Below are 64577 nucleotides of genomic sequence, written 5' to 3' on the forward strand. Positions count from 1 at the left end.
TCACATTTCATAGTATAGACCCATAAAAGAACTTTATTACAAAAACAAAAAATATGTAGCCTTTCACAGGGTATATCACATTTTCCAGATTTTGCATGATTCTTACAAAGACAGCTACTTAACTCTTTGTACACTGATATGCTCCTTAACATAAAAAAAGTAAACCACCTCAAAAAGTTTTTGCGATATCGGCAAATATAGTATTTGAAAACGATTCATGCTGAATGTGCTCATCTCTTATATTGGGATCGAAGTGAGTTTTTGTGATCGTTCACAAATTCTTAAAAAAAAATATTACATGAATTCACGTTTATTTGGTATTCTTTTTAATTTTGATGTTGCATATTGAAATGGATTTTCGTAATTGGTACAGAATGAGTTATTGATGAAGGGCTGAATAACGTTTAATATTACGTATCAATAAAATATATTGAGAAAAAAAAGTCAGAAAGACTTTGTCAATATAAACATAAACTAGAGTCTTCAAAGAGTTTGAATCGCTCACCTGGCTCGATAAGTAGCATTCTTTTTTGTAAAAATTGTCATGTTTTTTTAATGAAAATTTCTACGGGTCATATCAATTTCATGTAATTCTGTGTAGTTTCTGCGAAGAAATGTTTTAAGTAATAAAATGAAAAATAGCAAAAAAGATGTCGGAAAAATCGTACTAACTCCAACATGGTTAACCAGATTTACATGAAAATTTGACCACAGATAAATGCTGAATATTTTACTCAGTGTCTTGAAATTTGGCTAAACCTAATAGTTTTAGAGAGATATAAGCGGAAAACTTAAGGACCTTATTTTCTGTTTTTAGAACTTCCTAAGAAACATTTAAACCAAGTTTTGTTCTAATTAGTCTAGAAGTGCCTGAAGAGAAGACTTCTGAAAAAAAAAAAAAAAAAAACATTAAAAAAATTCGAAAAATCGAAAAAGGGCAATGACTCAAACATGGTTTAACAGATTTACACAACAAAAAAATGACCACTGATGGATTTCATCTACCTGAACATTTTTACCGCGAGTCATAATTTTGCTTAACGTAAAGGTTTTGGGGATATATGCGAAAAAAAACTTTGTCTGGCCCTATGTTTTGTTTTTAATAATGGTGGCAATGTTTTTTGACAAAGTGGCTCCTATGATAACTCCAACATAGCAGAACAGACTGACACGGTAATTACACTATCAAAAATATCTCATCATGCTGAATTTGGCTAAACCTAAAAGTTGAAATTACACTGCCAATAGATTTCATCAAGCTAAACATTTCCCCTTTGTCAGAATTTGGCTTTACCTAAACGTTTTGGAAATATATGAGAAAAACTTCTGTCTGAAATAGATGTTCAAGTGTGTTTTTCGACCAATCAAAAAGTACCAACAATGTGACATCATTCCTATGCAGACCAACCTTTTGACGATATAAGCAAAAAACTTCTGTCTGACCACTATGTCCTATTTTAGTAACTGCAGCCATGTTCTTGAACAGATAAAAAATTGGCACAAAGGAACAATGCAAAACAACCTAAGAAACATTCATACCAAATTTTGGTTCTAATTGGTCACGTTGTGTCAGAGGAAAAAAGCTTTGAAAACAAATTTTAACAACGATGACGACGATGGATACAAAGTGATGCTATTCATGTAAATATACAGGCATGGAAAATCCACTGTCAGCAGCCACATTGTTATAAAGATTGAATGATAACACGTTTAAAAGACTTCCTGAATTACTCATTGCCAATTTGAGTTCTAATATGTTTTATCTTTTTTAACTAGTTTTATTTGTGAAAAACATTTCAGGGCAATTTAAAACTAACCAATCTTAATAACTTAATGATTGCTTTAAAATAAAAAAAAAAATCAGTTACAATTAATACTAATTGCTCTTTGTCCTTTCGGATTCAAGAACGCATTTTACCAATTTTTAAAACATGCCAACATAAATACATACTACCAAAACAATAAAAAACCCTGTCAACAACTTATAAAATAAAACTAATTACGCTAAAAAAATATAATGCAATGACATTTTTACAAAGAAAACTTGTTGGGCTGAAGTATGGCGGTATTAAATGACGTAATAAATATTGAGTCTTAACCCTACCTGTACACCTGGTCCATGCTCCGAGTTTTTAGTAGAATCCGATTTGCTCATTAACTTTTGTTACTTTGTATGCATTATTTTAGTTTATTTCTGTTCTTTGTTGTGTTTATCTTATTTCAATGTCTGGTCTTTGTCCCTGGATTACATTCTTTTGATTTCCGCTAGAATTTTGGTTCCCTTAATTACTCTTAAAATCTTTGGGTGAAAATTTCAGGGGACTTTTTTTTTATAGTTTTCTTGAGCAATTTTGAGGTGGGCAATTAGAACAGACAATATATATAAGAGTTAGAATGCAAACAAACATTGCACATCACTCATTTGGCCTTTGCATCCTTAATTTGTACATAATCCAATTGAAATAACAAAAACCAAAGCAGCATGATTCCGTACAATCAAACTCAAAATCATCTCAACACTGTTAGAATGAACCGTTGCATTCACCCCATTGTTGGAAATTTTTTAAGTCCGTCATCTGGTTCGTCTCCTGTAGAATTGCTGTCGGAGCTACTTAATGAATCAGCCGTTATTGTTGAATCTATCTGCGCATACGGTGATCTGTTTTCAGCATCACGAATGAAAAACTTCTGTTTTTTTGGTGGTTGATTAAACACTACTTGAACGTTATTCAATTTCTGGGAATGTTATAAATTAAAAAATTCTATAGTTAAGAATGATTGAGTTTAAGCGTTATTTTTTTTTGCAATTCACATAAATTTGTCATTTTTACAATTATTAATGGTATCAGTTATCTCTCTTTTATAAAGTCGTGTTCATATAATATACATAACTCAACTTATTTTAAATTGCAATATAAGATATATATATTCGTACTGAATATTCAATACAAACATTTTACTGTTTGTGTGTTAGTATTTTATGTAGATTTTCAAACTCCAATTTCATTATTAAAGAAGGGGGTGGTAACCAAAGCTAAGTTTTAATTATCTGTTCATCCTATATGAAAGTTTGTGGATTATGCAAAACACCATTACAATAAATGCCAATTAAGTGTGACCAAGCTCAGGAAGATAATTTTTCAAATAATTTGCCAAAAAGAAGTAATAAAAACAATTACTGAATGCACATAAAAGTAAATTACTAGAAAAAAATAAGCAGTTTATTCTGGATGTTGTCTTCCTCCTAAAATGTGAACTAAGATACAATTTTATAATACAAACCTAAACCTTGTTCATGTAATACACACAGTTCATTGATATGATTTATCTTTTGCAGTATATTTGTACTTTCGGTTAGAAAGAACAGTTAGACCTACCTGCTGCATACGAATACAAAGTTAACTTTTCATCTCATTTAATGGTATGTATGGTAGTTTCTATTTTATATTTTGACATTAGCTACTTGGACTGTGTGGTTGTAGTGTTATGCGTTTAGGTTATTTGCTTCTTTATTACATACATTTATTATAAAAAAAAATATCAGCTGGGTACTTTTGCTTTAAAATTGCCTTTATTTTCATACTGTTTACTAATATTAACTCTTTATGTCTGTGTTGCTTCTTAACACAGAATTGCTTATGCTTTGTTGTCTTGTGATGTAAATGTTATATGCTTTTAATGCTTTTTATCCATCTAATGATTATTTCATATTTTCCTGTTGTTGTGGTATAATTATACTTGATGTTACTTACTTTGAAAATGTTATGCTATCAAAACATTTAATCATATTATCAATTTCAGGTTGTCTACTGGAATACCGAAAACAATGAAGAAAAAACATAGCAAATTAGAAAAATACGATATGACCACTGAAGAGTTGAAGGAAGATTTGGAAGAAGGAACATTAAAATTACTGTAAGTATGAGTTTGTTAATTAGTTTATAATTGATTAGTGTGTTTGCTGTAAATCAGAATAGAAAATGTTTATCTTATTTGGCTGCATGTAGGGTACATATTTGAATATTTGTTTATATTTTTTATTTTGATGTAGATATATTTTTATGGCAAAATTATAAAACAAAAATAGAAATTATTGCAAAAAGATAAATAAATGCTATCACACACCAACAAACACACACACATATATATATATATATGTATGTGTTATATCTTATCATGACGGAAAAATGTTAAGTCAGATGTAACTTGTTTGTAATTTGTGTCAGGAGTTAAATACAGGCTATAAAACCCTTGCTGAATACTATATTAACATGTGCATTAATTTATAAAAGTTCATTTACATTTCCATTTCATATTTTTTTTGTGTATTTTCAGAGCCTGAATTTGAAATGGACTAATAATTTGCTGAACTGTATTTAAAGTTTTAAACTGGAGTTATGCCTCTTTGACAATATTTCCAAGTTGACATTTCTGAATTCACTGCTGTATACCTATATTAAAACATTAGAGTTTCTATTTATGTATACTGTCCAATGGTTACCTGTGCAGGAGAAGTTGTAGGTGAAGGTCATGTAAATTGAATTAAACAGAGAAAGAGGCTTTCCGAGTAGATTTATTTTTTTCCCTGAAGTCCCTATCTTAATGTCGAGAAACTGACAGCATCTGATAATATACGTGCCTGATACTTAAAAAGAATTTTGGATATTTCCGTAAAAAGCTCATTGCCATAGTACAGCTTTGTTTACAGTGATTAAGCTTTAATTACCTCCACGTCAAAGGAATAGATTAAGGGAGATAACGTACTTAATTTTTTCAATTACTGGCCATGATGCTTGCATGGGTTAACATGTCAATATCTCCTTTCAACCAGGATGAATGGGTATATACCGATAAAATATTCCTTTAGAGTCTTGCAATTTAACACTCACCTGCAGACTATTTGAATCAGTGTTACGACAACCTAAAACAGAGTAGATTGCAAACAGTGACTCTAAGTAAAAAATCTGATACCCTGTACAAGGTATTGTGTACTAACATCATGGTGAATTATTTGCCGTATCGAAAAAACACACGTGAACGTCCAGATTTTTAAAGAAATAGTTACGATACTCAACGCGTAACCAGTATTGTAACAACTTGTAATTTTTCTGTCTTGGTTAAGCTAACATTTTCACTTTATTACATGAAACGCAACTGGTTTAAACTGAATATTGCAAAACTAATTATTAATTCGGTATTTATATTTACAACTTTCAATAAACCAATACTAGTTACGTGTCAAGTACTATTATTTCAATGTCCATATTTTAACTATACTTCAGATGTGTTCTGTGAAGGTGTGCGATATAGGTCTTGGGGTGCGATATGAGTAATGCGGTATAGGGTTTAAACAATTTCTTATAGTGCATAAACGAAAAAAAGATATATCTTATTCAAAATATATAATATAAAGGAATCTGCCTCGTTAGAAAAGATACATTGTAAGAATGCAATTATATATTGATCCCAAGGCCTCAGGTCGGTTAAGCAAGAAGCAACATTGATTGCTCACACGTATTAAGCAACAGATTAGATCTGGTACAGATAATTACCTCATCAATCATGTATAATTATATATCTGTCGAAAACATTTTCAACAATGACTAAACTATTATTTTACATCTTTCGGTAATCCTGAACTTCATATATGACTTCAATATCAGTCAGTTTCAATTCTAAATAATGTTTTGCTTGAATTTATGTTAAAAACGGCTATAACGTATTATGCATCACTAATGCATTACATTTAAATAACACCCACGGATTTGGTCAATTATCCTTTCCCCGTGCCTTTTATTGTAGATAGCACTTGAGTTACTTAATGTTATGGATTGGCCTTTCATTGAATATACACCACCTTCGCCACCCACTTCAGGTGGTTCTGCAATAATACTTCACCTTATGTTTATTTTCATGTTACTTGAGTATTGTAACGACCAAGGGGTCTTATACTTAAAGAAGTGTAATTGTTACTTGCTAAGAAAGAGGTAAATTTTAGATAACTCAATAATTTAAGTCAAAAATCGGCATTTGTTTACCATGTGACATAAAATGGAATGTCTGTAAAATTTCTTAGAAACCCGGTTGGTTGACCACATTGAATGGAAGATATTGCCATTTGTTAAATATGTTTACCTCCAAATTATTCTATTTGTGTATAAATATTTAAAAATAGCTTATTGGGAGATGGAAGAACGTTTGTTTACATCAGCAGCCATTGTTTATTTGATGTATACTTTGTGTACTAGTGTGTACGCCATCGATTGTTCTCCGAAATACACGTGCTGATTGAATAATGAGTTATATAATAGAACGTAGCATTTCCAATGCCAGCAGACTGTCTCAGTTCTGCAAGACAAATCTTGAGATCTATTTGTTTCCACAGATAAAAAAAATCAACCCGCCACCATGTCAGAGCCAAGATTATGCTCAGAGTTGAGCCTGGTACGATCAATGTATATGTAAATTAGCCATCTGGCTGGTTGAGGTATAATACCACTACTAAGGGGAACCAGTCGCCTGCACATATCAGAAAGTAGTCTGTAAAAACAAAGTAGTTCCTAGGATGCATTGCATATTCTTTTTTGTGATTTAGCCAGTATGTGCAAGAGTAATCAAGGGAACCAAGGTTATAGCGGTAATCAAAAGAATGTTATCCAGGGACAAAGACCAGATATGGAAAACAGACATACACAACAAAGAACATAAAGTAACTAAAATCATACATACAAAGTAACAAAAGTAAAACTTGCGTATCTGAAAGCTTATCATGACAGGTACACACTGAATGCAACTCTGATATAGAGAATAATTTTTTAGAGTCTAGAACTTTATAAGGGAATTTTAATACCTTTTTACACCTTGAGTCAACCTTCACCCGGAAGTCCCGATAGATTTATTCACGTGTCACTAAGGCGCCATTACCCTAGATAGGTTGAATATGAATTAATGTCCTTTGAGGAAAATATGAGGCGTAGTTTAATGTTTTGCTGAATATATATCTTTAACAAAGTTTAAAGGTTGAAAAATAAACCCAATTTACCTAATAATGATAATATGAATAAGTCAACCGGCAATGTCAATCTCCGACGTCAACCGTATTTGATGTCAACCTCCGACTAAACCCAACTTGCGGAACTGTACGAGTTCTGTTATTTGGATGGTTATAAGATCCATGTTGAGAATTTGTTTTGTCATTGCTATGAAATATTGAATATGATATATATAAATTTATGATATTATTTAAAATCCTGACTTAAGTATAATTATTTCAACTTAATACCGAGTCCTTTGTACTTCTATACATGTATGCCACTCGGTAGAAAGGGCTAAACCGTTACAGTATGTATGGACAACTCTTTCGCTGTACCTCTGTATTATGTTGTTTTGGTACCAGATGCAGCCTGCCCTATCGTGTGAGGGCTTCCTAATTGTTCATTGAAGACCAATGGGTGACCTTGGGCTGACATTTGGTATTGTCTGTTGGACATATCACCATACTTATTCTCGTTAGATTATAAAGAAAAAAAATCTACAAAAATGTATATTGTGCAATGAGTAGGTCATTTGCAAGGAAATAAATTGCAAGTTTGTGGGTAAAAGTGTTGTATTGGTTTCGTGTCTGAACACATTACACATGAAGCAAAAACAAAAAAAAGGAATATAAACACAAACCTTTTCGAGCTACTTCCCCGTTCGGAACTTGTAACCTGGACATAAAAGGAAAATAAACATTATATTATATCATGCATTTCTATCAATTTTGGGTTTGACTCATGTAAAATGCACTGAAATCATACATTTGGTGATGGAAGTGGCATGACCAACAGAACTTTGCCGGAAGTTTTAGGGATGTTTGATGTAATTAGAAACAACATTATTTGACTTGATTTCAAGGGTCGTCACCAAAAATATTTTTGGTATATATTAAAAAAAAATGGATGAATGCCTTTTCTTGGATATTCTGTCATTAAAATATCAAGCTAATAGGCAAACTCAGTAAGAGTTGGGGTGGAAAGTTATATGAAATTTACCAAAAAAAAAAAAAAAAAAAAAAAAAAAAGGCAGGCAACTCCATCAATAAAATATTAAAACTAACAAGGTCCTGTATTCATCAAAAGTATTCTTGTGTAAGTCTCAAAACACATCCAATTCAAAAAGAGATGCGTTGGTGTGACAGAGTTTTATTTTTTTAAATGAATGGCAGCTTTTTGAAAGAAGTATAATATATTTAAAAGAAAGATGAATAAGGGCAAAATGAAAACAAAAATAAACACATACAACACTCATCAACTGATGAGACATACCTATTCATTTTACGTCCCAGCACTGAAAATAAAAAAAGTAATGATTAAAGAAACCATGAATTCAATGAAACATGCTTCTTTCTAATAATCGCCTACATTTTATTTTAAAATTCTTAAGGAAACGTAAGAAAATTAGCGAAGTTAATTTGGTGAATTGAAGAATTGAAGATGTTTATGGCCACTTAGCTATTTGTTACTTCAATTCTATCACGCACTTTAAAAAGTACCCAATTTCATATTAAACAAATTCGGCTCTATATCATGATATGATATGCACCACTAAAAGCCTTACTATTTGCAAAGCCAATACAACCAACAACTACAGAAACTGAGAGTACAATAGTTAGTACCAACAGGTAATTTCTTGAGGGTTTCTTCACTTCATCTGAAAAAAAATCACACCATTGAACAAAATATTGTTTATATTCCAAAAAGAAGCTATACGTGATGTTACTTTTTTATTCTGGAATATCCGATTGTTTAATTGATCAGCATACAGATGATACGGTTGTGTTTTTTTCATTTTTTTCAACTTTCCTAGAACACCCACATTGTCCGACCGAACGTGAATGGCAATCAACCGATCATGGATAATACATACCAGATTGCTCACATTACATAGACATGTAAACTTCATGTTCATTAGGAATTAAAAATATGGAATCAAATAAAGCTTATGTAATGGGATTCGAAATGAACCTGAAAATAATTTTGATAACTTTGTTTTTCGGGTGATCAATGTACGTTCAATGTAAGGGTTTTAGGTTTGCTATCGAAACTATCATTGTCAATGTATAGATGTGTCAAATTTCTATTTATGCAACAACTTTAATTCTTCATTAAGTCACATTATTTCAAATAAAAATTAAATCATTTCTAAAAAAAATCATTCAAGGAATATACTGATTTTGTAAAATGTACGTTTATTGGATTGTTATTGTAAAGTCCAGCTCATTAATACCACACCATTATTGTGTGTTTTGACCAAGAAAAAATATGAAAGTAATTATGACCGAGTCAGTGGTTAAAGAGTAATCAAGGGAACAAAGATTCTAGAGGAAACCAATAGAACATAATCCAGGGACAAAGACCAGGCATGGAAAACAGACATACACACAGTAAAAAACACCTAACAACAAAAATAATACGTACAAAGCAACAAAACAATATATCTGATATAGTTAAAGGGCAAAACAAAATATTATATGTAATAACGACTCTCACCATTTGTTTTAAACGTAATCAGTTTTGTCCATGCGCTACTTCCTAAGCTGTTTGAAGAACGCATTCGAATTTCATATTCAGAATCTGGTTCTAGATGAGATATCATTAAACTCTGTTTTTCGTGCGAAATATTTTTAAGCGATACCCAGCTTACATCCGTCCTTATTCTGTATTGTATTTCAAAATGTTGTGTCATCCTGCCATCAAATCCCTGTATCCACTCTAATAATATGTGATCACAGCCAAACTTATGTGACGTGATTTTTGGAGTTTCTGGTGCTCCTGGAATAATAAAAAGATATTATTGTACATTTAATAAAACATTAAATAAAACATATAAGCAATGTAAAAAAGACAAAATAAAAAGCAAAGCAGACAAAAAAATGCAAAACTATACAACAAAATTGCATGATATTACGACAGATCAAAGGTCGTATATAACGTAGATTGTAGATTGAAACTTTCATCATTCCAAACCCTTTCGTCCCCAATTTAATTTTACACACAAATTTTTAACAACGTCTTTTGTTGTTGTTTACCAGGGAACGTTAAACTGTTGCAGAAGTAAATAAACAGAATATACCAATGTATTTATCAATTTCGATGGCGAAGTTTAAACGAGTGCATTGAAGCGAAAGCGAGAAAATGACCAGTCAGGATGTAAGTGAACAGTGCGTCCTCCCGTTACAAAGGTGGGACCCACCTCTTATCCGTTACTTCTTCTACATCATGGATTTAAATTAAACTTCCACAGAATTTTCAATGCATATTCTTATTGTCCACCTCCTATTTTTTATTTTAATCCGAATCACTTTGGGGTTATATTTCAAAACACAGACTTGGTCATTTGTGAATATGGGGACATGGGGGACTCATCTCTTATTCGTTACTTCCTCCACCCGCTGATGTGAATTGAATGAAACAGAATCATTATTACATGTTTCGATTGGGCACCTCCTTTTTTAAATTTTGACACGCAACAATTTGGGGGTTTGAAATAGCAAAAATTAGATTTTCATTTGTAAATATGAGGACATGGTGGACTAATCTCTCATCCGTTACTTATCTTATATCACTAAATGGAATTGAATAATACTTCCACAGAGTTATCATTGCATGTTACTATTGGGCACCTCATATTTCAGATTTTGATCCAAATCAATATGGAGGTTAAAAGTTAAAAGGTGCACAATATCAAATGGAGAGTGGGTTGGGAGTTACCAAGTTAGGGAACATTGCTCAACGTTTTACAAGTTCAATAGTAAGCGTCAGCTGTCTTTTATTACATTGATAAACGCTTTGCAGAAGTACTTGCATTATGACTCGAACACACTGAATATGGCTGCTACTATACTGTCAAATTCAAAATGGATTACAGTTTGTAATAGTATACGGAAGTTCGGAATTTGAGAACAGCTGTCATCAATCCCATTCAGACGGAACGTTTAAACGATTTTATCACACGTTAGTAAAAAGTATACAAAGCCATTATAAGACGTCTTAGGAATGATTTCACTTTCCGTTGATACCATGTAACGTTACAAGCCGCGCCAACCGAATTTCATAACGTAGATTGGCTTCACTAGGTTTGCAACGAGCCGTCTGCGCTTGAGAACCATGAAAGACATTTCGTTCGACAAAAAAAAGGAATTAAAGTACTATAGTAACGCTACCATTTCTAGTCGACTAAAGTAACTCTTAAACATAAACCTGCAACTTGATTAAGGCTGAATTTGGCAATCGTACGGAATATTTCTAATATTTTTTATTGAAAAGGAGTGGTGCGTCTAACATGGCCTCCTTTGGTATCTAAGGCTCGTACAGTTCTCCACCTCCCCTCAAATGCGAAACTAGACTTCAAACCTTCGACATGGATCCTGAAGAGGAGTATTAAAACAATTCTTAGCCAATATGAAAGTATTTGTATATTCATTGCATGGCCTAATCAACCGGGCTATAAGGCTGAGAAGGGAATTAAAAAGACACCCCGAAGAGAACAGCTGAGATATTGATATTCGACGACTTATATTTTACTATGTGTTGACGGAGGTGAGGAGCGGGTGTGTCTTTTAGTTAATGTGCTCATAGTAATTTCAGAAGATGTTATTTTCAGTAATGTTGGACACATTTAGACTATATTTTTACACACCAAAAATTGGGATCAACTCAAAACTTGTGTTTTCGTTACACTATGTTCGTGATCTTTGCTCACTTTCGATAATTTATAATACGCCAAATAACGACCATGCTAGCGAGTTGCGTTCACATCAATTTCAATCTTAAAAACTTATTTTTTTTTCTTTAAGGCACTGAAGAAGGTCATTAGTAAACTGAAAATAATGCTCAATTATCTTTTAAGCTCACTTGGCCGAAAGGCCATGTAGGCTATTGCCATCACTTTGTGCCCGTCGTCCGTTAACTTTTTCAAACATCTTTCCATTGGAAACAACTCAACAGATTGTAACCAAACTTGGCATAAATGTTTCTAAGGGTATTTTTAACAATCGTTGAGTGGGGATTTTTGATCTGGCAAAAACGTGGCTGCAGTTACTAAAAATAGACCACAGGGGTGAAATAACTCAAAAAACAGTTAGGTTTAGCTAAAATCTGGCACAGGGTAAAATTGTTCAGCATGATTTGATGGACCTATGACGAATTTTTGCAGAAAGATTTGTTGACGAATGAATGAGTTATGGGCCCTGAAATGGATTTTCCCCCCAATTTTGCATTTCCAACTTTAAAAATCTTTTCCTCTATAAATACTGAGTGGATTTAAACAAAGGGTTGCATGCATGTTATGAAGAACAAGTTTAAAAATCTGTGCGTTCGGATTTTTGATCTTGTGAAAAAGATGGTCTCCGTTACTAGAAATAGACCATAAGGGTCAAATTGCAGAAATATGCAAATAACTCTATATAAACAGTTATGTTTAGCTAAAATCGGGAGGGGTAAAAATGTTCCGCATGATAGAATTGGCCCATCGTTGAATTTTCAGAAAGATCCGTTGACGAATGAATGAAATGGATTTAAAAAAAAACTTCTCCTCTTAGTCAATTTGTAGGATGAATTGTAACCAAACATGGCATGAATGCTTGTTAGGATATCCTTAACAATTTTTTATCTGTCTAAAACATGGCCACAACTTGTAAAAATTGAGAATTGTTGAAATTACTTGAAAACCGATGGGCGCAGCCAAATTTTCTAGGGGGAAATTGGTCAGCATTGTAAGACTGACCTTCAAAAATTGTGTCCCGAAATTTTCATAAAGATCTGTTGCTCATTGTTGGAATTATTGCCAAGAAATGACTACGAGAGATTTATTTTATAATATGAAAACCGGGTGGATAACTAAGGTGCTCTGTATTGATTAAATGATTATTGTGACAATAGTTTGGTAAGGTCAAGACTCCAGTATTAGAAAGCTATGAAGACTATTTTTAACCAGGTGATCTATTCAGGCTCTCTAGAGTCTCTAGCTTTATTGCGTAACAAATTTCCACTATCACTGATATAAGGTCATTAACATGAGCCATTTACACCATGTCACAACTAACTTACTCGTCGATTCAAGGGTTAGGGAGACATTCACTGTGCCTCTTTGATTTTTGACAATCACTGTATAGTTCTGCAAGTCACCTGCCTTTGTAAGAGCAATTTTGTATTGACATCTATAGCCAGAAACATCTACAACTCTCCCGAAAAACTCGCTTCTCGTTTCAACGGGCTGACATTTTTCTTCTCCTAATAGATTATCTCCTTCATCAAACCACTGAGCATTAACCTCTTTGTAGAAGCTCAATACATCCACATTCATGACTGATCTTTTGTTGAAATGTCCTACGTGCAAAGTTTTGATTGGCAATACAGAAACCGGTTTCCCTGAAATATCAAATGTTTCTCTAATGCAGTTTGCTGCAATTCATATTTAACGAGTCATACAAAAATATAAATTGCACTCTTGCACACATGTTTACCAAATTTCCAATGATAAAATGCATACATAGTGGAAAGTTTGAATGATATTGGTTAAATACGTTTTGAAATACATATTAAACAAAGCAGTTACTGTTAATAAGATTAAATGGCAAAGAAAATGTACATTTTAAAATCTTGCCTTTTAGGGATATATACATTTTTAAGACGGAGGCTTACGAACTAATGATTTCGCTCTTGGGTGGAAAGACAGATAATATTAAAGCTTATCTGTCAACTTATGGGCTCTTTTGATCTGTCACAAAGCACAGTTGACTATATGTATGAGCTTCATGTCGAATTTAAATCCTGTTCTGCTGTATACGACCCTACTTAGATGTATTGAATTTGTTATGATGATTTGACTTTACTTTGGATTTAATTCATGTGTAAACCTTTTATGTGTAAAAGAGTAATCGAGGGAACCAAGGTTATAGCGGTAATCAAAAGAATGCAATCCAGGGACAAAACCAGACATGGAAATCAGAAATACACAACAAATAACATAAAGTAACTAAATCATACATCCAAAATAACAAAAGCAAATGAGCAACTCGGACTCCACTAAATATGTTTTGTCCGTTTGCTTCCTTCAAACAGTTTGACTTGTATATGCTGATGTTACAAAGTTGATGGAAGAATCAAAGATAACCAATCCAACATGAAATAAGTGTACACACATTTTGAAATTTGCTCGCCTATGTAAGTGACAAATGCAGATTTGTTTTGAAACTAGAGTGTTTAAGTTTCTCGTGAGCACAAAGTAGTTTCTCGTTATCGCAATTTGATAAATCGCAAGCTCAGGTTGATATCATGTGCTCACTGTACTAACTCCAATGAGCTTCTGTATTTTTTGTGGTTATGCATATAACTTGCTTCTTGCTTTTACAGTACTCTGTTTGAAATAAAGAAAAAAAAACATATTCCATTGTTTACAAATTGAGTTACTTGAACAAGTGACGGCAACTGTACAAGTTTAAATGCATATAAACAAATCAAATTCATAAAAAAATGGTATTGCCAAATAAAATTGAATAAGCTGAAAACTTTTGTTGATGGTATTTATGTATATGTAGGAATTCAAAGTATCAGTATATCATTGGGCAGGCTAAATAGTAAGTTAGGGACAACCTTTAAGTTATATCGGTGTTGGGTGCGATGTCTACCGATCTGTCACGTCGTTTGCATACAATTTGACACGAATGAAATTTAGATTAGAAGGTATTAAGTTGTTCCCATCGGATTCGTGGTGAATTAACAAAAAGATTAATCGTCATCAACGAGGACCAATAATTCGGTATGGGGTGTCTGTTTCTGGTATGGAAGCTCAAGGGTCTCAACAATCATAGATGTCATTCCTTCTCATGGTGTTTTACATACAACGAACAGCCCAGTAGTCAGGCTAACCCTTTCGGAGCTTTTAATCCATTTTTAAAGCATTTTTAATGCTTTTTAGTTGATTCGTGCTGCATGTATTTTGTGTGCAATCTTGATTCTATTGTGTTTTACAGTTTGCTCTTGGCGATGTTCTACTTGTGATGTTGTCGTGCCCTACTATTGTCGCTCAATTTCATTTTCATCATTTTTCATTCTTGGTAAAATATGCATTTCGCAAATTATGAGTTGTTAGCTGTAGTGTATAGACACGCAATAATGCTACTTGAATTGAGCACGTCTTTAGGTTGGTATTTACAAATTTGTTTTGTCGGTTAGTTATCTCTTCATGAGGACATCATTTTTTTTAAGTATGATATGTTATAATCGTTACTGCTCAGTAATAACCTATTTATATCTCACTTAATAATACAGTGTTACTTTTACTTGAAATAAACTATTACTTATATGATAAATAGTCACATTGTACAATCCCTGACTTGTTACCTTTAACAATGACATCCGTTTCTCCAGTGACCCAAAGCTGTCCGTCGTCATCTGGGACTCCATTAGTCACATTGCATTGATATATACCAGTATGGTCATATTGTATATCCCCGTGCTCCATTTTTAACATCAATGTCTGATTTCCTTCTACATCTCTTATTAGCTGACGTTTTTTTGTATAGTGCATCCATTTACCAAACGTGTACCGGTTAGGTATTCCTGAAACATTACATATAACTTCTCGGTGTCGATCACTTTCGGTGAATACTTTCGTAGTATTGCGTACAACTGGTGCATCTGGAAATAATCGAAACTTTGACGTAAAATAACAAGCTGAAAAGACAAATGTCTTTGTTCATACGGGTGGAGTTGAGTTGTTGAAACATTGTCATTTATAATGAATTAGCTCTTTAGAGGTTTTATTCCAAACGTCTTATATTGCATTAATTTCTTTTGATAGAATATCATCGACGAAAGCTGTTGTATGAAATTACTGAAGCCTGGATATTCTAAAGATTGAAACGCTTAAACTAATGCTAGGATTGAAACAATTTAGGCTAATGGTCGGCATTGGAAACCTAAGACCAATACAAAAGCGGAAAGTATAGATGAAATTTCCTATTTTGTTTGCACTATTGTAATCGGTTGTAAACTTAATATTGCCGTTAGGAACATTTATGATATTGCAAGAAGTGAAGATTCGATTTTTTTCGATTGTTACTTGTTTCCTACAATGCTCACCTAAAACTGTAATGTAAACAGAATGTTTATTGTGGCCTGCGATATTGAAAATGTTACACTCGTATTCCCCGGATGCCTCTACTTCTATTTCCTCGAATACTAACGTAGACATTGTATTAGCTATTGGAACAAGGTTATGCTTCCATGTGTAGGTATCATTTATACTTGATGTTTGGGTATTTTTGCAAACTATTTTTAAATGTTTTCCTTTTCTAACCATTTCGTTCGGTTCTATAATTAGACGAACTGTTGGAGTATCTGTAATACAACAATATCTAGTTATTTTTTATGAAAAAAAAGTTTATTGTACACGTATTTGTGCTGACAGTTTTGTGCAAATTTTTTACTTTTTAAATATATTTTTAAGACAGGCATGTTTTCTGACAAAACGCACATTCAAAAATAAAAGAAGCAGCTGAATGTACGAAACAAAAATTCTTCAGTTATAGCATTTACTTTACTTTCAATATTATATGACGTGTTGATATAGTAATACAGAATCAATTAGAGAGTGAATGTTTCGTTAAAAAAAGAAAACGACAAATGCACCTGTTCAGTGGATTGTTACCATTTATAACGTGTACAAAATATAACAATCATACATTTGTGCTGAACTACTGCAATATCAATATATCACAATACTTAATATACGATAGTGGAAGCAAATTCATTAATTTGACATCAATTAAGAATAAAAGAAATGTATACCGATGACTTTGAGTTGTACGTCTGCCTTCAGAGACCACGAGTTGATACTATTGTTTGCTATACAGGTATAAATAGCCATATGATCCGATAGAACTGGGTTGAATGAGTATATCAAGGAACCGGGTCCTCCGACACTCAATTCCGTATTATTTTTTACCCATATTAAAGTTTCCGGTGGCTCTCCACTTATAACGAAGCAAGTCAAATTCAAAAGTTCACTAGTGGTACATTCTATGACATCATTTGTACTTGTTACTATTGTGGTTGTGTCTTTTACTAAGCCTTGAATCATAATATCTGAGGGTGGCCCTGAATTATTTTTAATTAAGCTTTATTAATAACATAGTCACATATGAAAGTTTTTGAGAACTATTTAACCGTTTGACAGTTTCCGTAATCGTTTTGATGCATTTCAAGAAAGATAGTGTCCTAAATCGTTTATTAATACTTTTTGATAATAGTTAGGCCACTACAGAATTATATGAATAATAAATAAGTGTATGGAAGTCGCATATAAAAGATAAAAAGAACTAAATACAAATGAAATGCAAAGAAAATGTGATAAAAAGAAGAAGGGTAAACCCAAGGTTACGACCTTACGATCATCGTAAGCGTCGAATAGCATTGAACGAGAATTGAAACACTTAAGAAACTGTCAGTAGTTACGTTTAGCTTTTGGTATGATTCAGTTGCTGAAATATAACTGTATCTAACATTTTCCTCCAAGTTGTTTTTTACTTACTTATTATCTTCACTTCCACGATGTAAGGTGGTGATTCATACGAGAAGCATCGCAATAATACATTCTGAGTGATATTCATCACAACAAAACTGCAGTCTTTCGTTACGTTTATGAATATACTAATGTTTGGGTGACCTTTTTCATTTCCAACACCACAATGCAATATGGTAGTTCCTGATGTATCTAACCAATGTGTCTTTGAAGCAAGGGGACAATCTATAGGCACATCACCTCCATGCTTAATGAACTTTGTTTCGTTGATTTTTGATTTCGCTGAACCTAAATATAAAATCAATTCTATGAATAAAAAAGATAATGCGGTATTGTTGCAACTATTTCTTATTTTACAATAAATGGATATATAATCCATACATATGGCACATACACGCAACAAATCTATTCTAATTAATAGCAGACGACGTTATTACATTATTGTTAAAGTTTTGGGTTCTGTGGTGGCATAAGTCGTCTCAACCTCAAACTCTAATAAAGTAAAGCGAGCCTCCTCACAAATAAGCTTGAATGTCAGAAATGTGATAGAGAGAAAAGACACAAAATGATACTAAAAAGCTATTCTCTTCATTATGAAGGAAATGAAGCCCATATCATCGTACTAGAACTTCAAGGGCAAACAATCATTGGCAAAACGGCAGAAAATGCTTTCACAAAAGGATATGATACAGAGAGTGATATAACCATTTCATTATCTCCTAAGAAAGAAATAAGGCAAGAAGAATGAAAGAGATCAAAAGCAGCTGCCTGCAAAACAATGCCGAGGGACAATGTTTGAATAAAACAAATCACTTAAAAAGTGAAAAAAAGAAAAGTCTCCAGGTCCCAATTACATTACCAATTAGATGCTGCAACACTTAGATAACTCACCATTGAAAATACTGCTATATGTATTCAACCTAAGCTGGAGCCAGAGACTAGACAAGTAACACAATGTTGGGATGAAGCTAAAATGATGCCAATACTAAAGAAAGAAAGATGGAAAATATCAAATCAATTGTTTCCATTTATCGTCCTATTAGCATATCAAGCAGTTGTTGTGAATTGATGGAGAGCTTAATCAAACAGATTTGCAAGAATCAGATAAAATAGGCAATACAAATGCACAGAAGACCAGACAACACATCTTTTCCAAGCTATTGAAGATGCCTTCCAAACTTCCAAACCAAAATAATAACACTTGCTCTGCTTATATATCTACAAAAAGCATTTGTTAAAGTACGAAAAGATGAAGTCCCAGTAAAACTGGTAAAATGTGGCATAGTAATATAAATGGACCAGATTCAATTTGTACAACAGAAAATCCAAAGTTTATTTTAGTTACTTTATGTTCTTTGTGTTTGTCTGTTTTCCATGTCTGGTCTTTGTCCCTGGATTGCATTCGTTTGATCTCCGCTAGCATCTTGGGTCCCTTGATAAGTCTGATAGATGAACAATGTGGAAGCAAAGTTCTTGTAAGGTAAAGGGTACCAAAAGGAGGAATACTTACACCGACTTTATTTATCCTCCATATGAACATTCATGCAGCGGAACTACAAAAAGGTGAACACGCTGCCCTTGACGCAGATTATTTTCTTTCTTTGGTACTTGGAGAAATACACAAAATATAAAGGCAAAATATGAAGAAAGGCAAGAAGGAAATTAAGCATCACAACGAAACTAGCAGGAACAAAGTGGGATAGAAATGAAAAAAAAACCACACCTTGAATACAGGTCTAGCTCATAAATAACAGGAGCAGACACGCATCATCAGACATTAGGTTAAGTTCAAAACCAGGCATTACAAATCATCAAATGTATCATGAGTTAAACACCAATACAGAGAAATGATATAGGCCACAAAATACCAGCATACTCAAGGGCACCCAACGTGTACTACAGCTTTTTTCATCAGGAAGACTTAAAAGATCAAGTTATAAAAAGAGACATTGGCTTTTTTGAGACATCATCAAAAACTTTTACCAGAGGATGTCAAACCTATAGCTTTTTGTAAATGACGACTACTTTAGTGAAGATGAAAATAAGAAATGTCAGCATATAGACATTAGTACCAAATATCATTTGAAAACATCAATAGCCTTAAGGTTTGGAGAAAACTCTGACTATGACAATGTTTGGGAAACAGTAAAAATCACCAACTCATTTGGATAAAAAATCATAATGGAATTGCATCGTTTGAGGAAACACGTAAACACCATATCGAAATTTGCAAAATACCGGTATTTGATTGGTATTTTTGTATTGTATTTTCTTACTGATTATTATTCTATGAAATTTGCACAAATATTCATTTAGTAATTTACAAGTAACTACGATTGCAGTGTATAACGATCCGTCAGAATGCATAGCTAGTTCACATACGCAGCTAGAAGTTCACTCATTGATGTTGAAAAAGGCTGTCCTCAATGAAGGTCACAAAAATCATTTGATAAACTACTTCCAATGATGACCACTGAAAAGTACCGCCACTTGCTGGAACACTTGTTATATTATACCAGAAGACAATATTAAACTGTATTCCATTTTGTATGCGGGTGTGTGAATTATGTCAGTAAATTTAGCAGTGATTGATTTGATTAAATTAAGTGTCTACAGAGATAATGGTACACCAAAGCTGAATTAACTGAAATCTTATTGAATTGTTATTGATGGTCGTCAACGACTACAACAGATAAATAAAATATAATGTAATGCCATACCAAAAACAATTGGATGTATTCATAGTTAAACGATATACTATTAAAAATGAATCAAAGAAAATCAGAGCAGGGCACAAAATAACATAGGAAAAAATTTGAAAAAAATACTCAGTAAACTCAAAGTGAATGGGCAATCCGTAACTCACTAAAATATAGAAGCAGTGGTTGGATATGTTTCTGTACATTTCTCGAAACTTTTGTAGGATTAATATCTAATTGTTAATTCAAAAGCTTATCTAATAGAGGACGAAGTCCTTATTCCGGAAATCAATACGAATTTAATATTTGACCATTGAATCACTGAGAGCCTGATTTCAGACTGACAGAAAGTTAACCCGAGGGAAGTATACTGGTAATCTAAATGGATAACATAAGTATGTGGAGTAAAATCCCGCTCGGCAATCAGTAAAACGAAGTGAGGATCTTACTAGTTTCGTATCTTTAACAAAAACAAAACCTTTGACCTTAGAATCACTGGGAGCCTGATTTCAGACTGACAGGAAGTTAACACGAGGGAAATATACTGGTAATCTAAATGGATAACATAAGTATGTGGAGTAAAATCCCGCTCGGCAATCAGTAAAACGAAGTGAGGATCTTACTAGTTTCGTATCTTTAACAAAAACAAAACCTTTGACCTTAGAATCACTGGGAGCCTGATTTCAGCCTGACAGGAAGTTTACCTGAGGAAGGTATACTTGTGATCTAAATGGATAACATACATGACTGAAAATTACTTGATTATCAATAACGTTCGTTATTTTTATTTATTCAACGGCTTTTGTTCATTAGCGTTTATATAAACCGATATGTTCCAGTGACACCCAGTATTTGCAAAATAAAAAAAAATAGGACCTTCTTAATATTCAAATTTTTACAAGCTTAATTAGTGGAATATCAGCATTTGGCACATGCAAAAAAAAAATTAGAACAATTATTAAAATTTAGATAATTTCTCTTCTATCATTCGTGCAATCGTAAGCTTGACAAGTCATCATGTTTTGGTGATTAAATAAAAAAATAGAAATATTTACGGAATATTCTTTGTTTACGTATTATTTGCAGTACTTGTATCAGTACCAAACCGACTTAGTGACCTCACGAAACAATCGGAAGCTATCGGTAAAAATCAAATAAAGTCTGACTATGATCTTCCTTCAGATAGGAGAGCTCTGCAAGATGGATATCCACTTATATTTCAAGGATTTCGAACTTTGCATAGCCTTGAGCATTTTATAAAAGCGCATTTTGCATTAAAGATTATTTATTTTTGTTTATTTGGGAATGATTTATCATAAGAGCCCAACTTATTGAAAAGGTGGTCTTTCCCTTCAATGCTATGTCAGTTTTCAAAAATCTCGATGTAACAAAAACAATGTCTACTGTACATGAAAAAATATGTTGTGTTACCTGCACACAAACCCCAAAGCGGTTTTTTTGTCTGCAAGACGCATTACATCCAATGCTTATTATTAGAGGAAGACGTACAAAAAATAGCAGCAATTTGACCATAAGTCCATTCTATTCTCTTTCGGTGTCCTTAATATAGACGATGTGATCTTCCGTACATGTATTGGATTCCCAACACTTGAGAAGAATCCAGACAAACAACGCTTCATAGTTCTGCAAAAAAGTACTACTAAGCCTCAGTTGACTTCTATACTATTTACAGCTGTCAAAGAAAGTATTCAAGTCTCATCACGAAACTTGTTACTTCCGTAGTGGTACATTGTATCAATTCAATATGGATTTAAAAAAAAAATTCGAAGGATATTCTGAAAACTCCTAATGCTAGATTATTATCGGAATATAATAGTATCAAGACCTATGATTTTTAACTCTTTATGCTACTATTCCCATACTAATTTGAAATCCGACTCATAAATATTATACCGTTGTTACTAAACAAAATCGATGGAAAGAAAGCTATACGAGTTCACATTTTGTCGTATTGTCAAATGATATGTTTCAATGTCCTTTCAGCACCTGCATATAGAGTTTAATATAACAATTCGTTATCCAGAGGCGGCCGAAACAAGTGAACTTTTTGTATCGTGCTAGACGTCTTAAAACTAGGTTTCTGGAACAGGGTTTTGTTGGTTTTAGATTAAAGTCATCACTACAAAAGTTTTATGGTCGTCATTAGGAATCGTGGACCGTTATTGAGTATCCGTCTACACAATTGGAAACATAATGGTTTGAGAAGATAAACTGGTTCGGAACAGAATATTACAAGTCACTAGAAAATGTGAAGTTTGTCACAGATAAATCAATGTACAAACTTAAACACCCTCTTTAGTCAAGAATTTTTTAAACTAGAGAACACCTTCAATTTCAATTTTAGACAATGTAGGTGAAGGAACCTCGATAGGTAACACAAAGAATTTATGGCTATTTAACTAAGTTTTTCGGGATGGGAAAAATGGTAGACTTTTATTACGTTAATGAAACCACTCCAATAGGTATATAATTATATAGCTCTTAAACCATATATAAAAAGTGAACTGGAGAAAGAAGAAAGTATGATATGCAATAAATTATTATCCAATTTTTAATTATTGAAACATATTTGCATTGTCTAGTATCTCTAATTCTGGAATATTAAGAATGGTATATATATACAAGTATCATACCGGTGATTTTAAGGAAATGAAATGAAATTTACTTGATTATCAATAAAATTCATTATCTTTATTTATTCAACGGCTTGTGTTCATTAGCATTTATATAAACCGATACGTTCCAGTAACACACAGTATATGCAAAATCAGAAAAAATTAAAGACCTGCTAAATATTCAAATTTTTACACAAGCTTAATTAGTGGAATACCAGCATTTGACACAGTTGGGTATCCAGTATCGGGCAATATTTATCAGTACCACTGCATATAATATATATCCTTTATATGTAGAATGCACGACCAGAGGCCGGTTTTATAAAAACAAATCTCAAATTGAGATTTTCCTAAAATCCTTTCTCAACTAAAATTTCAACCCATCAGATCGCTTGGAATTGAATATTTTAAGAAAAACAAAACTATAATTTGAGGAAAATCTCAATTTGAGATTTTTTATTAAACAAGGTCCTAATCTATGAATGGCTTACAATATCCTGATGGAAGTTGATACGGAAGTAGACAATTGTGCAGATGCCGAGGCGCTTTACCACACTGAGTCCCGTCAATCACAGGCACAGTCTAAAATCATATTGGTATTCCATATAGTTATATCCCAGCGAACAATGTTCAGGGGTATGTTATATAGGAATCACTTTCAGTCTGCCTGTCTGTCCTGACATATTTCTGTCCTTGAGGGTTTTTCACCATAACATTTAAATGTTGAAGCTTCACTGACTCAAGTGAAAATAAAAAAAATGTGTGTTTGGCAGGGTATCCTTTGTGAGTTTCACTTTTTATGAGCCACTCGGCGGGTGTTTCTAGAAAAGCAGATGACGCTTGGCCTACCGGTAAACCTGGTCCATGCTCCCAGTTTTTAGTGGAGTTCGAGTTGCTCATTTGCTTTTGTTACTTTGTGTGTATTATTTTAGTTACTTTATGTTCTTTGTTGTGTATGTCAGTTTTCTATGTCTGGTCTTTGTCCTGGATCACATTCTTTTGATTACCGCTAGAACCTTGGTTCCCTTGATTACTCTTACTCACAATATTTCTAGTCAGTTTAGTTAAGCAAAACTATTGAATAAAGATCACAATCGTCTATTACGCTTCACACCATACAAGGTCTAACATTCAGACAGACGTTAATTATATGGACACAACTCTCCTACACATTTCAGTGTTATCGATTGTCACGTTAGGCGCGATTGATTGTCCGCCTAATAGTTTTATTCAGATAATGCAATCAAAGCTTTTTTTATCCATCCCCATTAATAACAAGTTTATGGATCGTATACTACATATTTTCTTTAAAGTACCATTAAAAAAGTCCAGAATAGAAACCTACTTTAAAAATGTCAGTGGAAGCATCCTTCCTACTAAACGCCTGGTTGTATTTGTCATGGTTCTTCTTCAAAAACTCAAGAATGAATTTTTAAATGCAACTGATACAATTGAATTTTTTTAATGATCCTATTGTTCATTACAATTAGGACTAGTCCAACAATTCACACAGTGCCTTTTTCATAAAATAGATGAAACCTTTTCTTTCAAATATCATAGAAATAAATAGGTGTCATGCAAAATTAGAATTATATACTTACCGAACCCAGCAAAATAGAAAATTTGTAGCAATGTTATACAAAGCATGTTTATTACAGAGTAAAACGAATGATGAATTAATTTTACTAAATATACAAATATTTCCTTTTCCGTTCATAATACTTATTGCGTGTTCCGGTATAAGTGTAAAGTATTTAAAAATTAAACTTTTTAAAAAATATTAAAAAAACGTTTTGCGAAATTTTGGTATTGATAAAATTGTATAGATTGTTTCCTGTGTGCTTTGATAAAAGGCGATTTATTTGATTGAAAAACTCATTAAAATGTATTAATTTTTCAAGGAAATATGGTTTTGAATAAACCTTAATGTTTCAAAAGAAATATTTCATGTAATCCCAATAAGAGTCAATTACTTGATTTACTTATCAACAGCTGTTCTTTTCAAAGGTATTTGGGAGGTTCACACCAAATATAAAGTATATTTTTTGTAATAGGGCCTTTTTTCTTCTTCTGATAAAACAGAAATCATTTTAAATACCAAAACGAAATATTTAATTACCTTATATACAAATGTAATACACAGACTGATATTGCTCCCAGGGCAAGTATGGACGCCGACTGGTATTGCCCAAAGAGCAGATTTGAACATACATACGTTATGTCCTGAATGTGTTTGCATTGTCTAGAAAACTCCATTTATTGTTATCAATAACTGAGTTATACACATGTTGATAAATATCCATTATCATATGTTACTAAATATCTACTGATATCAATAAATGGGATATAAACTCCGCAATGGCTTACCATAACCACAAGACAAGTCATACACATATTACAATGCTTCATTCTTGAAGATGTTCTTGCACTTGTTGAACTTGTCCATTTCACTTTATGTAGGTTAGCTTGGTAAAATTTGTTGCTCTAAAACTGGACTCTCAGTTTTTTTTAAGATTAACAGAAACCAACAGCGCGGTATCTGACAGTTATATGGATAGCCATATTTTTAAAATGGTTGGGGTCATGACTCCCAATTAAATAGAATAAAACTGCACAATGGAAAATTTTTCAGTTATAGTCATGTACTCAAAAGAAAACATTCGATATTCCTATGGAACAAAATTACAATACCGGTGTACGAAGGACTTTAAGCTAAATCCATCCATACTGGCTCACAGCTAGCACTTCAAAATCAATATTTCAAACAAATCTTGTGAAACAATTTCATCAACTTCAGAATAGTGATATATATTTGTAGCCTAAAAAATGTTTCCTTAGACAAAAACTGTATACTACAGTACTTGTTTTTCAGCTGTATACAATATATCCAGAGGTACTGCCAACAGGGTTTTTTGTCTGCAAGACGCATTACATCTAATGCTTATAGTTATTAGAGGAAGACATAGAAAATATAGCAGCAATTAGACCATAAATCCTTTCTGTTTTCGTTTGTTCTCCTCAATATAGACGATGTGATCTTCCGTCCATGTGTTGGATTCCAAAAACTGAGAAGAATCCAGACAAAAAACGCTTCATAGTTCTGCAAAAAGTACTACTATGCCTAAATTGACTTCTGTACTAGTCTCATCACGAAACTTGTTACTTCCGTAATGGTACATTGTATCAACTCAATATGGATTTTGAAAAATTCGAAGGATATTCTGAAAACTCTCAATGCTAGTTTATTATCAGAAATTAATAGTATCAAGACCTATGATTTTTAACCCTTTATACTACTATTCCCCATACTAAGTTGAAATTCCGACTCAAAAATATTATACCGTTATTATTGAAAAAAATCGATGGAAAGAAATCTATACGAGTTCTCATTTTATCTATTCGATCCTGTCAGGATTCGCTGTCATAGAACAGTTCTAAACTGTCTGAAACTGTTCTGAAACGCGACACACCTTGTCAGAGTGTCAGGACTTCGGACAAGCTCTGTCCTAATTTGTCATTGGTCCTGACATCCTCCTGTCAGGAACTGTTCTAAGTAAAACAGATACATGGATTAGAAGAATTCCTAACAGATTCTGACAGTCATTAGCTCGAGAATAGTTCTCAGACTGAATTACATACAGTACATGTACGTGATTACGAAAAAAAGTAGCACCAGAATCCCGATTCGCACGACGGGAAGGAAGCCTTGCTATGTTTAAACTAGATTTTTTTTCACATCTTTACCCAACTTTTATGTATGGCATGCAGTACCAACAAAACATATTGCCTGCCGTACTTGCTACGCCCCTGACTTTATAGAATTTGGACTGAATTCTTTTTGGCCTAGACAGGTATGATACAGATAATTTATATATATTGACATTTTGAAACAGTTGAAATTTTAGACCTGTATGGACCTTTAAAGTGTTCACATTCATACAGTTTGAAAAAATAGGACATTTGGAAGAATTTTGACCAAAATATATTAGTTGCAGTCACCCACGTGGTAGTTATATTACAGAAACATAGCATTTTAGTCAATAATTTTAGGCTTTTGTTGAAATTTAAAGTGCTCGCACTAATACATTTTGCAAGAATAAGATTTTTTAAAAGAATTTTGACTCAAACAAACGTATCACAGCCACCCACATGCTAAATATATTGCTAAATTTAGCATTTCAGTCATTATTTTTAGACCCTCAAATTGAACATGTGCGCACTGATACATTTTGCAAGAATATGACATTTTTTAAGAATTTTGACTCAAACTAATTCGTCACAGCCACTATATGATAGATATATTGAAAAAAAATAGCATTTTAATCATTAATTTTAGACCCTCATGGAAATTACAAGTGTGGGCACTCATACATTTTGCAAGAATAGGACATTTTTAAAGAATTTTGACTCAAACTAATGTGTCCCAGCCACCACATGAAATTTATATTAAAAAAAAATACCATTTTAGACCCTCATGGAAATTACAAGTGTGGGCACTCATACACTTTGAAAAAATATGACATTTTTGTAGAATTTCGACAGAAATATATGAGTCACAGTTACCCACATGATAGTTGTATTGAAAAAAAATAAGCATTCCAGTCAATAGTTTTTGACCGTCATGAAAAATAGAATTGGCTGCACTCAAACATTTCGCAGAATTTTTATTGAAATGTGTGTCACAGTCACTGATATAAAACTAGAATTTTTAGTTTCTACATTTTCTACATATAATACTATGTAGGGAATTTAATCTAGGGAAATTGGAAGTGTTATCACTCATGTTCGTTCCTAAAAGTGGCATTTTGAAGAATTTTGACCGAAATATTTAGGTATCAGTCACCCATTTAATGGAAAATTGTCAATTTTAACATTTTTAGAATGATTTGTGACTCTTAAGTTAATAAAAATAGCTTTTACTCAAAACGTACTTTGTCGATCTTGAACTTCGTGAGAAGTACCAAACATCTGAAAGTTATCTGTTACGATTTTAACACTTAGAACAAAAACATAGACCTTTTATTTTATAATTAAATAATTTGATTTAATTAATATCACAGGTGTATGACAGAATGTGACTGGACCGCGATTGGCGAAAATTGGAATATGAACAACGATCGCGTGATTGTGGGATGATCATCACGACGAGCTCTATATATAATTGGAAATTCAATGTAGATATTGAAATCAAACTTTGTTTTCTAATCGGGTGAGCTAATTTACATTAGCCACATAGTTTCATTTATTAATCGCGGACTTCCTGTTCTAAATTACGTCACACAGAATAGAACGATTGTGTCAGGAACTGTCCAAGGGTATGACAGTTTAGAACAGCTTTTCGTATTTTCTTTGTCACGACCCAGGACAGTTTCTGTCAGGATCTGTCGGGGAATAGGGCAAAATGTGTCCTGACCCAGGACCGCCTCTGTCAAGATGTCTGTTCTATCTGCTGTTGTAGAACAGAAACCCTGACAGATTCTGACAAAATTTAAGAGAGGTTAGAAATGATTGCAACTGTATGTGGCAACGTCCCCCAAGTACCTGGAGTTTTGTATAACCATTCGTTATCCAGAGCTTTCCAAAACTACGCGAACTTTTTGTATCGTCCTAGACTCTTTAAAATTAGGTTTCTGGAACAGGGTTATGGTGGTTTTAGATTAAATTTATCACTACAAAAGTTTTATGGTCGTCATCACGGAATCGTGGATCGTTATTGAGTATTCGTCTACACATTGAGAACCATAATGATTTGGTTTGAGAAAGGTATAGATAAACTGGTCCAGAACAGAATATTTCAAGTCACTAGAAAATGTGAAGTGTGTCACAGATTAATTAATGTACAAACTTAAACACCCTCTTTACTCAAGAAAATTGATAACTAAGGAATACCTTAATTCAAATTTTAGAAACTATGAGTGAAGGAATCCAGAAAGGTGACAATGAGAAATTAATGGTAATTTATCTATCATCGAGTTGTGAAAAATGTTTGATTTTTTTACGTTAAATAAAATCATTCCAATGTATATATAATTATGTAGCTTTTAAACCATATAACAAGTTAACTGGAGGAAGAATGATGTATGACATGCATATAAAGAAAACAGAAATTTTATATATAACCTTGACGCAAAGTCAAACATATCATGCTTGCGTCACATTTGACTTTTATTCACTTAAAACGTGAGTGAGCGATTTGTTTTAGTTCCAAACTTTTAAAGTTGAAGGTCTAAAAATAACTAATAGGCTTAAAAGAACGGGGCCATGGTCGAAAGACAATACTTGATAACATACGTATATTATTAAAGCAATATATATAATATCTAACATGTCTCAATGACAAACACATCATGAAATATTTACTATCAAAATGTATTGTACAGAACAAAATCTAACGTATTTTTATACATTTAAACTCTGTGTCAGTGATTCTTAATCTCTGGTTACAATCTGCAAATACCTTATTTTGATTTTGAATAATATAAATGACGAGATATTCTTTGTTGTTTAAAAAAAATAGAATTATCTTCTAAGTCATTATCTTGTGACATTGTTAGCTAGAAATTTCATTCCATTGATACTATACAATAAATAGAAATGCACAAAATAAGGATAGGCTACACAGCACAAAGAAAGTACTCTAATTAAATGGAGCAGAAATTGTTCGATACCAAAAATCTGTCCTTAACCTTGCATTTCAAATCCTTCAGCTAATGTACAAAGTTTAAAATTTTGTATCTTTCAAACTGATGTTTTGTCAAAACAAAAAAAACATCAATAATAATAATAATAATAAACTATAACTTATATAATAGAACATTATGGCATGGCAAATTTTTAAGACAATTTAGCATTATACATAAAAAGGTAGGTTAGATGAATGCAAAACGAAAGTGATAGTAAAGAAAAAGGCTATTTATAATACAAGACTATTTTTTTCATATTTGTTGACATCACGGAATTAAATTTCTACATGTCCTTCGTAATGATGTATAAGTAAATGATTTATTGCATCAGAAAAGGACTTTCCTATATATAACAAATATTGGAAATCCAATCCTTCGGTGAATCATATTGGCAGGACTGCGCATGTTACCATCGGTATCTACTGGTAATTTATATAAATATTGTTCATGTTATTTTCATTGTCAGTATCCTTGAAATGGTATTTAAGAAAACATTATCTTGGCAGTAAAGCACTGGTAATCACAGGCAAAGGTAATGAAATAACATTTACATTTTGTTTTAAGAGGGAACGGATGCTTCTTATTTTACATTTTCAAAATTACTGGATAACATTTTTTTTAAAAATTTTTTTAATTGTTGATCTATAATTAGAAATGATTCACAAATTCGTAATATATTATAATGGCAAAGGAAACGCTACTTTCAAGTGGCTTCATTTTGCTCCTTTGAGTGTAAAATAGACATTATTGGACTAACGTAGGAGACTGATTCGTACAAATCCGTAGGTATGGCGATTTTTTATGCACCTGCGGTACCAAAGTATGCCCTTAAGCGCACGGAAGTAACTTTTATATGTGTTAAGGCTTTGCCTATGCGGGCCGAATCTATTTATTCTTGAACTCAAAATTGAACTTGACACTGCATTGCCACATTTGTTTGTTGTTATATCTCTAAATACCTCAACCAACGGAAATATATATGTCTTCTTATGACACACGTCGTGTGTCTGCGTTAAATAATCAAGAATCACTTCCATACTGTTAACTTCAATTTAGATTTTAATAGGATAGCAGAGGTTTAAAAAATCTTCAAATAACGAAGTTTATAATACGGCTATATTTAGTATCATTTTTTAGGAAAATCATTCTACTTTCAAATAAAATTGTACCAACGCACTGTGGTCACAATTTGTAAAATTTTGCATATTGTGAGGGCGCCCTGATATCCTTCGCAAAAACAGGCGGTTAAAAAGTCTATTTTGATTATGAAAACTTAGAAAACTATGAAAATATTGTTAATGACCTAAGTATCTTTCAAAGTAAGCATTTAAGGATTACATTAAACAGTAATTTTGATGTAAATATTGTCCTGGTCATGCAGAAAATATTGACGTACTTTTGCAGACCGTGTTTTTGTGCTTATATTTTAAGCCAATTTTCATCAATTGTATGAATCTCGTACATGTTTATCGACCACAGTGGGGTTTAATGTAAATATTTTGTGACCATGTACCTTTTGAATGAACTCTCAAATTTGTCTAATGATATGAAGTATTTTTAATTTGTAAACATAAAGGTCAATATTTGTGGTTCAAGCTACCTCATAAATGCGGAATTCCACGTATTCCGTGTATAACCTACCACGTTTTGTGGCCAGTCAATAACTAGTACGCTTAGTCAAAATTACACACTTGTGTTGTTGCGTTTTGCTAATGATATGTTATGTACTGTATATTCTGCCTCGACCAACGGAAATATATATGTCTTCTTATGACACAAGTCGTGCGTCCGCTTTAAATAATAAAGAATCAGTTCCATACTGTTAACTTCAATTTACATTTTAATAGGATAAGTCTTCAAATAACGAAGTTTATAATACGGCTATATTTAGTATCATCTTTAGGAAAATCGTTCTACTTTCAAATAGAATTGTCGTACCAACGCATTGTGGTCACAATTTGTAAAATTTTGCATATTGTGAGGGCGCCCTGATATCCTTCACAAAAAACAGGTTTGCAAGAAATCTTTGTTAGAATGTTGTATTTGTGTTCTTGTTCGGATATCTGCTTATTTTTTTTATGTGACATTTATAAGACACGAATCAAATCAGAGTATGATATGCTTTAGTTCCGGATTATAACAGTCTTTCAAACTTTCTATGTCTATTACTAAGACTAGAAGTGTGTAGCGGTAATTTTTGGGGTAGTCTTCAAAACAAAACGCTGTAAGGGATCAATCAGCTTATTGATCAATTCTAGAAAAAAAGGCACTGTAACAAAAATGAACATTTCAATATATATATAAATATCTACCATTTAACGGGTATAACATTAAGCATAATACTCAGTTAAATTATTTTTAACTAAAATTGTACAAAAAAATACAAAAGAAACAATTATGCGTTCATTTCAAAAGAACAAATGAAATAAATCCTTAAGTTAATGATTCGTCATTATACATAATCGACGCTATTTAAAACTAATCATGGAAAAATCCAAAGTAAAATTGACTAGATTTTTAATTGATGCGTAAATCTATATTTGCTTGCATTTGCCGTAATGAATAAAATACTCAACCAAAACTTTTTCAAGAAATTTAAATAACAGTTACCTCACATAATCGTGCAAGTGCTCTTACACCATAAACATCATGAAGTTGGATAATGGGGTCACCTGAACATGAAATACCTGTCAATAAGAATTGACCCATGATATAGTAATTCCTAAACCTTTCAGGAGAGTACAGATACCGGCTTAAATTGCCGTGAAAATGAACCAGTTATAAACTTTACATTTAATCATTATTGTTAAATTAACTGCTTTACTCAACACATGTATGCAAATCTCACAGAACTGGTTTGCTACTTTGATAAGAAGTTTATCACACTTAAATTTGAAGAATAATGAAAATGAACTATAAATGAAAAGTTAAGCAATTTATTAAACAAACCAGTTCATCATTTACATACGTATTTATACCAGACTTCGACAACGAATTAAAAAATCGAAATCAAAACTATGGAAATCCATCAGCGTTATACGTCGCCATGTCCAAAAGTCTATGGTTAACCACCATGTGTGCTTAACGATGTAAGCCGCTAGAACTAGAATACACATTATTACGTAAACATATATAGAAAACTAATAATACACAATAACATAAAATAAAGCACACTATCACAGTAGATTTGAGAGATGATTTTAATGGGGTGAAAGATAACGGCATATAAAAATAGAGGGATGGATCAGTGGTTTAGTTAAAAAAAAATTATAAGTGTGCCAAAACATTTGAAAGGGAGTACTCACATATTCTTAACAAATGGGAATGTGTGTTTCTTGCATATAAGGAGGCACACTGAAAGATTGCGATAGCATTAATGGTATAGATCAGATAAAACATTTCGGCTTTGACCAACATTTCCTTTTAATTTATATCCACAAAACAATGAATTCATAATGTCAAGTCTTATGTGGAGTTCCAATGAATTCGAAATGTCTGACTCATTATGGTATTATGTTGGTGGTCTAAGAATATGTTTTATGTTATTCTTATAATTCTCTTTTTATCCGTGTCTCTGTGGAGCACCCTTTCGCTATAATACATTTTTGTACCCAGTGAAGAACAGGGATTAAAATATATATCTTAAATTTAGGCTAAAGTAATATCATGTACTGCAAATGTACTGTATAATTGTATAATAAACCATAATTCCGAATGTTATATCATTATAAAACATATAAACAAGGAAACAAGGAGTCTTGGCAATTCAAACGTTGATGGATATATAAAGTTAAGGCGTACTAAACAGTTTTGTTAAGTATTATATGATTATCTTTGCAAATACACGAAATATCCATACAATGGACCAAATGGGAACTTGTTTTTGATCTAATGGAGAAATGACACTTTCAAGAATGGTTTTTAAATAGCAAATTCGATATTTTACTGCAAATGTTAGAAATTAAAAAAATAATTTCAGAATGTGCTTTTTAAATATAAACTTTCTCATTTTTACATTTTGATACCTCAAGGGTCATGGTCGGCCTTTTATTTCAGACTGCTAAAATTTGAAAGTTTTGGGCACGTCTACCAAAGACTGCTGCGGCCGGCATTATTTGATTGTTTTTTTTTAAATATAGCGTAAATAAAATTATTAGTACAGGAGATAGAATTTGAGCTGATCTGGTGTAAAAATGAATTTTCTTACCAGCTAAGGCAAGTAAGTCATACAAAAATGATGTAACATTTTATCTGACAAATCATGATTGACCTTTTGTTAGAGACATCGATATTTAGATAGAGCTGGAAATACGATTTACATCGATATATAATTTAGCCGCATTATATTCTGGTGCATTAAATTTTCAAAAATGGACAGCCTGCTATCCTACTATTTTGAGCAATTCATGGTTTAGAGCATCTACATGTACAGGACATCGCTGACGCTCCGTGCTTTTTATCCTAGTACTAGTGAATTTCTAGGATTTTGATAGTCTAAGAGCAATTCTACTAAGATTTACGTTTCTTGTTGAAGTTTTAAGTATTATATTTTGTCTATCAAGCAAGGACAAAACTGCAGTATTCGACACGTTTACGTGTTTTGTCTCTTTTTAAAAGTCAATTTAGTTAATGATACATACACGTTTAAATACTTAAATGTATACTCTCGAATAAATAGATATTCTTTTTGAAATTAATACACAAAGCTAAAAAAATTGAGGAAATATTTAGTTTTAACGTTTATTGTTCTTTTGTAAAATAGCTAATGTAAAACGATGAAGTACGGTTTCGTCTAGTTCATTGGTGTTATATTGCTTGCTATTGATAACAAAATGTTCGTTTTCTATAGAGTAAAATAATTTGATACAGAATTGTTCATAGTTTTCAAATGAACAAAGGGTATATTGTATTTAATATTTTATTTAAAATTGAATTTTGATGCTTGTGTTTGTTTTGTAGACAATGAAGCATCCGACGGATGTATTGTTGAAAGGAAGAGCCATTACAATATCTTTTATTGAATTTGGTGTCCGAACTAACTTTTAGTTAGCATTGTACATTTTAAAGTAAGTACACTATGCATGTAAAAGAGTAGACAGTTTTACTAATGTTCGAAGGGATGCAATTGAAGTTTGTTTATAGTTGACTGTAACTATATAATGTTACATAAAATGGGAATAGGTATGAAAAATATGTCAAAGAGACAACAACCCCTGGGATAAAATATCAGCCCAAGGTTACCAATTGGTATTCAAAGATAGATGAAGAACCCTTCACAACATAGGGCAGGCTGCAGCTGCCCCCCCCCCAAAAAAAAAAAACAAAGAACAAAAAAACAAAAAAAAAAACAACAACAAAAAAAAACAAATTTCAGAAAAAATGACCTAACTGTATTGCATTACCTTATGGCAAGTTTTCAGGAACCCTACAAAAAAGGATTTTCATCATAGAAACCACAATTACAATTTTTTGTGTAGGTTAAGGTGCACAGAGTAAGAAAAAGTAATTTGTGTTAAGAAATTCAATTGTTCAGTGCAAATTAATTCTTAGAAACCAAATTTTGTGAAGTTTCATCATTTCAAATGTGGCGTTATAGAAGATATTCTTGTATCTTCTTGTGATATGTGCTATTCTAACCTCTTTTAAGTAAAAAAATGTTAGTTCTTTAGCTTATAATAAGTAAAATGGATAACCAAACCAAACTTTTTCTGTGCAATTAAGTATTGCAATGCAGAAAAGAAAGTCAAAACAGGCCTTCTAATACTTATTCCTAAGTTTTGGTATGATTTTCTATACTTTCATACTCATATGTTATTTTTTGGGTATGAAAACCAGTGATGAGATAAAAAAAAAAAAACATCAAATAAATACTGTTTTCAGTGCTCAGAGTGTGAAAACGATCTGTGTCTTAATGTGTTTTCTCATTTTTGCCATGTTTACAGCCTTTTTTCATTATATGAATGCATGTAGCAGAACACAAGACAAAATTATTCCCAATCTGGGGGAGCAGACCAAGTATTAGCAAGACAGAATTATCTCCAATCTGGGGGAGCAGACCAAGTATTAGCAAGACAGAATTATCTCCAATCTGGGGGAGCAGACCAAGTATTAGCAAGGCAGAATTATCCCCAATCTAGGGGAGCAGACCAAGTATTAGCAAGACAAAATTATCCCCAATCTGGGGGAGCAGACCAAGTATTAGCAAGACAGAATTATCTCCAATCTGGGGGAGCAGACCAAGTATTAGCAAGGCAGAATTATCCCCAATCTAGGGGAGCAGACCAAGTATTAGCAAGACAAAATTATCCCCAATCTGGGGGAGCAGACCAAGTATTAGCAAGACAGAATTATCTCCAATCTGGGGGAGCAGACCAAGTATTAGCAAGACAGAATTATCTCCAATCTGGGGGAGCAGACCAAGTATTAGCAAGACAGAATTATCTCCAATCTGGGGGAGCAGACCATGTATTAGCAAGGCAGAATTATCCCCAATCTGGGGGAGCAGACCAAGTATTAGCAAGACAGAATTATCTCCAATCTGGGGGAGCAGACCAAGTATTAGATTTGCTATAGAATCAATATCATATGTTCTGGTATTTTTTAATTCCATACAAATAAAGCTTTCCAAAAAATCACAAGACATGCAGCACTTAAAAAATACCCTTATACTTAAAGCAACTTTGCAGGAACCCTACATCTGAAATAAAAAAATAGAATTTTCACAATAGAAATATCGAACAGCAAAAGAAATCCTGTTTGATATTCAAATCCATTCTATATCCAATATATAAACCGGAAACGAATGTCAAACGAATATTGAACAGACCAAACTCCTGTTTGATATTCATTTTGATAGTAAAATCCATTCTATATTTAATATATAAACCGTAAACGAATGTAAAATGAATATCGAACAGAAAAAATCCTGTTTGATATTCATTTTGATATTCAAATCCGTTCTATATTCAATATAGAAACCGGAATCGAATGTCAAACGAATATCGAACAGAAACAAATTCTGTTTGATATTCAGTTTGATATTCAAATCCGTTCTATATTCAATATGTAACCCGGAGACGAATGTCAAACGAATATCGAACAGAAAAAAAATCCTGCTTGATATTCATTTTGATATTCAAATCCATTCTGTATTCAATATGTAACCGGAAAAGAATGTGAAACGAATATCGAACAGACCAAACTCCCGTCTGATATTCAGTTTGATATTCAAATCCGTTCTATATTGAATATATAAACCGGAAACGAATGTCAAACAAATATCGAACAGAAAAAAATTTCGTTTGATGTTCAATTTGATATTCAAATGCATTCTATATTGAATATATAAACTGGGAACAAATGTTAAACGAATATCGAACAGAAACAAAATCCTGTTTGATATTCATTTTGATATTCAAATCCATTCTGTATTCAATATGTAACCGGAAACGAATGTGAAACGAATATCGAACAAACCAAACTCCGGTCTGAAATTCAGTTTGATATTCAAATCCATTCTATATTGAATATATAAACCGGAAACAAATGTCAAACGATTATCGAACAGAAAAAAATCCTGTTTGATATTCATTTTGATATTCAAATCCATTCGATATTGAATGTATAAACCGTAAACGAATGTAAAACGAATATCGAACAGCAAAAAATCCTGTTTGATATTCGTTTTGATATTCAAATCCATTCTATATTCAATATATAAACCGGAAACGAATGTCAAACGAATATCGAACAGAAAAAAAAATCATGTTTGATATTTATTTTGATATTCAAATCAATTCTGTATTCAAAATATAAACCGGAAACGAATATCAAACAGAAAAAGATAACCGTTTGATATTCATTTGATATTCATTTAGAGTTTACATTCTTAAAAGTAGCCAGAAATGAATATCAAACGAATATCAAACGGTAAAATAGCAGTAATAAGATCTGTACTGCTATCAAACTGTTAAAAAAAATGAGATAGTGGAAATCCATAAATCTGTACTTCTTCTTTCCTGAACTCCACAAGAATCCATACAAACAACCCTACACAGCTGGAACTGCAATATTACCACTAAATCACTTTAACTTCTATTCTCACAGTTAAAATCCCGCTTCAAAAATATCATGCTATTAGATTGTTTAAATGTTTTTCAACGAGATGAGCATGAGAAACTTCCGTGAGTTGAAAAAAAAAAATTTAATAATCTGTTTATTGCTGTTTTGCTAAATTGTAAGGCATTAATTTTCGTTTATTTTCAGTTTTGACCTAAATATGCAAGTAATATGAGCGATGTAAAATTTCCCTTTCGGGACTATTTTCCGGCGACGTGCTACGTGACGTCACGTATGTTGTGCAGCTGTGATCCACATTATTTGAAAAAAGAAATCAGTTGACTATGACGGTCGCGTTTAAAGTTTGTGGAATAATTTTGAGATTTATCCATTCTAATCGCGAAAGTTACTGTATTTAATCACTTTCCATTGTAGACTAGAAAATATTGCCACAAATAACCATTATTTCTCACGCAGTAAACAAACAGATAGTTATCTGGGTCGTCCAATATTCCTACGCTGTTGCTTGTATGTCACGTGAGGACATAGAAACTGGCGATAGTTTTCATTTTCACTCGACTGGCGTGAGATTGAAAATCCCCGTGTAGCAAGATCAAAGGGATTTTAAATAAAATAGCGATAAAGCGTTTTACTCAAAAAGAGGCTGTACACCCTAATGCAAAAGTATCGTCAAACCATGTGTATTATTACGATAAAAAATTCACTGGCGAAACGAATGTAGTCGTTGAAATACACTTACTTTCTCTGTTTGATGTTTCATTAAATAGTCAGATACCAATACAAATCATCTGTATTTTTTTTTTAAATTATCAAAATATCCGATATCACTGTCAGTGTGGATTCCGACGTGTAATTAATAAAATTTGTTTCTTTTCACTACTCGCGCAATTTTGAATTAATTAAATACACAAATCAAGCCATAAAGAGTGTCAACAAATTAATTTTAAAAGCCACGCTAATCGTTGTTTAACACACTTTGATCATGGTTTGTAATAAAGCAATCAGTTTTCCGACTCATTAGTTGACTTTGAGACATCAGGATTAATTAACTTCGAGGTCCTATCGAGGGGACTGATCGATTACCTCGAGTTATCCGAGGTTTCGATTCCTCCGAGTTCGAGTCATCCGAGGTAAAATTGTATTGGAATAAGGGGAGTTTTGCTGGGACTTCTTATTGAGTTATCCGAGATTTCGACTAATCCGAGTACGACACATTGAGGTTCGACTGTATGTAGTAATTGGTAGAGATTCTTCATAATTTGTAAGAAACGATTTCAAATCAACTTCCAAATATACCGAAGAAGATTTTTACAAATTGCTGGAATAGCTGATCTGATCCAAAAGTGGAAGGAACATCGTTTAGCTAGATCCATTAATCCACTGTACAGATGACGTATTCCCGTTAAACAATCCAAGTTTCGGGGATTTGATTCATCGTACCAAAAAGAACTTGAGATAAAGGACACTACAGATACTGTGAAGTCTGTGTGCCTCATATGTTGACCAAACTATACGAAAAACACAATGACTTTTCATTCCGTATTTTCTGTCATCAGTGGCAACATTCCACAGGTTAATGTTGCCACAAGATTGAATCCACCACTACAGAAGTTTTATGGTCGTCATCAAGAACTCGTGGATCGTTACGACGTGTCCATCTGCGCCGATAAAACTGAAGTGTTCAACGAGTCATAGTTTTCCTTTCCTCTTTTGACTACCTTGGACTTGACTTTTTATGAGTCCGTGGATGTTTCTAGACAAGCAGAGGACATTTACCCTAAAGGTGCACCTGGTTAATGCTGCCAGTTTTTTTGTTGAGTTCGAGTTGCTCATTTATTTTTGTTGCTTTGTACGTGTTAATTTGATTATTTCGTGTTATTTGTTGTGTGTCTAATTTATCTGTTTTTTTTTTTGTCCCTGGATTACATTCTTTTTTTATTTCCGCTAGAATCTTGAACGCGTTTTTCAACCACGGATGGCATTCCAATGGAACAAATTAGGCTCTACTCGCTGAGTTATTCTTTCACTCTTATGACGCTGACTTTATAGCTAATCTGACCCAAAAGAAGGAACATCGTTGAGCCAGATAGTTTGATATCAGTTTCCGTTATGTAGATGGCATAGTATCGTTAAACAATCATATAGTTTCGGGGATTTTATATATCGTATCAAACCATAAGACCATGCCACTGTTAAGTCAGCCTCATATCTTGATCTATACTTAGAGCTCGATTATAAAGGAAAACTATTGACCAAACTATACGCCCTAAAACCTGGAAAAACTCACATATCATTTGAAATGCCTGTTCAAAGTCCGGAACATTGCGATGGTTTTAAACTTTCCGGTTTTTACCCTGATATTGCCATTTGTCACACGGACTCCTTTTAGACTTCTTTTTTGACCACTACATATATGTCATAAGTTCGGTAATTTTGTTATTACCCTTAATTTGTTATATATGGACCATATGTTTGACAATGCAATGTGTACTTTATGAGGAACTCAAATGAGGAAATCAAACTTTTTCATCTTCTGTTGTGATACTATAGCTTTTTTTTTCAGACACGGATCTCTTTCTATGGAGGCCTCCACGTGGCGAGATCTGGAAACAGGAAAAACTGGCTAAAATCGTTACAAATGTGGTAAATCAATTAAAACTAATGAATATAAAATATTAAATACGATGAGGTCATAACTTTCTAAAGGTTTAAAGTGGTCTGAGCTAGCATGTCAGTTAATTGCTCAATTGAGTTACTAATAATCAGTTTCTATATCTATGTTTGAGTACGGGAATCAGACCTTTTTGAACTGATTTTTAGGAATGTTCAATTGTATATTTTTTCCACAGTGGCCAGTTTTAAAAGAGGATTGTGATTACGCCAAATTATTTTAACCCCGCATCATTTTTGTGCCTATCCTAAATTAGAAATTTCTGGTCTCTGTTTGTCTTGTTTTGTTTTCCCTTTCAGTTAACTTTAATGTTGCTGAAGTATTTCGCTGTTTCTGTGCCAGATGTTGTTTTTGGACCAGATGCAACTTCCCCAGTGAAATTAGGGTTTTCTTATCGTTCATTGGCCTTGAGCTGACATATTTCATCCCGGTTTAGTGGTTGCCTCTTTGACATATTCACCATATCCATTCTCCTCATACATGTATGTTAATTTAATCTGCCCGAGTGATAAATCATACGGAAAAAGTGTTTGCAGAGGACACTTACCCTACTGGTGCACCTGGTCCATGCTCCCAGTTTTTAGTGGAGTCCGAGTTGCTCATTTGCTTTTGTTACTTTGTATGTTTCTTTATGTTCTTTGTTGTGTGTGTCTGTTTTCTATGTCTGGTCGTTGTCCCCGGATAACATTCTTTTGATTACTGCTATTACCTTGGTTCCCTTGATTACTCTTTGCCGTATGATACTTTTATGCTAGCGATATGACTGATCAATTAGATATAAAATATTTCTTTCGGAAAGAATAAAAGCTGTAGTAAACTTATGAGAATGTAGGATAGTTAAAAAAGGACACGATTCGGGCTTACCATCTTAATCATGCAGAATAGGATATAACAAAGGGTTAGATTGCAGATATATTTATCGTTGCATATCCGAAAGATATTTGTTTTAAGTTCTAAAACATGCTGATTAAAACTAATAATTACACACTCTACATTCCCGATCAGGTGAAACTAGCTGTTTTCTTATTTGTTTCAGGTTCCGCTTTATAAATCTGGTCTGCATAATACGTGCGATTTCTGCTTTGACAGAAGGTAAGCGGAATAAATCTACATTTCAACTACTTCTGTTGGAAGCCCACTGGAACTTATAACTTAATGTAATTCAAGGTTCTGAAAATAAGATTTGAGTTATCCTTCTTGGATAGGATAATGTCAAAATCTATTTATATAGAGAGTGAAGGTTATTGAACAGGTGACTATTGGAAAACCTGTTCCACTAGATATTTGTAGATCTGCCAGGTAGTCAGGTGTTAAACCTGATCAGTTTCCACCTGGACAGTTGTTGAAGGCAGATGTTTGTGAGTATTTAGTTCGGATGTTTGGAGAAATTATTGCCAGAGATGCACTTTTCCACATCAGGAATGATATTGACATGGGATACATTGGTGGTTGGCATGCTCATCGGGGTGATTGTGAACTCCCAAGTAAAATATTATTTTAAGGTGACCCAACCCCAACCATTTTTATATTTTTAATAATTTTCGTCTGGAATATTGTTGGTTTTCGGTTTGTCAGCTTTGTAAATATGGCGCGTACGGTTGTCAAATTTGTATTATTGTCGGTTTTCATTATGTAGATAGTTTTGGTTCTCAAATAGACCTTTTTTCCTTTCACATGAGACTATGGTTAGAGTTGGCTTTTGTATCCATTTATGATGTACAGCTATAATCTGGAAGATATATTTACATAGAGCTGATTACAGCTGTGTCATATGGAAATTACTTGGAATTACAAGAATTATAACTATCAATGTGTTCAGTTTGATAAAACTTTTGGTTGAAATGTAAAGTGGTTATAATTCTAATTTGTCATAATATTAATCAGCCTTATTGGATATTATTGTTATATATATACTAGTCCGTTTGTAGTAATGAATCGGAATAATATACTTAATTCAAAGTAATACTGTCATTATGAGCTAAACAGAATTGTGATATGTTGAACATTGATATCGACTGTGATACAGACCAGACATAAACTTGATATCTATTTATTTAAATTCTTATATTTTTTCCTTTCACATGGGACTATGGTTAGAGTTACCCTTGGTTTTTAAGTGTATTTATTTAGTCTGTTTGGTGTCTTTTTGTTGTGATGGTATGTGAGTGAAGTGTGAGTTGAGAATAGTCTTACCTTTGTTTTTTTTCCTTTTGTTTATTTATTTGTCGTGTGGTTGTGGTGTAAATAAATGAATATTTTTATTTGGTTTGTAATTTGACGCCCTACTGGCAGATCTCAGACTTTGATTTAAATTAAAACGGTTGCACGAACCCAGAAGTGGATTCCCACTTCTTTACAGACATATATTGAAAGATTCAAAAGATTCTTAAGACACAAACACATGATTCTTCCCATGTTCTTTTACTCAAGCTGTAAATAGTGGAAACATTTAATTTATACGTTTTGACTTTTTACAGTTTCATGGAAAGCTGATACAGAGGTTTTTCAGTTCGGTAAAGATGCACAACTTATGTGCAGCGGATCAAAATGCAAGAAAAATGTTCCAAAGCTCTGGATGGGAGGATTACCCTATAATTTACTTGGTACAGATCGCAGGTCAGCTAATCCTGATAAATATGAGACACGATCGGAACAAAAAGAAAATTTTTTTATGCTAATGATAAAAGATATTAGCATTGCTGACCTAAATTGCAACTATACCTGTACCTGCGGTTTTTTTCACTTTACAAGTATCCTTCAGGCATCCAAATATTTCCTGTGTAAGTATTGTACATATCTATCTTATCTTGCTCTCAAAATTAACAATGGTCTTTATGTTTTTGTCTTCTGTTTGAAAGTCTGTGTTTTCAGTACATCTTTTGGTGAGATGAGCATATTAAAAAAAACTGATAAATTTTTATCACATCATTCCTATGATTAAGTTATTCTCCAGATATTACCAAGCACCAAGATAAAACAATGCTGTCTCTTTTAATTAATTGCAATGTTTGGAATGTGTTTATTAACTGCCTAGAAATAATCTGCCCTAACAAGCAGTTCGTTCTAACCGTTACAAATAAGGGTAACAACAAAATTACCGAACTTTTATCTGATTCATAATCAAGCTAGTTAGTGCCCATTGGAATGCCAACTTATACATTGTAGTTGAAAAATAGCCCCTCCAAATATGACAAATATGTTATTAATGAGGAAATCAAGCATATCGCAAACCTGCTTTTCTGTGTAGCACACTTTGACTTCTGCAATATTTTAGAAGAATATATGGATTTGTAACCAAGAACTACATATTTTTGTGTAAGAGCAAAAGATTTACGGATAAGTCATTGTAAACGAGATTTTAGTTTATCATGTAGTAATGTAGTGTAAAGAATGAGAAGTCAAAATTTAAGAGAACCAATTTCCGAAGAATTGCGGGATTTTAGGTTTTGAAGTAAATCCTTAGAATTGTTTGTATCCAAAAATTATTTATGCCATTACGACAATAGGTGGTATTGGAACTAGCTTGCTGTCCATCCTCACTGCGGACAATATCTTTGTAAGATGAATGCCATTACGAGAGAAGGTGGTATTGCAACTAGATTGATGTCCATCCTTCACTGCGGACAATATCTTTGTAAGATGAATGCCATTACGAGAGTAGGTGGTATTGCAATTATATTGATGTCCATCCTTCACTGCGATTGATTGATTGATTGTTGGGGTTGAACGCCCGAGCAAAAATATTTCGGCTATATTCAGGCGATGAACATGAAGTGGATAATAAAATGAACATGAAATGAGATGAAATGAAAAATGGGATTGAACACGAGGATAATGGGGTCGACAAATTTTGATTGCCACTGGAAACAGGGAGAGGTGGGTAGGGTCGGGCAATTTAGTCTCCTGTGGTGGAGCCCTTTGGTTTCTACTCCGGGAGAATACCACAGTAGGGTTCTTTAAGGTGCGAGGAAGGTGGCATCTTTCCCAACACGGCAACACGGTGCGTCACTATGGTTTGCAGTCAGGTTTTCCGTATTATAGCCTGACAACCCCAGCATGAAACATGCCAGGGGTACCCCATTCCACCACCTGGGGCACACAACCCAGTTGACATTTCTGGTTTTGGTCCTTTTCTCTCTTTATCCGTGATCTGGCATAATCGTCAATAGCATCAATTATGGTTTTGAAATTAAGTTTCCAATTGAGACGCTCTCGGCCATGAGAAACGACCTTACGTATGAGTTCATTCTCAGTGATATTCAAATCACCATTGATGACAAGACCAGAAGGACTGTGCTTAAAGAGAAAAGAAACACAATCACATGTCAGTTGGGGAAATGAAGAATTCCTCAATGTTTAGATTCTGCAATGTCTTTTTTATGGTTGAAAACTTTACTGCTTATTATCTTAGTGTAACTGCAAAAAACAATATGAACAGATTAATTTTTGAAATATGCTGGAATTTTAGAAACTACTATTGCTGATGTTAATATAATCTATTCCTTTGTTGAAAAATGAAATATGTATAAATTTTCCATTTTCATCGTGAAGAGGCTCAGATTTAACAGACTTAAAAAGACGGATATGCCACGTCAGATATAATACTGGACAATCTGTATTTTATTTTAAAAAAGATGACAAATCCTTCCTCGAGTCCAAAATCTCCAAGATCTTTCAGAAGGGTTACTGGTGGTAAAAAAAGATTTGTTCTAATGTATTGAACACCTGAAGGTTGTTGTAAACTAGACAAAAGGTTATTATATGTGTCTGAAAGTGAATATGCTGTAACATGATCGGGTGTATCTTATTCCCTAGGCTTCAGTCGTCTTTAGCCATGACTATGTTTCTGTATCTGTAATATTAAAATACATTTCTAATATTGCTAAAGTATAAAAATATCATTTTTTTCCCTCGAAATTATACAACAGTCGATCTGAGACTCTTTTTCTGGGAATCAAAACTAAAGGCCGTATTGTGAGTAAAATTTTAAATTAAAAAAAATTATATCCAACTTTTAAAAACAATCCGTCGCTGGTAAAGTGTCTGATCAGCGGCAATATAATTGATTTTTACTAATATAGAATACTAAAAATGACAAAAAGATCTAAATTTTCGAGAGTGTAGTAAGTGAGCAATAAAAGAAATGAATAAGTTTCTTACGCTTTTGCTTGTTTGGTAACGTAAAGACGAAGTTTATGTTTGTAACAGTAAATTGCTTTTTTTTAATCCAGAAGCATTTGTAGGCATACAGAAAGTCCTAAATATGCTACATATATTTGTACACTTTATTATGGTACAAGCATTTGATATTTCATTTCATATGAACACGTTTCCTTGTATAAACGTTTGTTCTGCAGATCCTCCCGATACTGAACCCATTCACAGTTCATTTTCCAAGGAAGATGATATTTATCATATCATTGTTAACATATCAAGGGTGTATCCACTTCCTAGCTGTAAAATAGTCTTAGAGTATGGGGTACGTATGTAAGATATTGATTGTATAATGCCTTTCAGCTTTTTTTTCACGGTACACACCATTACAATCAATATGGATATCGTTATTCAATACTGAAAAGCTTTTGTGCCAATTTAAAAATTCAAGTAAACTTGTATCTGTAATGTTTTATGATACCTGTTCAGAAACACGGAATCAAATATAAATGATGATTTTGTGAATGTATGTATAGATATCCAAATGATACTTCTAACAGTTTCTGTGATATGGCGTGTATTGACCCTGATCGTACTCTCATTATACTTTTAGAAAAATGAAAACACTAGTGATGCCTTGCCAATACTAAGAGGAAATATTATTGATGGAATTCATTCCAATTTAGAAATAAAAAGGAGAATAAATTGCAATGAATACCATTCGCAAATAGCTGTCACCATAACATGTACTGTGAGAAATAAAAAATATGCAGTGTTTTCTGAAAAGATTGACTGTAGCAACAGTAGGCATTATTTTGTCTGGTTTATTGACATGATGTAATGACTTTTAAAACACAAATAGATCATGCGTTTTACTCAGTCACACCTATTTATCTATAAGTATGTAAGAATTCAAAGACAAATTATTGTTAGTCCAGAATATATTTTCATTGAATAATTGCATGTTATATTACTTTACCGGACACAGTCTATTATTTTCTAAATCAAATCCAAGTAACATATTTTTAGTTGAGTCAAAATATGCTGACATGGCGTCTGACGCAGCAACTGAACTTAAATTCGTCTTGAACGTAACCTACTAGATAGTAGATGATAAGCTCAATTCACGAATATTTCGTGTTAAAAAAATAATTTTCCTTTGTTTTTTTTTTTTTAAACCTTTTTAGGCAGTATTTAGAAAGAAATATACCTTATCATATTTAAACAGAAAAAAAGAATTTTTTAAAATAAAATTATAAAATGAAATAGAAAACCAAATGTATAGACTTTTATGGAATTGTACCACGCGCTTATATTTACCAAATATCAGAGGATATTGGTTTTGAGGTACTAACTTGAATCATGAAGAAATGAGGGGACAAAGGGCAAAAAAAAAAAAAAAAAAGATCGTCTTGCTTTTCATGCATTTAAGTGTACCTTGATAAATTATTATATGGTACCTAAGATTTATCCTATGTCCACTTTGTGCTATAATTCATAATGTAATCTTTACAGATGATGTTGTTATTAGAGTAGTTTTATCATGCTCTTTGGCATGTGCTGTCGTGGTGGCCTTAGTTTGTTGGATTTTGAGGAAACATCTGTATAAAAAGTGGTAAGTTCATTCATACATACAATGTACCACAAATATTTATATTAAACAAAATGTTAAATCTAAGTACTAATGGGCACAAAACATTAAACTGCAATCTGCCAACCAATTTATATCCTTCCTATTTTAATTATTCATTCTTAGAGAGTTACACAAAATTATGTCCCATGTATATTTTAGTTTGTTAGTAATTGTTTTCTAAATTTGATATCCAATTGTTGACTGAAATTGCATTTATCCATCTTTTAATTTTATGTTAATGTTCTAACTTTGAATTTGATTTATCTTATAGCAAATATTTTAAAGAAGTAGACAAAAGGAAACAGCAGACATCGGTGGGTTAAAGTTTTCTTACTTACATTTGATTCAAGTTTCTTCGCTAAAAGTTTGCAAAAATTCTTAGAAGTTTAAACGCAAAACGCAAAATATTTTCAAGAGATAATTGCATAATTTGTTTTGAGTTTTAGTGTCCTACAACAAATTTCTTGCCTTTTACGCTACCTTTGATATACTTATAAAAGTGTCGCGTCGTTATTTGAAAAAGAAAAGGAATGCGCCATCATAACAAATTCAATCGTTTCTATATCTAATATTGTCGTAACTTTTTCTCATAAGCAAAAAACAAAAAATATAATAAAGGGCATGAGAATCTATGCGATAGTTTTTCATCATAATCAGAGATCTTAAATTATAATATCTGAGAGTAGAAAACGAGTACACCTTTACATATTGTAGTTCACCTTTATAGCTCCTCAATATAATCAAAATGAAATCAATCAAGTGTCAACTTTAGCCACTGCCTGAAGAATCTAACAACAATACATTCTACTTTCTAATAAATTCGCTTTCTTATATCGATTTGATACACCTTTAAAACAATCTTGATTGTTGTGTTCTGTTTGTTTTCTTTGTGTATTTTTATTTTCTTTGTGCCATGTGAATTTTTCCTTGTCGTCCCTTTTGGTTTTACTTTATTGTTTTGTCCAAGGATTTCCGTTTTTGTATATTGCCTCTCCTTTATAACATTTGCATTGGTAATAAGAAATATCATCTAAAAAGTAAAGTTGAGTTACATAAGTGACTGACTTAAAGTAACAAGTATTATGTCTGGCTCAAAATTAGTTGTTCACCATTATGGCATTAACTAGTTATCATGTGAAAGTATATTCAAATTACTCATACATGTATAAAATGGAATTTATAGCAAACCTTTCATTTTTAGAATGCAGAGGATGGTGAATCAGAAAGTATGGCAACAGCTGATATGGAAAATGAAGTGATCTAGTATATTCTTGATGGGAAGTTTGTTTTCTACAATGCATAAGCCTTATATGGATCAGTTCTAGATTAATCATTAAATTATCTTAAAAGAGGTGGAAGCAATCAGAACAACAATAAGTAAAATGAAGAATGATTTAGAAGATCACGGCTTGGAATTTAAACAAAAACTAAAATACAATCACATTGGGCGAGCAAGAGAAGATGCACCGGAACACCGATATAGTAGACCTGTAGTGTAGATTAATCAATGCTTCAAAGGAATTCCAGAATATCAACTATTAATTTCGGTCGTCATTATGGTGTCGGGACACTATAACATCATGACAATCAAAACAATTTGTTGAAGGTGTAGAAGTAACTGAACAAGGCAGATAGCCCGAAACGTTTTCTATGACCGGGAAAGACAGTTCTAAAATTGCTATGTTGCAAATCTGTTATGTTTCGTTATATCAGGATGTGGCCTTATGTAGGTAATCTTCTACATCTTTCATGGGGCTTTTCTTCAATTATTCTTAGTGTTGTAATGTCGGAGTGTCTTGTCGTCACAATCTGCACCATGGCAACTAACTGACCCAACTAAAGTTCATATGCTACATTATGTTCTGATTCAGCGTTGCAATATTACGATGTAGTGGTAAGAAATATTTGTATCTGAAGTATCAGAGTCCGCATGACATGTATTCATCAGAAATACATCATCTTCCGAAATTCAGAAGAATACTATTTCCTTGCGTCAGAAATACCTGTATTTTCTTTGTTATTCGTCATTATCTGGGACGCCGAACTTTTTCCACAGCCTTTATTTGCATCTATCGTATATAGCAAATAGACCTCAGTGTCTTGAGACATCTTGAGATGTCTTGAGACACGTTAAAATCAAATATCTTTGAGATATGTCTAAAGGCACGTCTTGAAGACATGCCTTGAGACATCTTGAGACATGATTAAATGTCTTGAAATCATGTTTTTAGACATCTTGAGATATATATACATAATCAGTCGTTATAGGATACATATCACTTTTTCCAAAAGTTGTATTTTTCAATAGATGTTCAGTGTTGCTACTGGCTTTATACATACATGCTTCAGGTTGTCAAGGAGAGCCAATGTAATAGTGCTTTGGTTACCATATAAAACACAGTCCCAAGTTGTAGGTTCTGATTGTTTATTAAACATCATATACATCAGAATCATAGGAAACAATGAATAATACCCTGTAATAATAAATAACCACTGTAAATATACGGCATGATCAATACACGAATTATAAAATATTTAAGATGATCAAAAAAAAAGAAAAAATAACAATGTTTTCCTTATATTCTAAAACTAATTTCTGGTAAGTCTCTATACTCGAAGTCACAAACAGAAATTTTCGATTTGAAGCTCTATTTTTTAAACTGTCGGGACTTACCGCTAGAGTTATCTCTTTTGTTTAATCTGAAGATAGTTCGCATATATGCATGACGTGATAATTACAACGAGTCGTTCGTTGGCTGAAATCGTGCGTAACAAATCCTTACGGGAAAATCCTATACTAATATCCGCCACGTTGGTTTCTACGGGACGATTTGTTTACAAACGAAGTTCGTAAGTTCCCGTCGAACTCCGGTGACAATCGTCTGCTTGATCAACTTCTCGGTGTTGTACCATGTTCGTGTAAAATAAATCCGAGATATCCGAATTAGCGCCGAAATGCATTCTGGGTTCTTCGGTTTTTGGACAAACCATTTAAACGTAAACAACATCTCCTAGCAACCCGATCACTGTAAACATGGCCGACTTTTGATAATGTAAATATTTGGACCGAGAATTAAAATCTCACCGGAATTTAACGATTCAATGTTTAGGGGGAAGCCGTTTGGCTAAACGAATGAGCAAGTCATTTAAGACAATTTAAACGAGGTAGGTGTCAATAAAGTCGTAGACAATATTTCTATTCAAATTTTAACAGTATCTTATTTATGTAACGCCGAGTATAGTACATGTATATATCCCATTTTAAACTCTAATTCAAAATGTGTAGACCATGTAAATAATGCCATGTATAATATATGCATTTGTTAATTACACATATTAATCAATTCTCACAAATATTTATCTGTGAATTATTTAAATAACTAAAAATAGCAACATGTGAATACAGGCAAAGGCATGTTTCTGCAGTAACAAGTAAAGCAGACAACACGTTAAGCAACAAACAGACATAAAATACTACGGACATAACAAACCTCACAATTTTGTGTAATCGCTGTGTCTCCTATGACCCTCAGTTCATCAAAATTATATAAACCTTAAGCACCAATATTTATAATCATAAATATTCAGGTCATTTCGATTAGACGCATTACTCTGGATAAATGTAGTGAAAGTAGTTATCTCCCTTATATTTACATTTTTAACAAAGTTAAGCAGTATTAAGTTTATTAAGATGTAAATGATGTATTACTCACTCATACATTCCACCAAAATTATGTTTGATGCCTATGGGATCATGCATTTAAATTGTTTAGATGTTTTAAATCAAATTTATCTAAATCTCACTGTTATAATAAAGTGATGTAGTGACAATTATTTAAATATCAAGTTTATGTAAGATTTATGTTACTCTCGAATCAATCGTACAAAGCATTCAAACTTCTCCACAAAGATTACTTGCTCTGAGAAATTAGAGGATTGAATGTTATAAATACTAAATTGTGTATAAGAAATCAACCTCAAAATGAATAGAAATATACCATAAAGGTATTAAATTCCAACAAGGCCAAAATGACTTCTTCACACACTCAAAACCTACTCAACTGCCCAGATAAGAAATTCCCGTCAAAAAGTGAACTGGCCAATAAGAAACAAGAACGGAGTAGGAATATCTGAGTAAAGAGAACATAGCAGACTACAAATGTACTGTGAAAGAGTAACATACAAGATTACAAGTACAAGCACTGAAACTGATAAAACTAACATTTATTCATATACAAATTACACAAGTAAATCATATATGAGGGATATATGACTGCTTACAATAACATACTGTTCACAAACACAAAATAATAAAATACAGCTATACCACACTAATCATACATAGATATTTTTTTTTATCCTGCAATGATTTCATTACAGGGAAAATAACGGGTTTCAAATAAATTTTTGCTTTATTTGTATAGTAGGGAATAAAGCAATTAAGCTCCGCCCACCATCACAATCACGCGTCCCGTCAAATCTCCTCTGTCAATCTGTCAGTCACAACCTTCCGAAGACATTGTGCCATCCTTCTCCCAAATAAACATGTCTAGCCGTGTCAGTCAATGTTTTACGGCGCAACTTTGAACGTGGTACTTTGTATACACACAAAATCCAACAAATCAATGACTTTGTCAAAAGTGAAAGTAGGTAACGGCAGAATTTATTTCACATCAGAAAAAAACATGTTAAATGACGGAAATTGATGTTTAATTTTGAATATTTGTTATGTTTATTACTCGTTTAAAAGTAAAATTTACAATTTGCAATATTTCGTCAAAGAGTAATCAAGGGAACCAAGGTTATAGCGGTAATCAAAAGAATGTAATCCTGGGACAAAGACCAGACATGGAAAACAGACATACACAACAAAGAACATAAAGTAACTAAAATCGTACATACAAAGTAACAAAAGCAAATTAGCAACTCGGACTCAAATAATGTCCATCTCTCAGAACTATTTTTTGTCGCAGGTTTTCAATGAACGGCAAATGCTTAGGGGTCCACGAGAGGTTCCTACTTATGAATTAAATACTCTTAACAACACAAAACCATCAAAATTAACTTATTGCAGGATAATCACAATATTAGTGTATTACAAAAGGTATACAGAAAGTATTTGTATTCGAGTCGGAAGGCGAGTAACTGCTCGGCACAGCCTCGCAGTTACTTCCCCTTCCTTAGCCTCATGCAAATACTTTCTTTATTTTTCTGTAATACGCTCCCGCAAAGAGCGTTTATGGCTGTAATATCAACTTGATTTTGTATACTTATGGCAAGAAAAAGCATCAATATCCGCTTTGTACATGCATTTTCAGGAGCTGAAAAACTGCCTAATGGCAGCTTCATTTGCGTATACTCGTATTTGTGCGATTGAGAGCCAAACCAGTCTCGGAAAATATTTGCTAGTTTCGATAATTATATACAAATCGAATCATAGCTTTTCCAAGATAGGGTTTGCCTTATAGTTTGCAGTATGGCGCCCGAAAATTACGTAATTAATATTACCCATAATTCTCGGGTCATAAAAATTGCGAAACAAAAACGAACAAAAACGAAACGAAAGTAATCGATAAAAGAAAGAATCGAAACGAATAAATTCGATCAAATCGTTTTAAAAAACATAATTAAAGTATACAAAATGTAACAGAATGAAGCAAAACTAAATGCAACAAAATAAATCTTTTAAGACGTTTCACATAAGAACCATAATAAACCAGTGCCGGAAAGTCCGACCCAAAGACACCTCGGACCATGACAACCAATAATTCCTTATGAATGTCGGACTTTTCGCCCAATAGACATATCAGACCATGATAATCAGTATAATGCTTTAGGACACATATATACCATTACAAAATTTGCCATACTTGAAGGTTATAAGTATAAAATATCAAATCAGAGCTGACAAAAATTATCAAAGTTTTTTATTAATGTTTCTTCGGGAGCGTTAAAAGGTTTCACCTTCATCATATTACACTATTATTGTATATTGATTTGCCCTGGGATGGGATGGGATGGGAAATTATACAACACAGTATTTGATGCTTTTCTTGTATATTTTTGCATTGCATTTTTTTTAAAATTTACTATTTCAACCAATGCAATTTTTGTGACGTCTGGGTTCATTTAAAACGCACATCATTATCACTTGAGCGATACAATGAACTAGACGGAACATCTGAACCATATTTTTGTGAGACCTGTGATGATCGCCTCACAAAATTTAGAAACTCGTTTTTCTCTTCTGGCAAATACCGTCCCTACCAAATGACTTGGCTAATGAGAGTATCAACAGCATAAACTCACTCAACTTAACATCAGACATAGATACATCACATGCAAGATCTTTCGATGTATCAGATGAAGACCCTGACTCAATTGATACGAGCACACATGGGGCCATTTTCCAAGAACTGTCCGATATGAGGAAAAAACACCCAAAGCAATTTCTATGTGCATACCTTAACATCAATAGCCTTAGAAATAAAACTTGCCATATAAACAAACTTCTTCAACGAGGCACTGTTGACATGCTTTACCTTGCCAAAACGAAAATTGATAATTCTCTTGTAGACTGTCAGTTCAAAGTAGACGACTACACCTTGTAGAGAGCTGACCGAAATGCCAATGGTGGAGGAGTGGCTGTGTACCTAAGATCAGACATTGCTGGTGACAGAAAGAAACACCTTGAATTTGAACAAATAGAGTCAATAGGTACAAACTTATTCTTAACAACAGAAAATGGTATATTAGTGATGCATATAAACCACCGGCAATGAGTGATAGTGTTTTCTCCAATGATTTTACAAAATACATGGATAAAATTACTTGTAACTATGATAATTTCATGATACTTGAAGATTTGAATTGCAATATTCTAAACATAGAAAAGAGTTCACCACTGAAAGACCTATGCGATATTTTTGATCTTACAAACCTTATTAAAGAACCTACATGTTTTTGTAAAGGGGCAACCCCAACTTTGGTAGATGTTATTCTTACAAACAGACCTAAAAATCGTAGTAATACATGTAATTTTGGAACAGGCATTAGTGATGTCCACAATCTAATTGCCTTTCAATTCAAAGTAGAAATTCCACCTAAAGTGAAAACTAATAAATTATATAGAAGTTTCAACAAATGTGATAGTGAGCATTTTTAAGAGACCTAGAGCAGTCAGATGTAGACAGTTTTGATTATACAAATGACAATGAAGCATATGAGGTTTTTAATAACAATTTCATGGATGTATATAATAAGCATGTAGCATTGAAAAGGTGAAATATTGTAAGAGCACCAGCTCCTTTCATGAACCGAAATTGCGGCAAGCTGTATTTAAGAAAAGAATGCTTCATAATGTGTTTAAAAGCAAAAGAGACTCTATAGGTCGTGGGAAAATTATGGAGTACAAAGAAATTCGGTAAATAAGATCAAGTGTGAATCTGTCAAAAAGTATTTTATAGAACGATGTGTATGTGGTGCCAAAAGCAAAGACTTTTGGCCCACCATAAAACCTTTTTTGACTAACAAAGGTAGCCATTTCGAATCAGATATTGTACTTAGAGACAATGATCAACTGTTAACAAATCAGAAAGATATTAGCTGTGTATTAAATGATTTTTTTTTCAGAAATGTAGCCGAAGACATAGGAAATGGTGCAATTCTAATAGATAACAACCACCCCAGCATTACTAAAATAGACAACAACCACCCCAGCATTACTAAAATAGACAACAACCACCCCAGCATTACTAAAATAGATAACAACCACCCCAGCATTACTAAAATAGACAACAACCACCCCAGCATTACTAAAATAGATAACAACCACCCCAGCATTACTAACATCAAAGAAACATCAATCAAAGAAAATGCAAATGAACTACACTTCAAACCTATCACAGACACTTTCACACAAAAACAGTTTAACAAAATAAATGTAAAAAAGGCTACTGGTTTTGATGAAATCTCACCTAAAATTCCGAAAATAGCTGCACCAGTAGTAAAACATCCAATTACCAACCTGATCAACATGACCTTGGAAACTTCAGTATATTCAGACAAATTAAAAATAGTACAGGTAATACCAATTCACAAGAAAAACAGCACACTAGAAAAAGGAAACTACAGACCAGTCAGTGTACTACCAACCATTTCAAAACTTTATGAAAGAGCTGTTGAATCTCAGATATGTGAACTTTTTGAAACCAGATTTAACATTTTCTTGTCTGCTTTTAGACCTGGCTACAGTTGTGAAGATATTTTGATCAAAATTATTGAAGACTGGCGTAAATCTTTGGAAAAAATAAGTTCACTGCTGCTGTAGTGATGGAAATGTCAAAAGCGTTTGATTGTCTACCACATGATCTGCTCCTGCTGAAATTGAAAAGTTATGGTTTGCCTGAAAATGCCTTATATTTATTAAATAGCTATCTTAAAAACAGAAAGCAGTGTGTTCAAATTGGTTCCATATGCAGTCCTTTTTGGACATCTATAAAGGGGTTCCACAGGGGTCAATCTTCGGAGCCGTCCTGTTTAATATCTTTATTAACGATATATTTCACTTTATTTCAAAAAGTGACTTATATAACTATGCTGATAACAATACTTTATCATATAGCAGCAATGATCTACGAGATATTGTAAACACTCTGGAACAGGAGAGTAGTATTTTAATCAAATGGTTCTCAGATAATCATATGAAAGCCAATCCTGAAAAGTTTCAGGCTATTGCGATTGGCAGTAAGACTCAAAAAGAGAACATTATTTTTAATTTAGATGGTAATGATATCCTCTGTGAGGATGAAGTAAATCTACTTGGTATAACATTTGATTTTAAATTGAACTTTAATAGCCATATTTCTAATATATGTAAAAAGGCATCACAACAATTAAATGTATTAAAAAGAATTAGAAATCATCAAAGTAAATTTGGTAAACTTACAATATATTATTCTTTTATACTGGAAAATTTCAACTATTGTTCATTAGTATGGTATTTTTGTAATGAAAGCTGTAAAAAAGATTCATGAAAGGGCTTTACGCTTTAGTTAGAAAGATGATAACAGTAGATATGAAGAGTTGTTAATAAAGTCTAAGATGCCATCCTTAAGAGTCAGACGACTGAGATTTGTAGCTATACATGTCTATAAAATAATGAACAAACTTACACCTGTATACTTCCATGATATGATAAGTGTTAAAGAAAGTTCTTACTCTTTTAGGTATACAAACTTGGTAAACATACCAAGAGTAAACACAACCAGTCAGCTATGGGGCAGCTAAACTGTGGAACCAACTTCCAAATGAATTAATAGGGGCCATGGGCCTTGATCAATTTAAAAGTTTGATAAAAAGTGGGAGGGGAAGGGATGTTCTTGTTCCTTTTTGCCAATAGTTTGGCTTACCCAACCGACAGATGCAACATCATCTCCTTAAAATCTTTCAATTTATTATTTTAATCTTGCTGGCATGTTAATTTTAATGCTTGTAGCTGCTAGTAACATCTGCTTTTAATTTTAGTTTGCATTGCTTTTATTATAGTGCTTTTTATGTGCTTGATTATTTGCATGTTATTTATAATGTGTATGTCATGTTGATTTCAGTTAATGTGTATGTCATGTTGATTTCAGTTAATGTGTATGTCATGTTGATTTCAGTTAATGTGTATGTCATGTTGATTTCAGTTAATGTGTATGTCTTGTTTTTTATTTATGTCGATTTTAAAAGAGCTTATGTTTATTGTTTGATATATGTCGACTTTAAAGTTTACTTGACTTGACTTGACTTGACTTGCCAATTTTAACTTAATCCACCCTAAGCATTGAAAAAAATGTTGCATCTGAAATTATATGTAGTAAAAGGCAAAATTTTGCAATATAATTTATTTGTATGTGACTAGTATCATTCATTTAAAACCGATCATATTTGCAATTCATATATCACAATTTCTGTCAGTATAGAAACATCAATATAATATAATATAATATAATAATGTTAAATCAGTTTTTAAATACAATTACTTCAAACAAAAATCAACATAAGATCTGCAAGTTTTAGAATGATAAAATGTTCTGTGGGAAACATATTGATAGGTCTTAAAAGACTAAACAGTTGGGGCAAATATGGAAACAATATTCAAGCTGTACAGCTGTCATTGAATTTAATATCAGGAAACTACATGTATTAACCATTGAGATGGAATCCGTGGCCAATTCCCGCCCCCTACTCCCTGGGCAATTAATTATGTATGAAATGGATTTGGGAAAAGCTTACCAACTAAAATTGTTTGGTTTATAATGCAGCACTCATATTTAATAGAAATATTTACCAGCTGAAAAAGAAGTATGGATTCAAATATATTCCGAACACAAGTTTCTCACTGAAAAAAAGGAATTTGACCCTAACAAAATTCACTGTCATAGGCAAATATCCATGGTACGCGACACACATTCTTTAGGTGATCTACCCCACACCTAATATCAGTAGCACACATTCAAAGACAAAAAAAGTTACAGTCTGGACACGAGTTTGTCACTGAGAAAAAAATTTTGCCTTGAGGTCATTGTGCAAAGTCATAGGCCACTATCTACGTAGTGGCACCGTGGTGCATGACACACACACTTTAGGTGATCTATCCACAAGCCAAATATCAAAAGCGCATATCCAAAGACAAACAAGTTACAGAATTTTTACCAAAAAAAACAGGAATTTGACCTTGAACTCCAAGATCAAAGGTCAAAGGCCAATATCCATGGTATGGGACACATTATTTTGAGGTGTTCTACCAAAATGCAAAATATCAAATGCTTACTTCGAAAGACAAAAAAGGGTTACAGCCCGGACACAAGTTTTTAACGAAGACGGACATCGTGATCACTATTGGGCAATCGCTACTTTTTGTGGTTGGGCACTTAAAAATTAGCTCAAAGATTAGATATTTGACATTAACTTATATGGCATAACATCTCAGTTAAACATTGGTTTATATCCTTATAACCTCATTTTTCTCAATGAAATCAAGCATGTACATACATATGATATAAAATCTAATTACCTCCGTAATTTTAATTTGTCCTTATTCTTTTAATGATTTTATATGATCAACTAAAAATACTATGAGCCCTGTCAAATACCCCCCCCCTCCAAAAAAAAAAAAAAAAAAAAAAAGTAAATAAAAAATGCACAAAATATTTGGCACTATCAAGGCTATCTCAAACTCAACTAAGTTTGTTGTCTTAATTTTTCGCCCATACATATCTATCTTGTTCAAAACACACTTTTCTGACAAGGTTACCAAGTACCTTTTATATTTATTAGTCAATCAAATAACAAATGGTCCGTTTTCAACGAATTTTCAACGAGTAAATTTCCTTGACCGTTTCCGCCTTTTTTTAAAGAGTAAAACTTCATAACACGGAAACGTAAAATTTGATATTTATATAAATCGGAAGGGCACTTACTTCAGCAGATATGAACAATTCACCAAAGTTTCATAAAGATTGGTGAAAGTGTATTTGAGTTATTGTCCGAAAACATGAAAATTCCCAGAAAAATAACCAGAACTGAAGTAGTCACTTAAGCCATTTATCCCTACATAGTTCCAGTCAAAACCTGCAAAATCAATCCTACCTTGTACCGTGTGGCACATTTACGAAGTAATCCATGTATTTTCACTCAAGTTACTGTCCAGAAATCAGAAAAATATATGTATTTTTGGTCCCTTTGCAACCCTTTACTGGTATTCATACTTGGCTCAAGTCACAATCCTAATAAAATGCTTCCACAGGGCATAATCCAGGAAGTTCCCTGAGTGCAGCATGGTACAACCCCAGTGGTCAAACCCTGATCAGTTGGGGTAAGGGTGGACACAATATTGGACTTTGACACACATAATCATAGGGACTTTACATTATGGATATAACAAATGATATAGAGACATGATATAGCACAAGACTTGAAATTCAATAATAATAATAATAAAAATTCAAAATCAGGCCAAAAAAATGAAAAGTATTTTTTTGTGTGGCCCCTTTCTTTAACCCCTTAGAACTTGAAAACCGTAAGATTGAACAATACGGGCAGGCATTTTTATTGGTATCCAATTTAACAATTTCTCAAAATTGAACCAAAAATAAACCAGTTATTTTCATGACATTAGGAAAATGCATGTTTCTGGTCCCTTATTTCTGAAAAGTTCTAGTCTTTACCCCCAAAATCAATCCAAGTCTGACCATTGTGGTATAGAGTAATGTGAAACAATATCAATGACTACACTCATATGCTTGTTTAAGGCCATGGTTGGGACAATAACTTTCAAAATCAATAACAACGTTCCTTTTGTGGTTTGAAACCTAAGTCGTTATTATAAAATTTAATAAAGATCAACCAACTAATACTCAAGTTATCCCACAAAGACCAAATGTCTAAAAACAGATTTTGAACCCAGTTATAAAATGTTGTCACGTACCGGGGGTACCATGTGACTATCGCGTATAGGTATTCGTGCCAAAGTTGTTTCTTTGGATATAGCGAGGAAACTCTAACTTTGGTAGCGTTTCAAAGTAATGACTTAAAAAAATACTTTTTCTAAGTTGGCGACAGTTGCAAATGAACATCTAAAGCTCTCGATCATACTATGGTTTTGATCTTTTCATGTATGCTTTGTGACCAATGCTTTTCTTTGCTTATAATACTATAGGCCAATGATTAACTTTGGCTTTATAATATCTTAACCTCTACTAAAACTTTACATGTATGAGATAACACTGCTTTATCGGGCAGTGCTTTACAAAATAACCAGTTGCTCATTCAGCAGTGGTTCCGTCCGGTGCTCAGTACTCATCGAGCAATGCTTCACACTTCTTCAGAATTACACCTTCAACCAGTGCTAAATATCGTTAAGCACCTGCTTTTAATCTCACCTTGTAGTTAAATCGACCTCTCGATTTCAGATTCAAAACCAGAATGACGATGGCTAACTAGCTAAGGGAGGTTTTAACTTCCTTGACCACCCTGTCGGGTCTCGCACGGACGGCCCAATTTGGCTTTAAATAATTTTGCTGTTTATTTATATTTTATTTTTAACAAAAAAAAAAAAAGAAATAATAAATTAAAAAAATAGGAAAAAGATAATATAAATTATGAATAGCTGAAATGTTAGATATTAAATAGTAAATAGTAAAAACAAAATTTGAAAATGGACCATAAGGAGGAAAATGCCAAATTGGATGGAGAAGAGCCAAGGACAACCAGTCGGACCCAGAAGGCGGGAGACCAGTATGATTTAGTTTGCCAAATAGTGTATGCGTTTTAGAGTCAAATGGGTGTGGTATCGTGAATATCCAAAGGTGAACTGCAAATTTAATAATTGATAATGTTAGAGTTTTAGTTACCAAAGGTGTATGCTTTTTTAGAATGCCGAAATGTTTATGCCGAGCCAAAAAGTGTATGTAAATTTAGACTGCCTTGTCTAGCCGGGCATAGTTCCCGGACGTAGTTTTACTAACACCACACGAGACCGTTCCAGCTCATGCTTCTGGTGAGAATAGGTTGACCAAATTTTGTTTTTTTATGACTTTGAAAACTGGATTGATTGTCATTGGTTAGATTGGTCAACTTTTAGAATTTAACAAGTGTAAATGTAAATCCAAAATTTACACGTGGACTTAAGAACAGCCAAAAGTTTAGCCAAAGAAACAAATAAAAAATGTATTTCTTAGCCAAAGTAGTAAAATAAAAGACAGTAAAATAAGGAAAATAAAAAATAAATAAGTTAATAAAACATTTTTTTTATTTTTGTTTGGGAGTTTAGCTTTATGACTAGGTATAAACCGGAGTTTTTTAAGAAGAACGCACGCGACATTATACTACACACGGCTGGAGCTATCGACGCGGTAGATATGTTTCATAAGCATATGTGTACATGATTAACAAAAGTAAAAAGAAAGAAAAAAGATAACAATAGTAAAAAATAAATAAATAAATAAAACGAGAGACTATGTGTATAAATATAATGCATTGTGGAACCCCATATCAGGTGATTAATTTTATTTTAATTCAATTATATATCATTTTGTTTTTTTTTAATTGAAAAATGAAAGATGATATTATTTAAGATAAATGGTACTGTATGAATATGTTGGTTATGGTTTTATTACATTAGATATTGACCATACATATTTATAAGTGTGTCGCACGACCACCTGAAACTGCTCGGCTGAAATCAGTGCAACTACACTTGATATATAGGGTGTGGATTAACCAACTTAAAATTAAAAGAAAAAAATATATATAGGGCTTTAAGTTATTTAAAGACATTTACCTTAATTTAAACAAAAGTATGCCATATTTTATTACATGTATGATAACCAATGACTAAAATAAATTGTGCTAATGCTGACCAGACTTGTTGCTGAACTGATTTTGGTGGGTTAAGAAGGTTTAGTTCCCAATTTGTGGATATTTTCTTTAAGTTCCAAACGTGCTTGATGGTGTTCTAAACAATTTATAAGGACATGCTTAATGTCCTCTAAAACTCCACATTTTTGGCATAAAGGTGATATATTCTTAACACATTTTCCTATTTGACCTGGTAGCATGGTTGTGTCCAGTCTGAGTCTGGTAATTGTTTTTGCGTGATGCCTTTTACCTCTGTAAAATGCTGGTTTTGCATTAACATTAGGTTTTAGTTGTTTATGCCAATAGTGATTCTAATTTTCCCAGCTTGTCTGCCATTTTTGTTGAATGATATTGGAAATAATAGAAATAAATTCTTTTGAACTTCACCCAGTTTTGACACCAATAGTAGGGTTTGATAGAGCTTGTTTTGCCAGTCTGTTGCTAATTTCATTACCCGGAATACCGACATGTGCCGGAACCCATTCTATAATTACACTTATATTTTCTGTTTTAGAAATTTGGCGTATAGTTAAATAGAATTTAACAAGTCTGGTCCGCTAGATTTATTATATTTAATAGATTGAAGAGAACTAAAAGAATCCGTGAGGATGACAATGTTTTTGTCTTGATAATTTTGATAAATTATCCATTTTAACGCAAGCGATATTGCAGTCATTTCTGTTGAAAAAAACGGAAATATTATCAGTCAACCGAGTAGATAATGATTCTCTTTTACCAGGGATAAAGAATGCATATGATGTGTTACCAGAAGTAAGATCCTTGGAGCTATCTGTATATATTTTTAAAAAGTTTCTATATTTTTCATCTATAATTTGCATTACAGCTGATTTAATCAAATGCGGATGGTCTTTTTTGTCCACCTGTTTTTTAATACACTCGGATGCGTTAGCCGTACCAATTATCCAGGGGGCATATTTTGGTTGTTTTTTACGATATCTATTGTGTCTAAATCATTCTCTGAGAGAAATTGACGTACCCGGAAACCACATGAGCGGTCATTTTTTTTCAACTTATGTGAATATCTGTCAGTATATTCCGAGCATTTTTCGATTAACTTATTGGCTGGATTTGAAGAATTTTGTTTACATCTAGCATAATATTTAAGACTCGATTGATCTGTCTGAACTGTAAAGGGAGTTCACCTGCTTCCACTAGAACTTTTTCTAAAGGTGCTGATTTGTTTGCCCCTAGAACAATTTTAAGTCCTCTGGATTGAATGCGGTCTAGTTTTTCTTTAACATTTGGAAGGGCAGAATTAAATGCTTGACACCCGTAGTCTAAAATTGACCTTAATAGAGACCGGTGAAGCAATAGTAAGAACTCTGTTCCCATGCCAAAATTATTTGCTTTAACATATGTCAGTAAGTTCAAAATTGGTTTTGATCTTACTTCTAAATATTGCACATGTAAGACGTTTGTCAAAAATGACACCTAAAAATTTGACATGTGTTTGATATGCGATTGGTTTATTGTCTAAAAATAAGCTGACAGAGGTCTCTTTTTTATTATCAAAAAATAATTCCCACTGTTTTGCTTTGGGATATTTTAAAGCCCCATTTTTTACCACTTACTAATGCTGTTAAGGGTTAGCTGCATTTTGCGAGTAAGAGCTTTAAGATCATAACCCCTTGACCACATGGCACTGTCGTCTGCAAATTGTGATAAAGTGGTGTTTTGAGATGGGAAACCAAGTCATCTATCATGATAATAAAATGTGTAGGGCTTATAACGCTACCTTGATGAATAACATCATCTAACTCAAATTGATCTGATTCTTCTTGATCAATTTTTACCTTAATTTTTTCTATCTTGGAGAAAATTAGCTATGAAGTTAAACATATGCCCATTGATGCCATATGATTTGCATTTATTTAACAATCCTGGTTTCCAAACTAGGTCAAAAGCTCTTCCAATGTCTAGGAAAATTGCTAAAAGATTTTGGTTTTTAACTTTAGCCTTTTTGATATCACCCTCTAGAGTAGACCGACCCTGCCTAAAGCCGCTTTGCGTATCTTTAATTATAGTTTTCTCTTCGAGAAGAAATTTTAGTCTTTCATTAACCATACCTTCCATAAGTTTACAAGGATTAGAGGTTAAAGAAATAGGACGGTATGATTTTTGATCAGATTTTTTTTGTCAGGCTTAGGAATAGGAATTATGTTGGCTTGCTTCCATGAATCTGGTAATTTACCACTTTTACAAATTTTATCTATCAAATCTAAAAGCAATTTTAGCATATTTTCGGGCATATGTTTGAACATTTCATATGATATTCCGTCGTCACCTGGTGCTGACGCTTTTTTATTTCTAATTATTTTACACATCTCCTCTATTTGTAAAGGGTAGATGGTATTTTTGATTGATTGTTAGTATGACAGTTATCTTTATGAATTGGATTTGAAGCTTCGAAATTGTTCTTGTGAACTTTGAATTCTGGACCAAGGTTTTGGTCACTTGATGCGAAAGCAAATAGCGAGCCAAAAGATGTGTTTTGTCCTTATTGGAAACTGCTTGAAAGTTATCAACAGAAAGTGTAGGAATATTGCTATTCATGTTACCTTTTAGGCCCTTCACCAGTCCATACTTGTTTTACATTGGACTTGTGGTTCCATGTAGAACAAAAGTTTTGCCAATAGTCTTTTCTAGCATTTTCTATAGTTTTTTTAAATGACTTAAGTATTTTTTTTGTATTCTTGGTGATCATTTTTGGATTTTGACTTATTGAAAATACGTTCTTTATTACGTTTGTAGGGTCAGTGCATTGTTGAGTCCACCACGGACAATTTACCCTTTCATGAGCAGTGCCGTCGGTTTTTGGTATTGCAACATCTGCTATATTTGTAATTGCTTGACATAAATTTTGATTTAAGAAATCAATGTTTCGACTAATAATGTCATTAGGATCGACATCTTGACATAAAGTTGGAAAAAGTTGCCAATCTGCTTTATGAAATTGCCAACATTTAGCTGAACAGATATTTGTCTTGATAGGTTTGGCATATTAAGTGGTCAAAATTGTAAAATGATCTGAAC

General features: G+C 32.8%; 2 protein-coding genes across 5 annotated transcripts; one reads left to right on the plus strand and one right to left on the minus strand.

Annotated features, from left to right (window-relative positions):
* Positions 1–2541: 2541 nt before the first annotated feature.
* Positions 2542–24552, minus strand: LOC148616087 (protein turtle-like). Its single transcript, XM_088581715.1, has 12 exons — positions 24502–24552; positions 17575–17853; positions 16833–17141; positions 16125–16382; positions 15384–15680; positions 13089–13409; positions 9531–9812; positions 8599–8691; positions 8307–8328; positions 7675–7709; positions 4890–4921; positions 2542–2736 (listed from the first exon to the last, which is right to left on the minus strand). Exons 1-12 carry the CDS (start codon positions 24545–24547, stop codon positions 2542–2544), a joined length of 2169 nt encoding a protein of 722 aa, XP_088437841.1. The 5' UTR covers positions 24548–24552.
* A 5414-nt stretch (positions 24553–29966) lies between these two features.
* Positions 29967–50954, plus strand: LOC148616088 (uncharacterized). Of its 4 annotated transcripts, none has more exons than XM_088582780.1 (11): positions 29967–30115; positions 34543–34649; positions 39611–39780; positions 40226–40305; positions 41370–41425; positions 42811–43113; positions 45691–45812; positions 46101–46290; positions 47003–47102; positions 47392–47434; positions 48322–50954. In XM_088582780.1, the coding sequence occupies exons 3-11, from the start codon at positions 39778–39780 to the stop codon at positions 48382–48384; spliced, it is 960 nt and encodes a 319-aa protein (XP_088438906.1). In that variant the 5' UTR covers positions 29967–30115; positions 34543–34649; positions 39611–39777; the 3' UTR covers positions 48385–50954. The 4 variants fall into 4 exon arrangements, with proteins under 4 accessions (XP_088438906.1, XP_088438908.1, XP_088438907.1 ...); XM_088582781.1 differs by lacking the exon at positions 29967–30115 and adding an exon at positions 30255–30369; XM_088582782.1 differs by lacking the exon at positions 39611–39780.
* The last annotated feature ends 13623 nt before the right edge of the window (positions 50955–64577 follow it).

This window comes from Perna viridis, chromosome 5, assembly GCF_037379345.1.
Source record: "Perna viridis isolate PV_CMFRI_1.1 ecotype Kerala chromosome 5, ASM3737934v1, whole genome shotgun sequence".
Classification (NCBI taxonomy): Eukaryota; Metazoa; Mollusca; class Bivalvia; order Mytilida; family Mytilidae; genus Perna; species Perna viridis.

What these genes read in the sequence shown, in the direction of transcription:
- LOC148616087 (XM_088581715.1), bottom strand. Translation starts at nt 24,547, where the DNA reads ATGCTTTGTATAACATTGCTACAAATTTTCTATTTTGCTGGGTTCG. An exon ending in CCTAACCCTTGAATCGACGA is followed by an intron (nt 9,813 to 13,088) that starts GTAAGTTAGTTG and finishes TTATTATTCCAG; the next exon opens with GAGCACCAGAAACTCCAAAA. An exon ending in CTGGGACGTAAAATGAATAG is followed by an intron (nt 7,710 to 8,306) that starts GTATGTCTCATC and finishes TTTTATGTCCAG; the next exon opens with GTTACAAGTTCCGAACGGGG.
- LOC148616088 (XM_088582780.1), top strand. An exon ending in CTAAAATCGTTACAAATGTG is followed by an intron (nt 40,306 to 41,369) that starts GTAAATCAATTA and finishes TATTTGTTTCAG; the next exon opens with GTTCCGCTTTATAAATCTGG. An exon ending in AAAGGAAACAGCAGACATCG is followed by an intron (nt 47,435 to 48,321) that starts GTGGGTTAAAGT and finishes TTTCATTTTTAG; the next exon opens with AATGCAGAGGATGGTGAATC.